The 72,089-nt window shown below is 38.2% G+C and overlaps 1 protein-coding gene across 1 annotated transcript; it reads left to right on the top strand.

Annotated features, from left to right (window-relative positions):
* The first annotated feature begins 39,409 nt into the window (after positions 1-39,409).
* On the top strand, positions 39,410-55,129 carry LOC139728583 (uncharacterized). The gene is made up of 4 exons (XM_071639520.1): positions 39,410-39,601; positions 48,357-48,487; positions 53,942-54,242; positions 54,981-55,129. Exons 1-4 carry the CDS (start codon positions 39,410-39,412, stop codon positions 55,104-55,106), a joined length of 750 nt encoding a protein of 249 aa, XP_071495621.1. The 3' UTR covers positions 55,107-55,129.
* Positions 55,130-72,089: the final 16,960 nt, after the last annotated feature.

Genomic DNA, 72,089 nt, shown 5'->3' with positions numbered 1-72,089 from the left:
GAAATAGAGACCATTAAACATTTTTTATTCTACAAAATGTACATTCTGATTATGTCAACAATGGATAAAATTCCTTTTTTTTTTCATCTTTCTTGCCTTTTCACTTTCCCAGCCACCTTTTCCCTTATTTATTTCCAGTGTCAGTCATTAATGCTCACAGTGACTCATGTCATTGGCACGCTATCATCAGTAGATGGCGACATACCCCTTTTGGGACATCCACACCAATTAGTCATGCTCATCAGCACAGGCCCTTCTGTGACCTTTCAAAGTGCCTGAGTTTCAGCAATAAGAGCTGCAGGAATACTGTAAAAGACCATAACATCTCTCCCTAGTCATTTCTAAGTGATATGGGCGATTTGTACGTACCAGCACATGATGCTACGGAAAGGTTACCACAGTACTGGGCTAAAGACACCTTACTGATTGATATTTCATCATCAAATGCCTGCCAACTATGGGACCAAAATGTTCTTTCAAGAGGATGAATTCTGTTGTTGTTGTTGTTGTGTGTGTGTGTGTTTGTTGTTTTTTTTTTGTGTGTGTGTATGTGTATGTGTTCATTATATAATCCAAAGCTTCCTTTAGTAGCTTTTAACCCTTTATGTGTTTTGTTTGCCAAGTGTTACAGAAGTCTGGAATGTAATACCATTGTCATTGAATAGAGATTACCTAGTCCCTACAGTGTTATTGTGGCCTTCCTGTTGGACTGAGGAACACTCCCAAGTGGGCTGACTAACTTACAATTAGGTCAGGTTTGGAGGATTAAACTGAATGCTGTTATTTAAGGACACCAAGTTACAGCCAAGTGTCTTCAGGAGCACATAAAGGATTAAATCCTCTGGCCTGTTCTGCTGCATTCTGTCGATATTCAACCCTTTCATTACATACAAGGCTTAATTAACCCTGGGAATGTCACACAGATGACACTAAGATACATTCTTCAAAATACTGGTGCTTCAAAAGTGCAAAACTCAACATAAAACACAGTGTAAGTGAGCCAAGGAACCATTCCAATGCAGAATTTCCATCCTCATTTGAAAAAAAAAAGATAAATAAATAAAATTCTGCATTTTGGATGGAGGAGGCTGAAGCAGGCATCAGTGAAGAGACTGGGTTTGATGCAAACTGGTTCTCTATTGGAAAGGGAATGTCATTAAACCAAGCATTAACATCACACTGAAATACACACCTTTGGCAGGAAACAAGCTACATTCGTTTCCATACAGTATATGTGTATCTAGTCTACACTTGTACATGTTAACAAATTCTGGAACATTGAATACTTATACAGACTGTTACATAATTCCCAGGATGTTCTGATGGGAGACTAGTGAAATGCACCACTTGGTCATTAAATCAGCCAAGTCAAGCAAGTCAAATTTTCCAAATCTGAATTTTTAATGCCCGACCTATTACACATAAACACATGCTAAGGCATATCATTCCCCATATATCTTGTAGCAGAGCTAGTTCATGTGCTCCTTTAGTATTTCCTAAAAGTGAATTTTTGTGAAGTTCTTTTTTTTTCTACTCATTAAAATGTTACTATACTTCACAATTGTAGTATCGTTCCTATTCAGAGCAGGAGGCATACGGAATTCACAAAAAACAGTGAAAAGATTGTCTGATTTTCTGCTTACTTTCAATGAACATTTTGATATTTCTTCAGTCACTGAAACTGCTATGTTCAAAACAAGTTCATCTTTAAGAGACACACTCAATAATACAGTCTGTAGTTACTAATTCATGAATAAATATCTTTCTACGCTTCACCTGCACCGTAGAAGTGGTACAAACAAGCCACACATTTAGCGAGAGTCTCTTTCACACAAGATATTCTCCAATCTGGAGAATGAACAAGCACTCAAAGAAATCACTAGACATCCGTGACACAAATGGCAGGTGGATTTGATCAGGTATTATACACTACTTTCTTTCTTGTAATTATCAGCGAGTCTTACTCTAGATTATCTCTTCCATATTCATTCTCAATCTGCAAATAGACAACATTTGCAGCACCAGTTTCACTCTTTCACTTCTGCACAGTAAAATTAAAGTTTCAAGGAGGGAAAAGAAAGAGCAGGGGTGTCAATGTTGAGAGCACTAACCTTAACCAGTGTGCACCCAGAGACACACCTTGGATAATGACAGCAATTTCCAATATATTTTGACCAAGTCCATGCACGAACAGGAGACAGGAGGCAAAGAATCTCGGCTGCTAAGTTCTCAGCATCACACCAGGTGCATCACGTTCTGCAGAACATGGGGATGGGCCTCCTCTCCTGAACTCTGGTTCAGGTTACACCCAGTCCATATTATATATATGTATAACTGTCAGACCCTGGATGGATTTATCACCTTCTACCCATTACACTATTTCAAATATGTTGGACTAAAGCATGACTATCGTGTAAACACAGTGGAAAGACAGGTTACTTACATAAGACCTCTACACACAAGGTTTCCTTTGTTCTTGGGTGGACCCGGAGTCATCAGCACACCTGAGATTCCCAGGAACTAAACTCTTCTCAGCTTCCTCTCTTTTATCAGCTTCAAAGAGAGAGAGAGAGGAGCAAGTTGGAGCCAAAAATCGTCAATGACTCTCAGCTCTACCAGAAGTTTTTGCCCATCAGGATTTGTGTTGAGCTGTTTCTATGGCGATGCCCCAACCCTGTGATCAATCTCTCAGCCAGCCATAAAACAGGGGGCGGCAGTTTGCAGCCCGCCTGCCTCAGAGCTGTAAATCAGCGCACACCTGAGTGCTGGGGTAACTGGCTAGAAGTGATTCTAGCACTAAAATGCATTTATTGAGTAGGAGAGAAAAGGGATTGAGAAGAAATAAGGGGAAAATAGTTTCAAAGAATAGAATGTTGATATTACCTGGGCAAACAAAAAACCACTGACGCAAACCAGTCACATTTCAATAAAATCTCATCTATGTTGATGCCATTATGCACGTACTTCTTAAGTCCTCAGTCCATCTCGCTAACAAAAATCTGTTTCAACAGACAATAGCAAATTTTGATCCATCGTACAATGTATGTTTGAGTTTGCAAGGTTTCATGCAGTCTTGTTCATATGGACGACAAAAGTCTCCAAAGAATTACCAATTTTAGCTCAAAACCAATTACCCATGGGAATCACCATATGTGTAAAGAAGAATGTAGCTATTAAATAGGGCCCTACATGAGAATAATACATTGACTTTTATGAACCATGAATAGTAGGTCAAGAACATGTCAAATCTGAACTCCTGGCAGTTTCCAGTTTAATATCACAATCATGTGTTACATCAGTCTCATTAACATTAACTTGCAAGTTTTTGCTTAGTCCCGTATCGGTAGGGGAGGGGCTTAGCCCTCGCTATATTTCTTTGGCCCACTTTCTGTTCACACTTGTAGGTTAGCCCTACCAATAATCTGTACATGCAAGCTGGCCCTGCAGAAGGACAGGTTAGCACAACTGTGGTGCTAAACCCCACAATAATTGCAATGCCAAGCAAGCCATCGTAAACAAGACAAGCAAACAAAAACATAAAGGGGGGGGGGGGTAGACAACTGAAACAAAGCCCAAAACCCACTGACCAATCAGAAATGAGTAAATCATGAATATGCATTATTGCAAACAATTTGTGTCAGCAAAATGAAGGATCCTGATCAAGTGGTATGTACAATGCACAGCACAATCATGAATATTCACATCATTTGGAAAGTATGGGTTAAAGGAAATGCACATGTAAATATTTCAGGGTCAAGAAAGGCAACTGTAAAGACAGTAATACTCAACATAGTGATGGGAATTACTGCTCAGATGTAGCTACAGTAAAATGAGGAATTTTCGCATGCATTTTAATTTCGCAAATTTCGCGAGCGCCAAAATTCGCGAAATTAAAATGCACGCGAAAGCCTTTGTCTACACTACATGCATTGAATGCCAGTAGCAATTCGCGAAAATTTCATGCCACGAAAAAGGCTGTCGGCTCCAATTCGCGAAAATTTCATGCCGCGAATATATCATGTTTTACAGTATTCAACTCCACAGCAAGGTCTTACAAGGAGTAAAGGGAGGGAAAGTTGACAATTCCACATTCGCTAGAGGTTCGTTGGGGAAAAGAAAAAAAGAAAAATGTGAGGGCACCTCCCCTGTACTGAACCATGTGTAGGATGCCAGTACCTGTTTGTCATGCAATACATCATTTGAGTCAACAGTGGCATGTAAATTTGCATTTAATCATATCCTGGACCGCCTGTTTAAATCATGAGTTTTGGCCATTATGACTGGTATCAATGGAATGTCACATTGTTTTCTGATTTCTTTTTTCAGAAAAAAAAAACAGTTTATAGAAGATGAGCAGGATTTTCAAAACCCTGTTTAACTTTAACTATTGCTTAACCTTTACAAGAATGTGTTTTATTTTGTTTTGCTTTTTGTTGTTTGGTTGTTTAATTTCTGGTGGTAATTCTATAGGGCAGATGAATTATCTAATAAGTTCCCATTAATCAAGACCTCTTGCCATAAATCTATTTCCATTTCAAAGGAAACAACAGAAATGTAAAACATAAGGTATAGTCCCACAAGATCACTCATGTACAAGTTGCAGTTGATGAAGGAAACCAAAGCCCAAATATGAATGTGGATAGAGTGAAATCAATATTAGTCGAAAATACCAGTGAAAGCTTGAGGAAAATCAGACAATCGATTCAAAAGGTATGAATTTTTAAAGTTTCAGTACCACCGTCACTAGATAAGAAGACTACTACACTTCATGACATCATTTTGGACTACAATCATGACAATACAAAGAATATATATGGATAATTAAACAAAATTTCATTTTTCTTCAAAAGTAAGCAGTCCATCGACTTGCTACTGACATTGATCCCCTGCTTTCTGAAAGAGGTAAGTCAAGCGTTCTTTCATTTATGCTAGAAAAGTGAAATTACATGGAATTCTCTTTATATTTTTTGTATATTGTTGTTCAAAATGACATCATGAAGTCTAGTAGTCTCCTTATCCAGCAATGATGGCACCAAAACTTCAAAAAATTCATAACATTTTAATTGATCATCCAATTTTCCTCAAACTTTCACTGATGTGTTCTACTAATATTGCTGCTTTACTCAATCCACATTTACGCTTTGCTTTCCTTTAACAATCACTCTGTGAAATGCAGCAAAAAGTAATGGAAAATAGATAGCATCTGGGTACTTTTTTTCTAGGTTCAAGCGGCCTCTTTTCACTTTCATTTTAAACAAAAATATGAATGTAAAAATCATACTTTGTGCTTAAAAAAATGCACAACAAAAACAAACTCTAAATATGTCAAAATGTAGCATAATCAGAAGCATGCTTCCCTCTCCATCAAAATCATCAAAATTAGCTGGTTTGACACAACTATCAAAGGCATATACTTTGTGAAATAGCTATCAAAAAGTAGTAGGCGCACTCCACTATAACCACACTAGAGACTGGCATTGATGTATGTCTGACTACCTTCCTCATTGAATATTAAAGCCAGTTCGTAACTGTAATAGCTCATGTGTACATCTGGACAAATTACTTATTTTTTCACTTGCTTAGGGCAGTTTCACTCATTGTCAAAGTTACATAATGCATAACCTTGCTTGATGTCGGCCGAACATGAAACAATTTATCGAATTCAGGTTCCAACAAGGAATGAACTTGTGTAGACCAGGTGTAGAATGGACTCATTAATTTACACTTGGGTGAAGCATCCATTTCATTGTTTTGCATTGAATGCACTACACTTTTTTTTTATATTGCCAAACAGAAGACTTTAATGCACACTTTGTTGCTGTCGGTTGGATGTGCTGGCAAGAGTATACCATTTATACGGATTATGGCAAGAATATTGCAAAACTAGAAAACATTCACAGTATGAAACTTTCACAAACTGGTGACTGGCATTCACAGCATTGTGTTATAGACAAAATTTTTGTGTGCATTTTACTTTCGTAAATCTTGGCTCCACACGAAATTTGCGGAAGTTTCATGAACGAAAAAGTTTCTGGTTGTGTAGTGATCATTACATCACTGATGCTCGTCTCAGTTAATTTAAAAACCAACATGCCCATTATAAAAATTTACCCATTTCTGCTCATACACAGAGTGGAACTTACGAACTGGCATATTTTCTTGCCACAGGTGAGCAGGCAAGAGGGCTTGTTGAGCCCAACGTAATTTGTTGTCTGTTCACTGATCTGTCAAAAGCAGAGACGGAACATCTTGGGGAAGATGGACTTGAGGTATTACTGGTGGAGTGGGATAAACAGTGTTTACTTTATTACAGCAATAACATTTTTATGATGGCCATAAAAATAAATCACTTGAGAATGCAGGAGTGTCCCCTTAAATCCTTATGTTCATCAGGACTGCTTCTGTTCCCCCTATGACCATCTCGCTGTCAAATAGTTTGACGAATAGTACAGGAAATCCTGTGACCAAGTCACTCGCCCTGCATATCTCCTCCTCGTCACACACTCGCAGAGAGTGAACTGCCAGGAGATCATCAAAACCTTCTCCCAAACGAAGACATATGTCTTCACATTCATCATTTGAACTTTCGAAGTGTTGAATCCAATGGTGGGTAAACCTACATATATCTTGTCTTGTTGACTCGGCTCTACCAGCAGGCCTCTGCTTCTACTGGATGTTGGGCAAATTGTGTGTTGATTGTCATATTTCTACAGATCTGCGTAAATCAGTGCATAAAACCAAAGTGCACGGGGAAATGATTTACGCACAGTTCAAGCTTGTGTCGTAAAGTTTCTGAGGTTAAATTACACAGTGTCAAGAATTTGGGCAAGGCCATGGACACAAGGATATCTTTTTAAAAAAAATGATAACAAACCTTCATATATTAAATGGGGATGAATTAGCCGGGCATGGGTAAATGATCGTATATCCTGCCAATTTTCTTCTTTATATCTTCTCATTCTTCTGGAGACTCTGAACCGAAGATATATTGGCTTTGGAGCACATACTGTCAGCATTAATTTGAAGGGAAGCAAATATGAGCTGGAGAAAACAAGATATCTCAGCAATCTATGGGTGGTATGAATTACTTCTCTGTGTCTACATGCACAAATTTTCAAAAATGCATGTCAATCAATCCAAGAAGTAGGATCTGATTACCATGATGATTCAGATGTCATAAATTCGGTAAGTAAATACCTGTTTCACCTGAAAATGCAACTGCTGCAACCATTTGTTTTTTTGTGTTTTGTGAGTTGTTTCTTTTTTTTTCCTAGTTACCTTTGCTTTCTGGAATTTTTTTTTTTCAGTCTCTTTTTTCCAAACTAATTTTTTTTTTTTTTTACCTCCTCCCTTCTTTTTTTCATCATTCTTCTTCATTTTCTAGTGATAATAATCATGTGTATCAACAAAGTATAATAACAAAAAAAAAATGTCTGTGTGACATAATTTGAGGCATGGAATGATAAAGTTCTTTTACACAATGAAGGACAGTTATTTTGTAAGATTAATCGACCATGATACCAATGATCAATGCATCATGTACACATTATTATCGCTACTTTTGACACATGAAGGCCACAATGGCTCATCAAACTTTTTGAAAATAAACACCAGCGAAGAGCTGTCATGAAAGCTGTTTTCCATGACACTGGAAGAACATTAAGAATGAAAGAAATGATGTACAAGGACACCTTCATTTCACAACGTATTGGGATCTTGTGATTGTGAATGCAGTACAAAGGAATACATCACACACATATCACATCACACTACAGATTACCATCACCACCACCACAGCTACCACCGTCACTGATTGTGTACAGTGATCACTTGGTTGAGCCTGTTACAAATGTTCATTACATTATTTTTAGTTTAGGCCCCTCTGAAATACAACATTCAATCAAATCATCACGATACATCTGACGTACTAACTGACTTTTGATAGGAGCAAAAACAAACCCTGACCTTGCTTTAGATTGTGCACCCATTTAGGCTATCATCAATCAAAAATGATTCTATTTCTTGACGATTTACCCAACCACTGATAGCAGCAGTATACCCACAAGTAAAGATTCACCAACAAGCACTTGTTCGCAGATCTTTGCAAATTTTCCCTCCCCCCCCCCCCACCCCTTCAAGAAATGTGGAATGATAAACTATGATTCCAGTTTTTAAAGGGGACACTGTCTTGAGGATTGCCAGGCAATGTTCGGCTTGACATATTCCAATAGTGTAGAATGCATTATGACATAGTAAGCATTGCCTGTAATTGCTTTTCCTATCTTTCCTTCATTCTTTCCCTGTCAGGTACTGTCAAAGCGCGCTATCAGGTCACATGACTGGGAATGCCACCGTCAACGACAAGGCAGCTTCCCCTCTGCGACACTTCTCCCAACAATAACACGGGGATTCTACACACGGAATCGAATCATCCCTCACTTGTCAAGAGTTTTGATTAGGCTTATGATTGCCACGGATCACAGCGCTGTCATGGCACATCAGGAGGTCTTAAGGGTCAATCTTAGGGGAAAGTGAGAGCATTAGAGCCCCAAGACCTGGAAGAATAAGATTGTTCATGACTGGTACGATGATGTGACGATACTGGTAAATACAACTTAACACAACTCTGACTTGCGCTTCATCAATGAATTAACGAAAACTTCAGATTTCTTTGAATAATCCCAAACAACAGACGTAGATCAACTTACTAAAAGCTTTCATACTGTTCTCTCATTACTATGACAAGGACTTTATGATTTAATTTCTTCTGGAAATGGGTTGGCATAGAACATGAATCTTCTTGAAGATTAAATGGCAAGTGAAGAATCAGTATAAAAGTCAGCGGGTCAATATAAAAGTCAACAAAACTGCACTTACATAATGTACCATGATGTGGAGTACAACGTACTGTGGGTGGAAAGTGATCCTCATATACCCTTTGTTGTCATGAGCATGACGCATACTGAAATCTAATTCACAATACGGGAAGTGGTTAATCCTGAAAGCATGTTATGTCACATACAACGCCAATTTGCAAAATCTATCTCTCTGCAGTGGAAAACAGGAAAACTATATATCCAGGCATTATGGGGCATGGTGTTGAAAATTATCATCTATAGGCTTTAAATTTTTGCTGAGTTTGGAGACTGGCAAATGAGATTTTCCTCTTCAAAACATTCGTGCGAAGCAAGTAACAGATGCATACAATCTTGGTGTGCAGTAATGGGGGCTCAAATTTCTGCTCTCTTCCCCTCTGTGAGCTAAATGCTCATGTTTCTCAGGTGGTGTTCCCTTCCCTCTTTCATAGCACCTTGTGGAGTTTTTGTCAATTCTTTACCTCTCTCCCACAAATAACATAAATGTCACACTTCCTGAATGGCATCATTAATCACTCCCCTGCCCGTATCTCCATTTCATGAGTTCACAGCTTCACCCTAGCTGCTCGTATTCCCCCTCATCTTCACTACATCCTCATCATCCGCCCACCATTCTCCATGCCCTCTTCATCCCCCCTCCCCCCCCCCCCCCCCCCACCACCACCACCACTCCTGGCTCCCCTTCCGGTATCCTGTCTTTTCCTATCAATGCCTGACAAAAAGGAGAAGTCGGTGCAGAAATGTCATGTCAATCAGGGTAACACCAATCAATGAGTTGTGACTCTTGACTTGAAACCAACTGGTAAGGGGTAAATTTGTCAAAACTTCTTCCACATAATCATGACTGGCAGAACAGTAGTCTTTGAGACACGCTCCTACGAAGTTCCTCTTCGCCTTAGTCTTGGACTTCTACCCTATCCCACACATATGTACTGTTTCATAACTCAAACATACCAAAAAAACAAAAGCTTCCTGTGTTACCTAAACTGGCCTGCTCACAATGACTATAATGAAAAAAAAAAATGACTTGATTGTGAGTAGTGTGTCGATGACATGATGATGATGATGATGATGATGATGATGATGATGATGATGATGATCCACAGCATTTGTATAGCCCCATATATCTGTTTTAGAAACATTCAAAGGCAATGTACCAACATACAATGCACATCATCACTATTTCATTTGCTTTCCTTGTCTTCTTGCCAACAAATCAATAATTGTCTCTATCCTCTTTTCGATAGGTTGGTGCAAGTTTTGGTTCATGTGCTAACACTGAAAGCTAAAGTTTAGATTCCCTGTATGAGTGCAGGTATATTGTGAGGAATATTTATCATCAAAAGTTTGTGGAAATTCTTCCTTGCGTGACCAGCAGTTGCTTTTATCACTTGACAGCACCTCAACAAGAACAGAAAATGCAATGCACAGTTAAATTATAAATGAATAAAAGGAAAGCTCAAATAACAAATGTCTGCTGTTGAATATAATTGGCAGACAGTTGACCAGCCATTTGTCAAGATCAAACCTCAGAACTTCTCCTCTCTTTCACAGCAAAGATGGTGGTTGTGAACAGAAGAAATTTATTTTCCTAGGATGTGTAAATGGCTGTCGGTGAAGAATAGCGGCCACATCGAAAGTTGGCAGGACACCGCATCCCTGGGGGTTACATCAATTATCAAAACATGAAATATTATTTTGGCCAGGCAGGCCAAACATTTATGGAACCTGCCATCACAAAGAAGCTTGTTGTAGAAAGTCAGGGAGCTGGTAAAACTCTCCCCTTAGTCTCCCTGTCTCCCCTTCTTAAAAGCCTATTTCTGTTGCATTTCTGTCATTCTCTGCTCGCGTCCCACACTGTTGAGAAATGACAGAACCAGCGTGCATTTAATGATAGTTCATGACTTGATTGGCTAACTGCTAGGACCACACAGCCCGTTGGGTTCTGATGGAGTGAAGAGGATGGGGGGGGGGGGGAAGGAGGGAGGACTGATGCACGCAGGAAGTACTGAGCGCCCTTCTTGGCTGAAATAAGCAAAGGTAAGGGTCACAGGAGGAGTGTTGATGGGGGTGGAATGAAGATTGACACCTCACGTCAGATGATGGAGATCTCACGCAGACTTTCTTGGACGCCAATTCACCCCGGCACACCGTCGAGCAGTAATTAGATTCAAAACCGAGGGCGAAAAAGTTGGTTCACGGCTCATGCAAACACATTCCTTCTCAATTTAAGCCGTCCTGTAAATCATGCTTCACAGACGAGTCACTGATACTCACAACTCATTAATCTCTGGTAACAAACAAGTTCAAAGATTCTGCTCCATCAGACATATTATTATGCACCTGTATATATTATTATGATGTAATTTCGCATCTATAGGTATTTGTTCTTCCACTTGATAGACACAGTTTTAACCAGAGAGGTGGGATGGTTTAACCTGTATACTCTCCCATCTAATACCTTTCAGTCTTTACTTTCACTTTCCTAATTTCTTCCCCCTCCAGTCCTTATCAGGACTATCCATACAGTGAACTGCAAAATCTCTCACAGTTAAAGGGATAATGTAGTATTGGTGGAGATGAGGATTGGGCTTTTTACAAGATACCAAGCAACCACTATGAAATGATACAGAGCATATACCATTCTAAGGGGAATTCAAAGTTTATTAGATGAAAATCAGTTTTGGAAGGGCTGAGATATCCAAAAACAAAGTAAAACAAAGCGATCCCAATAAAAGGTTGGTCCCACCTTTTATTATGATTGCTCTATTTTGGATATCTCAGCCATTTCAAAACCAATTTCATCAAATAAAAATTGAATCCCTCTTAGAATTACCAGGTCTTTCATATTTCATAAGAGGTTTCTCATTATCTCCCACAAAAAAAAAAAAAAAAAAAAAATCTTAGAAACCTGAAGTTAGGTCTCAACCGAAACTAAGCGATCCCTGTACGAGTTATAACTCTGGAGATTCCACTCTGGCACAAACCAAGGTCCAATATAAAGTCCATTTGAATCTCCCTCCAGCCGAGATCAAAACCTTATCTCCACCTTATGTCCACCTTATGTTCACCTTAAGTTCTACTTTAAATAGCCCGCATCAAGATTCAAGATCCAAACCTCATGCCTACCTAAGTTCTCCTCTTGATAGTCAGTCATAAAACCCAAAATCAACCACTCTGCTATGGGCTCTACTCTAATCTCATGTTGGACTAGGATCTTCTCTATATTTTCACCAAATCTGAAAAAAAAGATGTTCCATTTGTTCTAGCCTTTAATTTGACATGAGAAAAGTCATAATTACCCCCTCTAGGTCCTTCTCCAGTCTGTTTTCAGCATGTCTTCTTTTTACTCTACAAGGTAGGTTCTTTTCTACTTTTCAGCTAAATCAGAACTGGTCTTATCTACTGTAGGACCACCATACTGCAATCTGCTCTGAACAAAGCAAACAAAGCAAAAAAACAATGATTTCATACATATGATCAAATAGCCAATTGCAATTTGGTCCAAATGCCTGCATTAAGGTCAGAAGATCTGGGAGCAGCCATCTCAACTGTATTACCAATGTACACAAATGAGATATTGATTAGCATACAGTGTACACTGTAATAACTTATCAACTGATCACACAATTGGCTCTATCATTCACATTATGTTCTTGTGCTGATTCTATTTTTTCATGAGTTTTTTATATGGAATTACATTTAGATACTAAATTCAGGTACAGATGTTTTGTCAGAGTGGCTGCATTGAATTAGAGTATTGATAGACCCCTGTAAAATCAATGTACCAGCTGTAACTCAACTGGTTGAATTTACATATTCTAATCAATGATCATAATCCATTTCAGTTTATGATAGAAAGAATACAAGGACTCCTCATTCAAACTCAAAGCAGGCCAACCTTGACCATTCTGACCGATAGAACAGTGCACGGAATGCACAGTTAGCAAAAAGATTTCAAAATGAGCAATATTTCATGCAGAAGAAGACTGACTCAAGCTTGTCGGTGAAGTTTATCAAAGTACCGTAAAGTTCCGTGTATAAGACGCACTATTTTTTCGTCGGAAAACATTGAAAATCGGGGGTGCGTCGTATACACGGGTACAGTCGAATCACGGAAAAAAATCTGTCATGTACACCCAATTTTGTAAGGCCAACTTGGGGGCCATGTATGCCCATCGACGTTTGGAAGGTAAGCAATCACTAAAACTTACGGATAAATGGGCGATCTTTCAATCTGGACGCACACAAAAGCTGCAAATACGAGATAAACTTACGATCGGCCTTGTGCAGTAACGATGTATCAATCTGGCCATAGACAACAGCTGTAACACTTAACAGCACTGCTGTATTCTACCGATGTCACTAGTCTACCAAGCTACCAACAGCCAACCTAGTAGCTGGAATACGCGATGTACAGGTATCATTACTAAATTACCGATACCGTAAAACTTATCAATGTACTAGTATCAATATGGCCATAGACAAAAGCTGTAAAATACTGAGTAGGATCGACACTATGTCACCGTAAATATGAACGATGTGTGAAGCATGCGTTTGCTCTTCATTTCACGATGCCAGCTAGGATACTGTACTGTAGCATAGCTACACTGTAGCTAGCTAGCTAGCTAGCAAACCTTTGGCAAAGGTAGCAGCTGCAGAGCAGAGAGGCTTTTGCAATGGACTCGCGTGCACACAGCGATCGGATCGTAGCGCGCTTGCCCGTTGCGCGCTGTGTGTGCAAGTCCATTGCTCTCTGTGTGCGTGTGCTGAAATTATAGCGAGCTGCCTTTTGCAAAAGGCTAGCACTGTGCATACAAGCATGGTACAAGAGACACACATGTTACTGGCAATCCCTCCGGGAGAAACAACAGTGAGTGTAATTACCGTACGCACCGTACGTCTCGCCGTATGATCCCTCTGCTACACTTGTTGATGTTTTTCTTATTTTTCGTAATGAACCTTCCAATTTGACATGCGTCAATATGCGAGACACGTACCCTCTGCTATGTATGACAGCAAAGATCGTACTGTACACTCATGAGTACGATATGCATGACACATGTACCATGATTGAAAGGCGAAACAATAGCAAGTGAGTACCGAGACAAGTCTCGCATTTTGCGTTTTCTATATTTTGCCGATGTCCGATGAATACCGTTAAAAGAAAGTATAAAAGGAAACAAAAAATAGAGCAATTACATGCTGCATTCTAGGGAAATTTTGTGCTGAAATAATATGTATGAGACACGCAATATTTGCGTGGAATTTTTTTTTTTTTTTTAAATTTTAGGTCCGAAAGTAGGGGTGCGTCTTATACACGGGTGCGTCTTATACACGGAACTTTACGGTAGCTGAACTTCCAAATTAACTATAATTTTCTTGTTTCTCAAATATTGCTAAATTTTCACTGGGCTAACCAGCTTGCAATTTCTATGCTAAGAAATCTATGAAAATTGAAAATGATGGATGTGATACTTCATCTAAATACTCATCACTTTCAGACTGCATAGAGTTTTCATCAGACTTATTTTTTTATGTCCTATGCTTTGCAAGATTAGTAAGCAGAGCAAGACCTTCGTTTCAGTTTCTTGGTTCGCTTTGTTTCGTGTTTATCCCCCCTGAAGGGTCAAAACAGGCAAGAGCCTTTTAATACAACTTTCAGTTTATCTTCACTCTAAGTCTCTTCCTAGTTACAAATATATATTTTAGTGCCAGTTGCATCGCATCATTCTGTTTATCTCTGAAGAGGAATTCTGGACCAACTGAAAATTAGTCTGAAAAGAAAGAGTACAAATTTCTTTGCATAACGATGACAATTTGATCAAAATTGGATAAAGATTAAGGAAGTCATAAGACTGTGAAGTTTTTGTAATTTCACAAAAACAATTCTTGTACAGACAATATGACTACTGTACAAGCTGTTATTTTAGTGAGGGTTTAATTTTTGCAAATTTGGCGAATCACAGTTGGATGACGAATTCAACATACAAAAAAGTCACCATGTGCTAGGGCAATAATGCATAAACACGTTAGCAAGGCATCATCTCGCAAAAATGTCTGTGAACTCCTCATTCGCGAAAATATCTGTACGCGAAAATAACAGCTTATACAGTATGCAAATGCTGAATCGATGATGTCATCCACTCACAGGGCAAGTCCAAGATAACGCGCACGTTACGTATGGGACATTCAGAGACTTTTATGACCTGAAAAATAGTGTTAATGGCCTTTGATCATATTGAACTTCATCATGGTGATTGATATCTAGAAGAAGTATAATCATGTAAAAAATTGAGAAAAATGACCTTGACAATTATATTCTAGAAGAGAAAATATGTGCCGTTACGTATGGGACCAGAAAATTTTTGTTTTTTTGAACATTTTTTTCAACCTCAAAACTCTCTGAAAGTATATCATTCTACAACTTGTAACTCACTGTGATGAAAGTCACAACACTCGAGATTATCTCAGGTAAGTTTCATGTCATTAGGCAAAAAGCTCTAATTACAGGTTCTAATTAAAGACAGACACGTATGGGACAGTTACGTATGGGACAGTTTGTCCCCCATTCATTTAGTGTGTGAAGAACCATGTTTATGGGTATTTTGCATAATTATTGAAGTAAAATCAGTTGAAACTACTCAAATACTGATCCAGATTGTCAAGGAAACAATATTCCCCAAATATTCACCATCATAATCATATTCAATCATATTTTTATATTTTTATGACCAACCTGGATATGAATGCCCTTTGTCCCCCATTTGTTTAGTGTGTGGAGAACCATGTTTATGGGTATTTTGCAAAATAATTTTGCAAAATACCCATTTAAATTTTTTTTTGCATAATTATTGAGGTGGAATCAGTTGAAATTACTCAAATACTGATCCAGATCGACAAGGGAACAATATTCCCCAGATATTTACCATCATAATCACATTCAATCATATTCTATATTTTTTATGACCAACCTGAGTATGTATGCCCTATTTTTATCAGGATAGTTACTACTGAAAAATTGAATAGTTTAAAGTGTTTACTTGCATTGATGAAGGGCAGTTTGCCATTTAGTTTCAATAAAAAACAACTTGACAAAAGAAATATTAAGTTTAATAAATAAGCAATACCTGCTGCATGGAACCCCATCGATCGAGTAGATATATGATGTCTGTCTAGCAGTCAGGTCATTGATTCGAGTCACAACTCAGTATGTATACCCATGAATTTTGTTGTGGCTACGTATTGAAAACTGAATAAGGACAATTTGTGTATCACTTGCAATTAAAAAAAAAATCATTTTACTTTTTATTTTTTTCTATGTATATCACAACCATATCAAATTGGATCTCCATCACCTAAACTTTGAATTCCTCTAGTCTTAGGATTTTATGCTCTTAAGTAATTCATACAATTGGTTTCCACTCATCGCTTTAAATGTTGAAAACTGAATCCCCATTTCTACAAAAAAACATGACCATCCCTTTAATGCTGATTTTTCATTGTGTATTTTGCCATTTTCCCCTCCCCCTTTCTGAAAATTGTTCAGTCAAGTTCATGTATTGTTTCAAGTGTCTATAACTCAAAAAGTAGCTACAATGTTGGGATGCTTTCTTCAGGATGATTGACCATTTGTGTACCTAGAGACCTTCCCAGCTAGCTACACGCATTCACATGCAATATGTATGAGGATGTCCCATACGTAACGCATTTGTCCCATACGTAACATTATTTCAATGCCTAATAAAAAATATTTCTTTTACTTTTTTTTTCTTTTTTCTCTGGTATTTAATTTCTCTAAACAATAAATTAGAACTTTCCAAAAGGGCATTAAAATAACCTTAGCAATTTCAGAAAAAACCTAAAAAAATGACCTCATTTTGTTACGTATGGGACATCTCATGATAGGACACGAGCTAATTTGCATAATCATTTGCATAATCCCTAAATTTTCATACCAAGTTAAGCTATGTGATGAACTTCTTATGTCCACATATCAATCAAATATTATTTGCTTTCCTTTGAATTAATATGAATTTTTATAAATGTCCCATACGTAACGCTGTGTTTCACATTTATGCAAATGAAGCCCTTGAAATTTGCATAGATTTACATAATATCATTTTTTCCTCCACGGAAATCAAAACTTCAACTCATAAGCTTCAAAATGATACCAAACATGTCAATATTGAGCAAAGATGAAATTTTGCCTTCTGAGGGGACCTTATCTTGGACTTGCCCCACAACTTGCAATACAGTTTGTACTTGAAATGTGGAACTTTCCAATTTTCATTCAAACGTAATTATGCCCCAGTCACAAATCCTGATATATCTGACTGATCATTATTTTGAAGTTATTCAATCAGGAATAACATTATATTTTACACTCTAATTGGTGATGACTTCATCAGCTCACCATTTACATATTCATAGCAACTGCTCGAGAACTGTTTTGCAAGACTTAGGGAATCTTTGAAATTTCATAATTCCTTACTTTTCATTTGATTTTGACTACATTTTCACTTTTGTGCTCCTCATATTTTACTATTTCTTTCTAGAATAACTTTTAGCTGGTCTAGATTTCACTTTAATTACCACCTCTCTTCTGCTAATCTTCATTACTTCCATCTTGTATTATATTCATGTTCCCTTGTATGCAGGCATGTTTGCGTTTGTTTGTGTGTCTGCTTGTTTGTGTATGTGTGTGTATTTGCATGGAAGCATGTATACCTAAATGTTTGATATCTCTTCCAACAATGAAGATAAACTGCATTATACAACATCAATAATATACATTCCATTATATCTCACAAATCTTAGAGGTTTTTAAACTAGGTAAGGGCAATGTATGTATCACAGGTCTCACAGACACAGACACACACACACACACACACACACACACACACACATACACACACATACACACACACACACACACACACACACACAAATCTCAGGCATAATTTAGTCTTTGAGAAATTAATGTGTACATAAGAAAGCATTTGTACACTGTTGAATCTATAGCAAAGAAATGAGCAGAGATTTATTTTTTGCTCTAACTTTTTGTTGGAGTGCCTCTTGTTCCAAACCATAAACTAATTCTGGCATTAAATGCTGACACCATACATAAACTTAAGACAGACAAAGAGATACTTTGAAAAAAAAAGATCTTGCAACTGATTGACAATTTGCCCTACATTTACATCAATGTAGGGCAATTTGTCAACCAGTTGCAATAAAAACAACTGGATGCAAGAATTCATCAATTTGAAGGGAAAAAAATAAGTTCAGTAAAAAGAAAAGAGAAGTGCATAAAAGTTACGAAATATTGGTCTAATTGTTCTTTCAGAAAACCCTATTAAAGGGTGTGTACAGTTCTGGTTGATTCAGCTTTTAACATTTTGCGAGATATTCAGAAAACACTCTATGAGATATCAAAGAGCATGCAATTCTAAGGGGTATCGAAAGTTTATTTGATGAAAATAGGTTTTGAAATGGCTGAGATATCCCAAAACAAGGTGAAACAAAGAGATCCTAATAAAAGGCGTGGCCTGTCGCCTTTTATTATTGTCACTTTTTTGGATATCTCAGTCATTTGAAAACCAATTTTCATCAAATAAATGTTGAATCCTTCTTAAAATTACATGCTCTTTCAAATTTCATAAGAGGTTTCTCATTATCTCACTTAGGAATGTTCAAAACATGAATCCCCACCTCAACCAGTGCTGTACAGTCCCTTTAATATCTTAGTTAGACATGATAGTTAAAAAGCCACAATTTTCAAACATTTTTTGCATATTCAAACATGATGTTTACTCTGTTCTGAATAGTCGTACACTATGTGCAGGTGACACTACATTTGCTCCTGTGATAATTGTTATGGTCTTATTTACTCTGACAAGGACTTCAGGTTAGGGTTAGGGCTGTGATAGGGTTTTAGGTTTAGTTTGATGCGAGGACTAGGATTAGGGTTAGGGTCATGATTGTGGGTAGAATTTATGTTTGGCTTAGCATGCAGATATTTCCTGGGAGCAAATGTCGCAGGAGCAAATGTCATGGAACCTGTATGCAAATGTGCACAACCTATTCTGACATGATATTCACACAGTTCTGAACAGTTGCACGCTACATGCAAATGTGTGTAGCCTACCTCGCTAATGAACTGCTTCTATCAGCTTCATTTCATTTAAAGTCACATTATCAATGCCAGGTCTTCCTACAAACACACCATCTTTCAGACACCCACCAATGCCATGTGGACTGTTTGGAAGAGGCCACTAGATGGCGCTAGAGCACCTGGGTTCTTCTTATTTTCCTTTCCTTTTTTTTTTATTCCTATGATCGAGATTAATCACAGATTGTGCCATTTTGTCATTTGTCCACGAAGTATTTATTCTAATGCAGAGCTTGCTCTAATTTACCGAGCTGTTTGTTCAGTCTTGCAATAAGTCTGAATAAGTCTTCCTCGTCAAGCTTAGCTTATGATGATGGTCCCCTGCATTTCATTTTTATCATTTCCTATTGCTTCCTTTCATATATGATATTCGTTCTTGAAAAAAAGAAAATGTATGTAAGATCCAAACGTTACGAATATTAGCTGTGTAAATGACTATGTAAGTATTTTGTTGATTTGTTGATTTGTACTGATTTTGAAATGCAGAAATAAAAACTGAACTGAACTGAACTGAACTGAACTGAACTGAATGCACAAAAAGGGACTTTAAAAAATACAGAAAATAACTGAAAGGTGAAATGAGTCTAGATCACTAGTCATCAGTGTCATAAACCTCTAGACATTTGAGCACACCATGGTAAACTCCTTAATTGCATTTGCCCATATAACTAGGTCTTGTTGTTTTATGATTAATGTTTTCATGAATATTTAACCTTATAACTCATGAAGCATCCTCCAAGGTGTTGAAATTATATCAGTCTAATCATTGAAGAGCTCTGGGTAAATGTCTGATCTGTTATGTTCATCAAGCTGTCTACATTTTATATTACATGAAATGCATGACCTGCTACGGTTATTTTATCCCTCTTTCTCTTTCTCTCATCTTTGTTCTTTTTTTCTTCTCTTCATTCATTGTAAGTTGTCAGTTAACTAGGTCTTCTCATGTAGCAAATTAGGTATTATTGTTATAATGTTCTCTTGGAGTATGTGTAGAGCATTAGTATTAGTATTAGAAATAGAGAGTACCAGTATTAGGAATAAACATTTATCAACTTTTACAGTCTATTCTTTACTTTCCTATTATCTCATGGAAGCAAGCATTATGGTAACAATTTAAAAAAAAAAATCCTTCCAGAACTGCATTTCACTGATAAAACACGGGATTATATGTCTTCGACATGATCACTAGAAAAGCCTAATTCTTGATACAACGCCCCATACATTCCTGTATCAGAAAGAGTACACAGTTGTTAAAATACCAAATACTAGTACTTGTTTACCCTATTTTAACTGTGCCAACAAACCCTTCAGGCTTCCTCTATGCAATTTTATCTATGCTACATAAAATCAATGATGTACATCAAATCATTGGTCATACTTTATTTGCTTGATTTTATCTTGAAATAGTTTGGAGACAAGAGGTTATACTAATGTGCATATTATCATCCAAAAGGGAAAGGGGAAAAAAAAAAGAAACTTGTTATTACCCACTTGGCATATATTATATCCATTTAATCAAATGTGCCATGGTCCAAGCTCCATCATCCTATAGGGTACCTGAGCTTGCCTATCTCAAAACCCTGTCACTCACTAAAAGCATATTTGAACAGAGATATCAATCTCTATTATGACACAAGTACACAGAATTGGGGCTGGCTGGTGTGTTGACATTCTGAAATACCGGATATTGACACTGGAAGAGCACATTCCACAGTCTGTTCTGACATGGTTAAAAAAGACAGCAACCAATCAAATCACAGGTAAATTAAATAAAAAGTCACCTAGGTACAAAAGATGGCTATTTACATAATTGATAGAGATGCCACAAGTATTTAAGGTCCAAAAATTATTACCCACATTAAGCTGTCTCGCACATAAAATTGTAAATTTTATTTGCATCATGGAAATTTCCACCTACCCACAGTATTTCCAAAAAAGTCTCCACCCTCACATACCAAATGAGGTTATTGCCCTACAGATTTAAAACTGGTTTATATTGAAGAACAGCAAGTAATACACTCAAAGAGTTTGTACAGAACATATACACTGTACACCAAACTAACCAGTTTCAACAGTTTGATGGATTCGCAATCCAGACCCATCAAAATTTATCAGTATCACAGCTCTCTTTGGGCATCACTTTATAGGGATCCTCTTTTCTGCCAGACAGCTTAACACACTCTGGAATGCAAATCGGTGACATTTTGGGAGCACGCTCGAAGCACTTTTCTTCACAGTGCCGACTATTTGCAACATCCAAATTTAGTCCAGTCACACCAAAGGGATGAAGGGGTACCACGTCAATCTGACAATAACAAAAGAACTGGAAGGGGGTGGGGAAGGTGGAGATGAAATTTTCATGCCTGCATGTCTTCAGAAAACTTGTCACAGAAGTCAGCATGGCACGCACCATGTGAGCTGTTTTTGAACAGGGCGAATAACAATTGCCAAAAACCCACACTCTTAGCATGGGACCAACATCGCCAGTGGGCAGGTCAACGTCCTAATGGTCATAAACCAACATCATCCACAGCTCACTGCCGAGGAATGGTAAGGTTCTCCAGCGTGGCTCTATACTCTCCTCTCTGCCATTCTATCTCTCTCTCTCTCTCTCTCTCTCTCTCTCTATTAATCCAAATGCGCAGTCAAGTGCTGTTCATTACATATCGTATGTTGCTCTATCATTAGAGCTCTTTGGCCGTCTTGTTTTATTTGAATTAAGGCACGCTATCAGATTCCCTGTTTTTCTGTCGAACATCACAATGATCTCACCACCAATGACTGTGTCCTTTAGCTGCTAAATCCAAGTCATTCCATTTCATGTTTTCATACTCTTCTCAAATAGAAATAATAAGTACAGCATTTGTAATGCGCCATCGATCTAGTGGCCTATTCTGAGGCGCAGAGGGGCATATAAAGAGAATAACATACATTATATAGTTGTACATAAGAATACTCCAAAATACAATGACAAATCAATATTCTCATTGAGCATATAACAAAACAGAAATATGATAGGGCCCACAGAAAAGAAAACCTGTTTGAATGCAGGACCCACTAGATCCTTGGTGTTTTAAAATTAAAGAGATCAGACAGACAGTCAGTGATCAGGAAGAGAAAGATAACCACAGGTGCATGATACACTAACAAGGAATTTGATAGGAATCTAACTAGGCCTCTGGATTAAGTATTGTTTGCAACAGCCCCTTTGCATTTTCCAACACTCTTGCAAGTACAGAATATTGATCACTTTTCTCAAAATTTGTTTTATTTAATAGTTTATTACAATGAGTATATATTGTTCCAGAGATATACTAGTAATATTTCATGTCCAAAATATAGACATAACATTGAAATATTGAAAACAGAACATAAAGCTGCTTAATCAATTACAGCTAGAAGCATGATCGGCATAATCGTGATATAGTCCCCACCATAGGCCCCACCGCAGTGCGCGTGCACCCACTAGGGTTAGGGTATAGGGTTAGGTAGGGTTGTATTTAATACGGACACGCAGCTGTGGGGACTATATCACGATTATGCCGCATGATCTGCAACCATAACAGCCCCCCCCCCCAAAAAAAAAAAAAAGAAAAGAAAAGAAGAGAAAATGGAAATTATGTAGCCAACACTCATAGTAGAGTCATACTATCATAGGTCGATATCATCCAGCCTTAACCAAGCAGACATCTTTTTTTTATAGTTTGAAATCCATCCAGATGTTAGAACCTTTGCAGTCATAAAAAAAGATGTAGGACTATTAATTGATATCATAATAGATCTCATATTACCTTGAATCTACTTATTAAGGAAAACTGCCAGGTCACTGGGCCTGCTTAGAATCATACAAAGTAGATAGCAGATTTGCTTTTTGTACAAGATACAATTAGATGTTGTCTAGTCTACTAAGCTACAGTATTAGAGAACTTCAAAGTCCTGTGTAGTACAACCGAGTAGGTCCTAGTTTTTCTACTAAATCTCTAGTGCCACAATCTGCTCAATCACTCACTCTTTACATTCTTGAAAGGCATACCGTATTAGGTCATTTCACAAGGAAGCCCAAAAGGATGTGAGATCATACCTGTATTGGAACTTGTCAACTTGTCATGGAGGTTGAAATGATCCAAGAACCTGAAGTCAAAATAAAATCACAGAACCACAAATGCACGCTAAACATAATGCCTCACTGACAATTATCTAGAAAAGTTTTGTGGCAAGACTATACAGGTAGACCCTACCCTACTACAGTCTACTAGACTGTCTAGAGTACTACTACTAGTACTAAAGGGTCCTGTTTCATAAATAAGAGATGTTAGGATAGCAAATCTTGCTGGAATGGTAACTTCCCATAGTTACAGCCAATCAGCAGGGTTCGAAATTGGCGATGGTCCGCTGGCCATTGGCCACCCAAAATCATGTCGGACTAGCTAAAAATCATAAAATTCTGAAGTAACTAGTCCTTCTGGCTAGCCAAAATATTGCTTCAGTGTCAAAATTGATTCTATGTAGTCCACCTGGCTAGTTAAAAAAAAAGTTAAGTGCGACCCCTGATCAGGAAGCTGGATTCTTGTCGTTACTATGACAATTGCCAGTCCAGCAAGAATTGCTATTGTAGCAACTTTTTATGATATTGGGTCCAGATCAAGACTGACTTTTCACATCATGCAGATTTTAATAAATGTACAGTAACTGTTACTGTTAGTGTTACCAGGCAAAGGTTAGTGTTATTAAACCCTTATATTTACGTCCTAGCTAACATAAAAGTTCAAGGTCATGTAATGTACTTGTATGTTGGATTGTCAATAACTAATCGTGCCAGAGCTACCTGGCGTAAATACCGGTACTCGGGGGCTACTAGTCAATATCAAAAATAAAATACACGTGGTTGGTGTCGAACGCATTTCAACAATTTGAATGAAGTGGAACACAAACAACGTTAATTCAATACAAACGTAAGTAGCGCGTGCAACAAGAAAGGATACTAAAGACTTACCCTGCTTTCCATACATCCCTAGCCAGGTCTAACTTAGGTGCTAGGGGTGGTATTCTGAAATCCTTCCTAGGAAGAAATTTCTTCCTAAGTCAGGATTTTTTCCTAAGTGGTATTCTGAAAATCTTCCTAAGTTTCTTCCTAAGTGGATTTAGGAAGAAACTTAGGAAGGGGGCGGGAATATGCAAATTCCTGACTTAGGAAGAAGTTGGTATTCTAGAATGCACTTAGGAAAGAATTTTAGGAAAATATTTAGGAAAGCTCCACCCCTGTCCTAAGTACGTTGTTAAGAATAGCAAACTGCAAGCATCGTGATAGGCGCGCTTGTCAGTCATTGCGCGCACATGTACTTTGATGCGCGAAATGAGCGTGAGAAAGGGGACATGCCGCGCACTCGTGTATTTGACCCTGCGTCATAGTAATATGCGATTGTCATTGGCAGACATCGGTTAGTTCCTTATGATACGGCATTTCGCATTGGCTTAGGAAAGGACGGGGGCGGGAATAAGGATGGCCTAATTTGCATTAAGAAGTGCCTAGGAAGAAATTTCAGAATACCAATTTTGTCTTTCCTAGGCACTTCCTAAGTTTCTGACTTAGGAAGAAACTTAGGAAGAAACTTAGGAAGATTTTCAGAATACCACCCTAGGTGTCCAGAATAAGATTAAGCAAAGTAAATTTCAAGGCTGAAACCAAAGAACTGTTATGTAAATGGGAAACGCCCGTTCCTTTCTATCGCCTTGACGATAAAACAGAAATTGCCATACCCGATTGTACACACCTGTACCGCGTCCCAAAGATTGCAGAAGCCAAGTCTAGGGCGGGCCGCGAAGGCAGGGCTAGCGCAGCTAGGAAGGGCCAAACAGGGCGCGACGATGTGTCGATACCGGAAATACCATTGCATTGGAATGTCCGTTAAAAAAACAAAACACAGTTTACATAGGATCACCGAACTAGACATGCGCGCAGCAGAATATAGAAACACATGTCAACTAGCGAACACATCACATCGGTACGTTCCACACGAGAGGGATGGGCGCGCGCGCGGAAGGCCGTACACACACTACAGTAATTGACAAGATTCCATACGCGAAATAACTTGAAACGCTTCAGGTACATTTTGTATTATAAGAGTAGTGCATCAGGAAGAGTTTACATAACATGGATATCACCCAAATTCTATGATATCATTGATGACCAAAAGTACTGAGTACTGTAAAAGTGGATCACAGTCTTGCTGCGGAACGTTTTTCAGGATGGAGGGGGCTACGGCGGACCCCCCCCCCCCCCCCCCACCGCTTAGACGGGAAGAATATACGCACGCACAGATATGGGTGTTGTGATTTTTTTTTTGATTTGTTTTTTTTTTTCAGGTAAGGGTTTTTATCTTTATTTTTTTGCTTCTTTTTATAACGAGCAAAATACTTCACATTGGCAGTCAAATTCTTTAATCAAATATGCCGAAAGAAATGAAGCAGGAAGCAACTTGGATCCAAACCAACTTACAGCAGGCCCTACCTTGTACAATACAATGGATAATCAGGGCCGGCGGAACGCGTCCACCGGTGCCTATAGCATCCCCCCCCCCCCCCCACACACACACACACATACACACACACACACACACACACACACACATAATCTATGTACGTTTTGGGGGGCTCGACAAAAAAAGAATATATATATATATATATATATATATATATATATATATATAATTATAATAATAATAATACATACATACATAATAATAATCACACACACAAAAAAAAAACCGGAAAAAACGCAACCCCATGAATTTCCAAAGTTTCGTCCTTAGATTCTTCCCGTCGGGGGGGGGGGGGGGGGGGGGATTCCATTGACTTTGACCACCCCCCCCCCCCTCCCCCTTCCCCCCCCCCCCCCACACACACACACAAGAAAGACATTTCGCCGCCCCTGATCATTACTCTATATTGTACAAAGTATGTTGTTTGGATCCATTGTTTCATGCTTTTTTTTTCTCTTGAGTCTTACTTCATTAAAGAATATTATTATTCGATTGTCAATCATTATACAATGTACATGTATATTCAGCTATAGGACCTATAATGTAATTGAAATAATACTATCCTTATACTGCTAAGGTGAATTTTTAACCTTTAAAACATACGCCTGAAAGAACTGGTTTTTGTTGTTAGTGTTGTTGGTTTGTAATGACTGGTTTAGATTTCATAGTAAGAATATTTTGAACATCTCTAACTTCGGAAACTAAGTTTGTCTTGTGTTATTGTAGAGCAGCCTTTTGTGGTAGTGAAGTAGCCGTGTTCGAGACTTATAAAGAGTTGCGCCAAGCCTAATTGCCTATAAGAGCAAGGCTCTGATGGGAAAACTGGGAAAGTATCATAATACGCGTTGACAATCGCCTCATCATGCAAGTAAGATCCTATGACTTATACGTCCATAAATGCCGTGAAGACAGGGCCTATATATTAATTATGTTTCCTGACATGCAGTCTTTGACCTCACTTATGATCATTGCAAACTAAATTGCAACGATGGCTTTTCTTTGATAGTGAATGATTAATGGTTATGAAGATATGAAAACTGCTATCTTATATGACAAAGAGGAAATACCAATGTCTATATAACGGGGATACTTCGGAGGAACCAGGAGACGGTGTGGAAAAACGGAAAGAAAGATAAGAAAAATTAGATAAATCGTTTAAAATGACCATGCAGAGCGACGGTAAGAGCAAAACAATACATGGAAAATCCATTCAATCAATATCGTGAGCGTCAGCGACCAAAGAATCAACAGTAAACATCGCCAAGTATATAATAAGTAACAATTAAACAAGAAAATAGAGATCAGCATTATCTATTGAAACCAGAGACTGTTACTTCGACTAAATTTTTAAGTTACGAACGGCTGAAAACCTCTACTGTGTGTTTTTGTTTCCATGTAGGCCTATTCCAGGTGATCCAATATTACAAATAGTGGATAGAATATGATCGCATTTTCTGTAGGCCTATATAGAGATCATGCCCTTATAACAAAAACAAGCTTTGTATTCAAGTTTTGCGTCACGGAATGTATGTGATCGAAAAAGGAGATTAATGGCAAAGTGATGATGCTATAGCAGCACCTCACAGGTGTCTTATTGACCCGTTAACATCAATCCAAACTACAATCCCTTTTTTGTTTATAGATCTTCATGTGAAATCAATAATAAGTTGTATCCTACTTAATTTGAATCAAGAAGCTGTAATGATTGTAGTATGAAGACTTTGAATGAAAAAGGGTTTGCAGTCGCTAAAATATCGATCAAAAATATGATTTTTATCATATCTTTTGTTCAAACACTAATAATGGGAGAGCTGTGAGGTGAACCGTTGAGTTTATGTGAGTGGCTGTATCCATGCAACTAGGCCCCCTATTCCGTGAAATCATTATTTACATTTTCATAACTTTCTGATTTTACACCCGATTTTGACGGGACGCCTATCATGTTATTCTTCCAACTTGTCTGACTTAATCAAGAATTAACTCGGACATGGTGAAGAATTGCATCAACTGCCATATATTATAATATTGCGTTAAAAAGATACTGTAGGCCTGAATACAACTTATTAGGCCTAAATCCAAAAGAAAGAACAAGACAAGGAACTATTCTGCATCAGCCAGAGGTTGATTGGGAGACTCTCACTTCCTTAAAGGGATCGTATAGTTTTGGTTGAGACCTAATTTCAGGTTTCTAACATTCTTTGGTGAGATAATGAGAAACCTCTTATATGAAAGAGCATGTGATTCCATGAGGAATTCAACGTTTATTTGATGAAAATTGGTTTTGAAATGGCTGAGATATTCAAAACAGAGCGATTCTAATAAAGTGTGGGACCCACACTTAATTACGATCGCTTTGTTTTACTTTGTTTTTGGATGTTTCAGTCATTTCAACCCGATTTTCATCAAATAAACTTTTAATTCCTCTTAAATGGTATGCTCTGTACTATTTCATTAGTGTTTTCCTGGTATCTTGCAAAAACTTAAAAGCCCAATTCTCATTTCTTCCAATACTGTACTATCCCTTTAACGTTGACCCAGTGTAAATGACCAATAGTTGGACACATCTAAGTAATAAGAGGGTCTTAGCAGGTATCTTCAGTCTCATACTGTAGTATTCTGTAGGTGATAAAATAACAACAGGTGTATATTGCTGGTAAGCTCGGCAGCGCCTAACGTGACTGAAACGTAGGTGGCAGCAACACGAAACGTCCACCCATGTACATTGACGAATTAATGTTGCTAGCCGTATAAAAAAGTCTTCATGAATGCAAAAAGCAAGGTATGTGTATAACTCATGTACCAGTATGTCTTTCAATTAGAAATCAGTGAAGGTTTCATCTGTGACAATGTTGAGCACTATTAAGTTACTGTGATGTTAATTCGATTTAAAACCAGAACATCCATTATAGTTCTCAGGAGGGCTCAAAATTCATCCTCCACCATTTGAAATTTGTTTATAAATAGATAATTATTACGCAATACATTGAATGAGTCTACCTAGAAACTTGTCTTGCTGATGCGATTAGCCGGACAAACCAAACTGCTTGAGGAAACATAACAAAAGAAGAAAGCATGCATAAATTCTACACAGGTGACCCTCTTAAGCAAGCAGTATTATATAGCGGAATTACATTGCTTCATTTTCAAATTCAAATTCAAATGATTTCATTGAGTGCATTTCTGAAATATATTATTTATGTGAGCCTCCTACTCATTACATGCCTCTTTATGGTGAGCCCCCACTCATGCATTCTTATGATGAAGCTGCTATGCCATCATCCATGTTCAGTGTAATTTGTTTTGGGTTTTTCAGAGTATATTGGTTTATCTACTCAAGGGCCACAATAATTTCCACAAATGTATACATGGCATTATTACTATACCATGATGTGTACAATATATTATGAAAATCGCCTGGACTTAGTTCAGTTCAGTTCAGTTTATTTTATTTAATTACGGCAATTTGCTTCGGCAAAGCTGCTGTTCGTCTGCAAATCCGTGAACAACATAAAAATAGCAGAAATACATACAAACTGCATATACAATAATAAAGAAAGAAACAAGTGTCAGGTAACAACAAAACAACGAAACATTTAAAAAAGTGATTGCTCGAGAATACCATTTCGCACTCTTGCACTCCACGACAGAGGAAATCATTTTCTCCGAAGGTATTACAGAAAATTGACGTCATATTGAAGCATTCGTCATGACGTCACAACGTCATCATTATGACGTAGATGTTCCTTGCCCTCCAGGCAGGCTAGTAGACGACTTTCATGATACCAATGTTCATAATTAGCCGTCGTTTATGTGATGTTGCTATTAGAATCTTTATCAACCGCTGCTATATTGAAACCTTACCATGTCTCATTTCACTTTGGATTTTTTTTTTTCATAAATCAATTCCTCTTCTTTGACACGTCATTCCCATGGCATTCTTTATTGTAACTCTAGGAAAATGGACCTCATTCTAACTTAGATCTGTGGAGCATCATTACATTTCGGACAGCATTATCACTTACTGATGGATGTACGTCATCAAAACAATCTTGGATGAAAAATAAACTATCGTAAAGACCAGTTTATATTTATTTCATTGTTCACATTCTACCGAAACTTTAATAAACAAAAGGAACAGTAAAATGCATTCTTTAGAAATTTCATCATTTCGGCAAGGAGAGGTAGGCACCTTTAAGGCTGGAACTCACGTTCATTAGGCCCTCTTTAATTGCCTCCTCCTCCTCCTTCTCCTCCTGCAACGTTCTGCAGGCGACACAGATAACACTCAATAATTCACAACCGATTTTTCTCGAGGCCCGCCTGGATGATACCTCAGGAGCGTGCGGCCAGGCGTCAGGTTTATGTTAATCCGCTCCCCCGGCGTCGGCCCCACTGCGATCCCATGAATATTGACCAGCCTGTCACTCGACGAATGCATCAGAGCGTAGCTTTCTTCTGGGCAAGGATGGGGGAAAGGGAAACGAAAACGAAAAAGTAACACAAGACAAAAGACAAGAACTAAAACAAAAAGACGAGATTTGCGATTGTTAATAAATAATAGTGCCCTTTTCCCATAGTCTTCTAGACTCAAATCGGACCATGAAATGGAGGATCGGAGAGCTGGATTACACGCCACATGAGTTTTAAAGTTCCTATGTGACGTCACTTGGTTCCGGATGACAGAACACGCCATTACCACAAATTGTCTTCAAGGTTCGTCTCTCTACATAGTATGTATATATACCTTCTTTTTTTAAGCTTCAGAATTCCGGTTTTTTTATCCGCTCACCGTTTGAGACATTTCTACCAAATTGAGAAAATGAAAAGTTATAAGAGGACTGGTGTTAATCACAACGAAAGTATATAGGGCCTACACGATTAGCATCACCTTTACGCCGCTGAGGAAATGAATTGAACTTAAATGGTTGCCAGAAACACACGAAGTTTTGTAAATTCAAGAGCCGGAAAATGAAATATGAGATGCATAATGGTAAATGCAGAAACTGTAATAACTATGTCAATAAAAAAGTAAAGAAAAAACAAAGACATCCATGATAGACATCACTTTCTCTTTCCCCCTCTCTCTCTCTCTCTCTCTCTCCATGATCTCCCTCTCTCTATCTCGTTTCTTTTCTGTGATTCTGTTGGACAAATAGAGAGAGGCGAATTATTCTATCAAATTGTTAAAGGCATTATGATGGAGAATGAGAAGTGGGGAAGAAGAAGTAGTCGAAGAAGGAGCAGAAGACGTCAAAAAAAAAAAGACGGGAAGAAGATTCACAAAAAGAGGAGAAGATGATGGCATCAAGGCGGAAAGATAAAAAGAGAGAAGGAAGAGGAAGTGGGTAGGAAAAAGAAGGAATAAAGAGAAACTTTTTTGAAGGATAGAGCACTGTCTCTGCGATTTCATTTCAGACATTTACAATAACAGTCATGTCACATCCATAAAGTTGGTATTAAAGACAAACGTCTGTAAGTCAGACTAGCTTTCTGAAACGTATGCATCAAACGGGGGCAGTGTGACGTCATATCACACCACATCTTCCCTAGGTCCCCATCAGCTTTGGCGGGACGCCGTGGCGTTCATTCCTTCACACTGTGCCAGCCCCAATTCGCTAGCAGACGATGCATTGTTCTTCCGCTTACTGTGTTTATGGAGACAAACTTGGCCTAAGTCTCGAGGGGAGAAATATGCACTGAACTTATCGCTTTTTCTTCCCGCGTCGAAGGAATTACGATCAGACGTTACACAATGGTGTCAGTCTGCTTAGAATGGGGGTCGGTCATTTCGTTGATGCTCCTGGGTGAGTACAGTATTCCAGATTCTGCTGGATTCTTGTAATCAATTATTAATTTTATTCTTTTTATGATTTGGCACAGAAAAAATGATATAAGTGACATCAAGACAGCTGATACAGCCACGTACATAGCTGACCTGTTAGCTGACCTACGTCAGAACTTCATAACGTCATAATTATTTCACCATACTAATAAAAAAGAATATGGATTGATATGAATTATTTGAGCTCTTTGCTATAGAAGTTTCACGCAATGTCGAAATTTACTCAGATATTTTCAGATATTTCCTCCACAGTTCTTTTATTGCTTTAAAAAGAAAATAGTACGATACAAACGGCTTTATTATTCTGTCATTTTTTTGTTGGACAGTTTTTGTTATTGTCACCTATAGGTCACGTGAATGTGGTTTTTAAACTGAAAAGAAAAAATATATTACAAAAGATTACTATAGACCGTCATGGTCTCGAAGTACATTGTGTATGTGTGTATAATCATCATGATACATAATGATACTAAATGCAAGACATGTTTTCATCTGGATTGCGAAGAAACAGTTCTTTCACAAACACGTGACGTCAATATCTAGAAATATATGATATTCAAATACTCCAAGTTCAAGTTGTTGTTTTCTGTGTATGTGTTTTGTTCCTTCAGATAAAGATAAGGGAAAACTATAAGATACTATGATACATATTACCTAGAGGTCGTTATCCCAGTCAAGCAGACTGCTTCGATAACGATCTCATCCACTTAAATACTTAAGTCCTGTTTACCTTTTGAAGCAGTGATTTAGAAATGTTCAAGATATCACTTTTTGTTGCATATGTGTATAGGTCAGTTGTGTCACAAAACATCCTATCATATAAAATTTTTGCAATAAAGCATGAAATATAAGGAGATATCACTATTTTTCTCATTAACCCATAACTGTAGACGCTTTAGTCTGGAAATTCTTTTATTCTAACTATTGTTCACATTTTGTATATTTAACAGTACTTAACATCGATTATACTGGTTCAAATTTTTACATTAGTTGTTTCTATCCCTAACTCACATTTTAGAACTATTTTGAAGCACAAATGCTGGGTTTTTGTTTCATCTGCAAATGGTAAATTATGCCTAAGATAAGGTGAAATGTATATAGGCCCTATATGTATAGTAATGATGTATATATATATATATATATATATATATATATATATATATATTATATGTATATATATATATATTATATATGTACATATATATATATATATATATATTCTTGTTTATAACACTTTGATGTGGATATTATTGATTTTGTCATAATGATATCATTATTTTGTGCAAGTGGAGAAATCATTTGAGACTGAAACAGTGCAATCATTAAAGGTCGAAAATGATTCCCAAAACACAGCGTCAAGCGAGCAAATCTGCACAGGCTGCCAGAATGCTTACTTTGTCAACTGCGGAGTGAATTTCCAGCGAAGAGGTTCTGCTTGGTATATAGAAAAGAAAAGAAAAATAAAAGAGGAAGGGAATAAAGTTACATAACATAAACACTTAAATTAAGCCTGCAAGAAACATGCGTAAGCCTGGACGACGCCCGTTGTATATAATACAGGCTACTGCATTTTGGAAGAGATGTGAATAGGATGATTTGTATTAGAAAGGAGTGTTAGAAAGAGGATGCGAATGATAACGAGCATTCATAAGTTGCTACTACCCCAATCACCAGGTGGTTAAGATTGGATAGAATATATGACAGTGTGTGTGTGTGTGTGTGTGTGTGTGTATGCATGTATATGCATATATGTATGTATATGCATTATATATGTATGTATATATAGACATATATTTATATAATATATAATATGAACCGAGTGATTAGTGGGAATGTCAGCAAAGGGACGCATATTGAAGGGATAAAAAACAAAAATGTGAAGAGAATGATGTGGCCCGCAATGCATTCGTGCCATCACAGACACCCAAATAAGAGGATTGATTCGAAATTAAACTGTAAGTTCCACAGTGATATGTATGGCAACTAAAATAAAATAACAGCGTCAAAGGGTGGAGAATTTTGTACGTGGTAAGCATGATAGCAGCATTGACCGAGAGTCCTTTTGTATTTATTTTGATATTTTCATTCGCCTTCGGATAACAAAGATTTCTTTAAAAAGACACAAAACTAAAAAGCATGTTGATACGGTAAATAGGCTGGAATATTAGACAATCGATATATCGAGTCATGGCAGTCATGCAATGACTCCAATATTATACCTCGTCGAGATACCCACAGGCATTTTGCTGAAAGGATCCATCTCCCAATGACATCTTTCCCGTGATTAACCTGTTACCTCCTATACAATCATGATGGTATTTCACCTATCATTATCATGCGTTGTTGTATTCAGCTCTCAGTGTCTCAATGCAGGTACCAGGTTGGAATTATCAATATTGCAGTACCATTAGATTGTTAATTGGCAATCAGTTCAATCAAAAGGGTTTTAATTATTACGTTTCGGACTCTGTGCGACACGAATCATTAGGAACTGTTAAATCCTGGCAGTCCAAAGTGATAACTTTTGACAGTGCATGCATTGTGACTAAACGAAATATCAAAAAACTGTGATAAAATTATCCCAAACTCTTTTTTACATTGTTTTGATTATCTTCGTTTCATTATGATATTTTGATTACCAGTAAAAAAAAGGGGGGAGGGGGTTCATTACACACCGTACAAAAAAAAAAAAAAAAAAAAAAAAAAGGTAAGACACACGGCAAAATCTGCACAATTGCGTATATAATCAGCATTCGAATAGAGTTAAAGATGACGCTGGAAACAGAAGGTCTTGTAGAAAGAATTAAAAAAAAAAGAAAAAACCGTATCAAGCATAAAAGAAAACACACACACGCACATCAAGATTGTAGCACTAGTTGGATTTCAAAGGGTTTTACGAAGCTCCTCCGCGACAATAGCGATCATTTTTGATAGGACAATCGGGACGATTGGTGAGGAGAACGCTCAGAGCTATTGCCCCTTTCCTTACAACTCTACAAAGCATTCAGACGGTCCGAGTGTTAGGCGAAAATGCACCTTTAAAGTCGTATGAAATGTCGTCGAGGTGACTATTGTAGGAGATAAGGGCTGTATGAATAAATAACTCGATATACGTGCATGCATGCTTGATAAACTTCGGTCTCTCTCGCGCGCGATTTCACCAGAACTGATAGATCTTGCCCCAAACGACAAGAAGCGCAGAGCGGCTATCGCGCTGTATCAACATTTCGAATTCACCGGCGTGCCACAGAATGCTAGGCCTATCATTTACAGCGTGTGAATATTCTGCGCGGGAATCGCTGTCTCAATTTCCATATAAAGCAAGAAGAGATGGGCAACGCATCGTGCATCCTTGACCTCACCTATCAACTACACCGTTTCAGGTCCACTACTCGCGAAAAAGCTATCGACAACTATTACAACATAGCTGCTCTTAACATAGTGAGAGATCGAGTGAAGTTGTTGACTGGTCCAGAGAATATGTGTCGATCCCGGAACATGATATAATTATTTTCATGATGGGAAGGGCTTCATGTATTGTGGCAGCAGCACAAGAGAGAGAGAGAGATGGGGGGGGGGGGGGGGAGAGAGAGGAGGAGGAGGAGAGAAAGAGGGAGAGAGAGAGGGATACGTGGAACCATGAAAGGAATAGAAAATTTACACGATGTTTGAAAATTTAACGAACAATTATTACAAGGACACAAAACAAAATTTGGAAAAGAAACTCTTTTCATAATTATTTAGAAAATAAGACAATCAATAGCATGCTTCCTCTTATATTAGCAACAGAAGATTTAGTGATGATGGGTTAACGTAAAGCTACATGCAGGTGAAATGGTCCAGGGTAAGTTCAAGTCATAATAGCCTTTACCGTGTTCTGTGTCAAGCACATCAGCATTTACTGGACACAAGACTTATCTTTTGGGTGTGCTTGCTGGTCATGGTGTATGAATGGACGCCTTAATTTTCCTCTCTCGGGACCACTGACTCGAATCCTTATGCTATTGTGCACGATAATCTAGTCCTTGGTTATGAAAGGATTAATTGAATAATTCACCTCAGAGCTACCCCTGAAAGCAAGCCAAGAATACCTCTATAACAGAGGGTGGAAATGGTCCACCTCCTGAGCATGAGGTCATTAGTGTATATAAAGGCGCAAAGAAATGACAGGGGTAACGAAGATTAAAACACCGCCTTCCTCGTCGACCGTATAACAGTTACAGTTCCTTATTCCGAATTTTCGTTATTCCGAAGTGTTTCTTTTTCAGAAAATGAAATAAAGTTCGTTACCCCGAGGATCCGTTAACCCGAAAACAAAAATAAGGTTCGGATTAACCAATCCTCGGAATATCGATTTTTTTTTTTTTTTTTCATTTCGGATGAACGAACCGTCAATGGGATGATGTTCGTTATTGCGACGCGTCGGAATTACGAACATCATCCCATTGACCAATATAATACGACTATGCTGCTCAGAGAGTTTCCACACTTAGGATGCAAAACTGTAATTGTAATCTGTGAATTTAGTCTTATTATGCACATGTCCTGTAAACTTTTAAAGAAGGCAACAATAAAATTTAACTGATGCTTTACTGATCAGTAATCCAGGTGATCTAACTTTGCGTAGACCTTTAGCGAAAGCAGACAGACGTCTCCCTTCCTTTCTCCTTTCTTCTATCCTATCTCTATGCAAGTCATTTCTCCCTCCTATTTTTCTTATATAATGTACGAGGGCTGCATGCAAATCAAGCAGCGCTTAAGCTGTAGCCCTTCTGTATTATTCATTGTATCGCTGATATGTTTTGTTGTACACTGTAAAGGCAGTGAAGAACTGTATTGCTGTATATTGTATAGAAGGCAATGAAGAAACTTACTTTGTTAACAAGTAATGTTTATGTATATTGGTATTGAACCAACAATGTATATACACATGACACTGTGTATGTATCTGCATGTGTAATTATAATGCAGGAACCAACGAATCAAATCAAATTAAATCAAATCAAAATTTAACTCTCCCTGTATTCATATCTTACATATACTTTATGGTTATTATATAATTATCTGATTCGTACTGGCCCTTCGTCTTATTTCCTGTTTATTCATTTATTGATATATGAAATAATGATAATTTGTGATGTATCTCCTCACTCGTCGGCTCATGTAGCAAATTATAATCATGTACAATCATAACAAATAAAACCTCTCTTTCTCTCTTTCTTTTACGTCATTTCTATACTTGCAGGTTTGCTCGATTTTTCTTCAGCCTTTCGGTGCCTCAAATGCAAGTCGATGCTGACTCCAAATTCGACCTGTGACCAGTCGCCAACGGAACTGGAATATGCGGAGTGTGACACATATTGTTACGTACGTTTGTTCCTTGCAGGCTAAAACAAGAAATATGCTATATACTTCTCCTTCTCCTATTATTCATCCGCCATCTATTCTTCCTTCTCATGTCCCTCCTCACCTAAATTCCTCCTTCCTTACTCCTCCTCTCACTTCCGCTACTTCTTTTCTTTCTCCTTCCCCCTCCTCCTCCCCTCGATCTCCTCCTTACCAACTCCTCTCTTCCTCTCTCTTGCTCCTCCTCCTTCTCCTCCTCCTCCATCTCCTTCTTTTCTATTCCTCCAATCCTCCTCCTTCCTTCCTCTCTCTTGCTCCTCTTCCTCCTCCTTTTCCTCTTCCTCCTCCTCCATCCCCTACTCCTTCAGTCCTCCTCCTCCTCCCCTCGATCTCCTCCTTACCAACTCCTCCCTTCCTCTCTCTTGCGTCTCCTCCTCCTCCTCCTCCTCCATCTCCTTCTTTTCTACTCCTCCAATCCTCCTCCTTCCTTCCTCTCTCTTGCTCCTCCTCCTTTTCCTCTTCCTCCTCCTCCTCCATCCCCTACTCCGTCAGTCCTCCTCCTCCTCCCCTCGATCTCCTCCTTACCAACTCCTCTCTTCCTCTCTCTTACTCCTCCTCCTTCTCCTCCTCCTCAATCTCCTTCTTTTCTATTCCTCCAATCCTCCTCCTTCCTTCCTCTCTCTTGCTCCTCCTCCTCCTTTTCCTCTTCCTCCTCCTCCTCCATCCCCTACTCCTTCAGTCCTCCTCCTCCTCCCCTCGATCTCCTCCTTACCAACTCCTCTCTTCCTCTCTCTTGCTCCTCCTCCTCCTCCTCCTCCATCTCCTTCTTTTCTACTCCTCCAATCCTCCTCCTTCCTTCCTCTCTTTTGCTCCTCCTCCTTTTCCTCTTCCTCCTCCTCCTCCATCCCCTACTCCGTCAGTCCTCCTCCTCCTCCCCTCGATCTCCTCCTTACCAACTCCTCTCTTCCTCTCTCTTACTCCTCCTCCTTCTCCTCCTCCTCAATCTCCTTCTTTTCTATTCCTCCAATCCTCCTCCTTCCTTCCTCTCTCTTGCTCCTCCTCCTCCTTTTCCTCTTCCTCCTCCTCCTCCATCCCCTTCTCCTTCAGTCCTCCTCCTCCTCCCCTCGATCTCCTCCTTACCAACTCCTCTCTTCCTCTCTCTTACTCCTCCTCCTTCTCCTCCTCCTCAATCTCCTTCTTTTCTATTCCTCCAATCCTCCTCCTTCCTTCCTCTCTCTTGCTCCTCCTCCTCCTTTTCCTCTTCCTCCTCCTCCTCCATCCCCTACTCCTTCAGTCCTCCTCCTCCTCCCCTCGATCTCCTCCTTACCAACTCCTCTCTTCCTCTCTCTTGCTCCTCCTTCTCCTCCTCAATCTCCTTCTTTTCTATTCCTCCAATCCTCCTCCTTCCTTCCTCTCTCTTGCTCCTCCTCCTCCTTTTCCTCTTCTTCCTCCTCCTCCATCCCCTACTTCTTCAGTCCTCCTCCTCCTCCCCTCGATCTCCTCCTTACCAACTCCTCCCTTCCTCTCTCTTGCGTCTCCTCCTCCTCCTCCTCCTCCTCCATCCCCTACTCCGTCAGTCCTCCTCCTCCTCTCCTCGATCTCCTCCTTATACCAACTCCTCCCTTCCTCTCTCTTGCTTCTCCTCCTTCTCCTCCTCATCCATCTCCTTCTTTTCTATTCCTCCAATCCCCAATCCTCCTCCTTCCTTCCTCTCTCTTGCTCATCTTCCTCCTCCTTTTCCTCTTCCTCCTCCTCCATCCCCTACTCCTTCAGTCCTCCTCCTCCTCCCCTCGATCTCCTCCTTACCAACTCCTCTCTTCTTCTCTCGTGCTCCGTCCTCCTTCTCCTCCTCCTCCATCTCCTTCTTTTCTACTCCTCCAATCCTCCTCCTTCCTTCCTCTCTCTTGCTCCTCCTCCTCCTTTTCCTCTTCCTCCTCCTCCTCCATCCCCTACTCCTTCAGTCCTCCTCCTTCCCTCCTCATTTTCCTCCTGCTCTTTGAACCATGAATTAAAAAATTAAAAAAAAAATAAGGTCATGAAAGCATTGGCACCTTATGCATAAAATTTTATCTGTTTGGTGCACATAATATAGACAAAAATATATTTTTCTATAATTTGTAACAGAAGGTCACATTGTTCTACATGCAAATTAAGCAATCTGATATACATATATTTATATTATAATCAATATTTTTCTTAGAGTTACGAAGAAAAGTATTTCCTTTTGAGAAGTAGCATTTCATGTTCAAACATCAGTATCTTACGTGATCAAAATTAGCGCCGATGTAGCGAAGTGCATACGGTCATAAATTCTTTAACATTAATTTGCCAAATATCATTTCGGTTATATTTCATTGCATCATCTCCAAACATGCACAATCTTGTGAAGACGGAAATCCGTGAAGTAGCTCTGAAACTTTTGTCATTCATTATTCAATCAGTTGTGTTCTTGTGTTCATTCTTATCTTCACAATATCGACAAAACCATTGTCTGCCATTAGTCGATTTTTGGTTGTTTCTTTAATTTTTCATCCATGATTGTCATTCGTGATGTAATACCAAGGCTGAACTCCTGACAGCAGCGTTTCTGCACATCTCAATCGAGCGAGGCTGTTCCAGACAGTTCGAATGCATGGAGGAGACAACGTGTCGCGAGCTGTCGCAAACGGGCAACTGCCGGGTGTGCTGTCGCGAAGATTCCTGCAACAGCTATTCGGGCAGGGAGATCGTGAATAACGTCATGAAGGAGTCCAGAGATGGCGTTTTGGAGAATTCCGGAGGCGGAGGCGCTTCCCGTTACCGTGGCAACAAGGGTGGAACATGGGTAATAGCGATACTGACAATAGCATTGATAGCCAAGCCAGCTTTTGTGATTCTTTGAGGAGGTGGGAAATAGAAAATACTCAAGCATAAAGATTATGAAACCATCAGTACATAAGAGCCTGGAATATAATTGTTGCTATGACTATTTGCGTGAACAAGTCCTGTACACCAAGTCAAGATCTTAACGATTTGTAGATATATTTCGCTTACGAGCAATAAACTGCAGATAATTACTATACGTGCAGTCATCCGCCATCAAGTTCTGTTTCGGCAGTTTCCGTTGTGTCTCCTTCTTTTCTACTCCTCCAATCCTCCTCCTTCCTTCCTCTCTCTTGCTCCTCCTCCTCCTCCTCCTCCTCCTCCATCCCCTACTCATTCAGTCCTCCTCCTCCTCCCTCGATCTCCTCCTTACCAACTCCTCCCTTCCTCTCTCTTGCTCCTCCTCCTCCTTTTCCTCTTCCTCCTCCTCCATCCCCTACTCATTCAGTCCTCCTCCTCCTCCCCTCGATCTCCTCCTTACCAACTCCTCCCTTCCTCTCTCTTGCTCCTCCTCCTCCTTTTCCTCTTCCTCCTCCTCCTCCATCCCCTACTCATTCAATCCTCCTCCTCCTCCCCTCGACCTCCTCCTTACCAACTCCTCTCTTCCTCTCTCTTGCTCCTCCTCCTTCTCCTCCTCCTGAAGTTTCCCTGTTTTGATTTCCATTGCCAAGTTGATAATGATATCTATATATCGCATCCTTTTGAAACATTTATCACTTTATGAGCAATGTAGATGCGATTTTAATGACTGGCCTTCATGCGTAATATGAAATGATAATTTTAGCCTCCTTTGTAGTGGCGGATCCAGACGGGGGCGCACCGGGCGCCCCTCTTATAGTTAAAACAAAATAAATAAAAAGAAAAAATGGGGCGCCCTTCCTTTAATTTTGTAAATGCACCCCATTTCACGGAATTCCTGGATCCGCCTCTGCTTTGTGCCTGTTGTTTCGTCATCACTGCCGCTGGTACGTCATAACAAAGTCATCCTACTTTTCATTACATCTCCTTCTCAGATTTCAAATGTATGTATAACAACGCATATTTCAATCCCCCACCTCTCACTGTCTCGTGTATGGTTTTACCAGTACCCTTTATTACCGTATAATATCATTTTGACTCTTCCTGTGATGGTATTCAAGAGAAGTATTACATTTTGATCACTCTTTCTTTGAACTCGATATTAAGCATATTCAACGTGTATCTATGCAATACATATTTATATAAGATACGATATTCATACACGCTCCAACGTCGTGGCAATATTCAAACGACATGGTTAAAATATTTCTGCACTTTATACAATTCTACTTTAGCATTAGAATGACATGTCTTTAGCAGTATTGCACAATATCGGATTTCATTTAGTGATTACATTATTACTATCATTATATAACATTATCATGCACTTCTTATTACACGATGAAATATATTATATTGTGTCATTATAACCACTGCACGAGTTATGTGTTGTATCAACATAATCATATTCTGATAGCCTTAAACATCATCATGCAATTTCGTACGAAAGAAAGCAAATACCAAAAACAAAACACGACATGACTAAAAGATCAATTAGTCTTTATTAATTTGGCAATTAGGAGTAGAGCTATAGGTTTCATTTCGAATGCTTTCCAAATGCCACATGCACATGCAGTACGTGTCCCTATGCAAAGCTACAACTAAAGATGGATTGTGCTGTTGACTGACGTCATTACATAAAGGTGCAATGACTTTATTTGGGTGCGCGTCACGAATCCGACACCCACGAGCCATACAGCCTACGAGTCATTATACGGTCCACGAATCGTACAGCCCATGAGTCATACAGCCCACGAGCTCGACACTAGGCAAATAAGGCCTAGATGAGTCCGACACTATAGGCAAACAAGACCCACGAGTCCGACACAAGGCAAAAAGGGCCTACAAGACCGACATTGCATCACGGGGTTTAAAGGGGATGGCTAGTAACCGATCAGTGGGAATCAGTGGGAATGCTGGAGGATGATTGTTCCAATCCTTGTGGGATTCATTTAAGAGTACATTATATCTATAGTTGTGTGAAAATCATTTGCTTCAGAATGGTCTCATATTCAAGTAATGTGCAGTTTAATGTTTCCAAGTTAGCGTGCCTGGTCAGTGACGGGGCATGAATCTGCACATTATTTGAATATGAGACCGTTCTGAAGCAAATAGTTTTCACACAACAGTAGATATATAATGTACTTTTAAATGAATCCCACAAGGATTGAAACAACCATCCACTGATTCCCACTGATCGGTTACTAGCCATCCCCTTTAATTTACGCAGTTTTTTGCCTAGTGTCGGATTCGTGGACCTTGCTTGCCTAGTGTCGAGCTCCTGGGCTGAATGACTCATAGACCTTTTTTTTTTTTAATTGTCGAATTCGTGGGCCGTATGACTAGTGGGTGTCGGGCTCGTGGGTTGACCCTCTTCATTTTTGTTTAGATCATCATGGTTTTGCGCATGAAAGCTACTCTTTTAAACATACATTATTGTTCAAAAAGTTGTATAGGAAATAGAAACTAATAATGTAGCCTCCCATAATACATCTTGTTCACCTTCAGAAAATGAACGTGGCATCTAACGATGTCACGATGGTATTGAACCAGTATGCTGCCTCACTCTTTATTCATGATATGTTAATATATTTATGAAATTTACAAGATTATCTGGACAAGCAAACTAATAAATCATGGTGGACTTGACGCAGTTCGTAAAATTCGCTCCGTGGCAATAGAAATGCCTCTATACCTTCTTGAAAGTTATCAACGGTCGGATTTTCCACCCCTGTGACACTTCCAGGTGCATATACATTCTAGATACAAAATGAATGCGCCATCAGGGTGCGGTGTTAGTAAGCATCGCGCCATGTGAATAATCGCGATGGGATCAGCATAGGCAGCAATAACGCAATACTGACACGTCATTCCCAAATGGATGACGCTGAATTCGAAGATTCATGTCACTATACTCCTCTTAATTTAGTTAACTTTACACTTCCACAAAACTGTAATGCAAGTGTATTGAATATGTAAGCTGTTCCACGAATAAATCTAGAATTGCCATACATGATCAGTGCATGCGTGCATTCATTTTCTTTTGGAGTTAGTACTTCATCATGTAATATTTTAAAAAAGCTGTAAACCTTAAAAAAATAATTACAAAAATAAACAATTTGAATCTAGATTGGCTTGAACTGTTCATTTGTTATTAAATTGTGTCTTTACACTTATTGCTTTCAGTTGGAAGATTTGGGTTTTTTTTCGGTGCGCTTGTGTCATACAGGGGCATTTCCCGTGCCCCCCCCCCCCCCCCCGACACAATATTGTTGCACTAACGTATATGAGTGTATAATATAATGTGTATTTATAATTTGTTTTGCACTCATTTTTTCTATGGCAATGACTTTGAATTGCCTGTTCTATGGTCCAAATTTGATAATAAAGGCTGGGACAACTTTTACACGAAAAGAAAATATCATTTTTTCTAGGCTAGTTTACCATGCCCTCCCCCCCCCCAACCAACTGCGCAAACACACACACACACACACACACACACACACACACACACACGCACGCACACACGCACACACACACACACACACACACACACACACACACACACACACACACATATATATATATACATGCACAAAGCAAAACACACACACATTATTTTGGGAAAATTCAGTTTGGACACAAGCAATCGATGCTGTGAATTAAAAAACAAACAAACACACACACACACACACACACACACACACACACACACACACACACAAAACCTTAGTTGTATGAGTCCCATATCACCCACCCCCCCCCCCCCCCCCCCACAAAAAAAGAAGAACAACAAACACACAAGTTCGCTCGTTATAACGGGAGTGCACTGTATTAATGTGAAGTGTTTCTTCAACGAGCGTGGATGTGCTGTCCATCCATACGCAGCCACGCAGTGAAATCGTTGCGTCAACAACCATAATCGAGGTAACTATTTCTGACTGATGAAAACGAGACAAAATTGATACAGAATAATAATTATTGCACGCAGAGTGATGTGCATACAAAACAGCTGCTTCACACTTCATATTACAGTGAAAACAAGGTCCTCCTTGGGGAAACAGAGCGGGGGTTCCAACAGAAATTGCTTTTATCTCATCTTGAAGTGACCGCTCATTGAATAAACATGTCACAGACCTCGGTTAACGTTTATTCTGTCATTGTTTCAATTTCCAAGAACACCCTGCATCTAAAAGGGTAAAGCGCGTGAGATTCATTCTTGATAGCACGAACAACGTAATCAACGTTTATTAAACAAGAAGAATATATATATATATATATATATATATATATATATATATATATATATATATATATATAATATACAGTATATATATATATATATATATATATATATATATATTATATACAATATATATATATATCATATACAGTATTATATACCTCAGAAGACATATACTTGTGTCATTAGGAAATAAATGGTTCTAAATTCAGATGTGATAATCGATTATAGTTTTTGCTCTTTTTTTGTTAAGAGGGTGTTCTATTTTCTTTTTTTTTTTTCTTTTTTGGTTTAGGGAGGGGGAATCGTGATATTTGTACGGGATTGTATGTCATAATTTTTCGATCGTAGTAGCGAACATAATAGTCAGGAGGTATTATAAGTGATTTTGATTGCCCTTTTTTACATTATTTTCGTCATTGGATTATGCACGGGGATTAGGCTTACCGACTACAAGGATGGATGGTTGATCGAGAGAAATTGATAGACTGACTGACCGAGTAATTAATAATAATGGCTTATTGAATGAATGAAGGAATGAATGAAGAATGAATGAATTATGAATGAACAGATAAGAATGTATGAATGAATGAATGAATAAGTGAGTGCATAGATGTATGAAAATGATTAAAAAAATTGAAGGATATTTAATGAAGCATTTGCCCCTATGAGTTTACGTTAAAAATGCAGATTTGGCAGTAGGGTCTATATTTCCATTTTTTTTTTCAGTAGTATCAGATCATCTTGAAACTATTTTTTTTTCAGATAATTATTTTCTTCGCAGGACACTTCATCTCAAGCTTATAGAAATGCGAATGTGTGTAGGCCGCAAAGAATGCAAAAAAAAATGCACCAGGGAAAAGAAAAAAAACCCAACAATTTTATGGCTCAAATATTCACCTTCCATCAAAATCATGACGATGTGGTCTTGATGAGTACAGCCGCCTAGAAATGATGATGGTGATGATGAGTAAAGTTATCTAAGTTACCAATAGATGGAGGGACTATTAGCCTCGCGCGTCCGCAGAGGATTCTCAATCCTATACATGCTACCCAGCTGCCGCCATGAATAAGGAAGCAGTCTCGGTGTTGAGAGGAGGCGTGAAGACTGGCCCGGTAATGCTATACGTTATCTGGGCCCATGAAATCAGCATGGCCTTTGGAGGATTTTCGAGGTCCGCGATGCGGATTGATTGCATCGTCTTCATGGACAAGGAAAAGGTCGGGAGAAATCGAGATCGAAGGAGAGAAAAATAGGTGGAGTGAGGGAAAGGGAAAGACAGAAAGTCAGAGAGGGGGAGGGGAGGAAGAGAAGGGAGAGGAAGCCTATTATAGACAAATTGAGGGAGGGAGAGAAGGAGGTCCATGATAGACAGATCTAGGGAGGGAGGCCTACATGATAGACAGAATGGGGGAGGGGGAGAGGGAGGGAGGCCTATGATAGACAGAATGAGGGAGGGGAGAGAGGAGGCATATGATAGACAGAATGAGGGAGGGGGAGAGGAAGGGAGGCCTATGATAGACAGAATGAGGGAGGGGAGAGAGGAGGTCTATGATAGACAGAATGAGGGAGGGGAGATAGGGAGGTCTATGATAGACAGAATGAGGGAGGGGGATAGGGAGGTCTAGACAGAATGAGGGAGGGGAGATAGGGAGGTCTATGATAGACAGAATGAGGGAGGGGAGATAGGGAGGTCTATGATAGACAGAATGAAGGAGGGGAGATAGGGAGGTCTATGATAGACAGAATGAGGGAGGGGGATAGGGAGGTCTATGATAGACAGAATGAGGGAGGGGAGATAGGGAGGTCTATGATAGACAGAATGAGGGAGGGGGATAGGGAGGTCTATGATAGACAGAATGAGAGAGGGGAGATAGGGAGGTCTATGATAGACAGAATGAGGGAGGGGAGAGAGGAGGCATATGATAGACAGAATGAGGGAGGGGGAGAGGAAGGGAGGCCTATGATAGACAGAATGAGGGAGGGGAGAGAGGAGGTCTATGATAGACAGAATGAGGGAGAAAAAGAAAGGATGCCTATGATAGACTGAATGAAGGAGGAAGAGAGGGAGGCATCTATGATAGACAGATGTAGGGAGGGAGGGGGAGGCCTATGATAGACAGATTGAAGGAGGGGTGAGGTATACATAGGCCAATATGATAGACAGATTGGGGGAGGGGGAGAGGGAGGTCTATGAAAGACAAAATGAAGGAGGAAGAGAGGGAGGCCTATAATAGACAGAATGAGGGGCAGAGGGAGGGAAGGGAAATATGTGCTATTTAAAGTTAAACAATAATATGTCAAGATTATCAACAAAGATACAATACTATAGTACATGATAGAATTTAGAATATACATCAATGAAGTCAAAGGGGAAACAGTATGCTACAAAATATGGTAAAAGTTTTATTCAAATCGAATTTTAAATCTCACAATACCACCAAATGGACTGGTGGCAGAACCTCACATAAATTATGCTAATCAGAGGAGATTATCCCCTCACCACTCCCCCATTTGTTTGTTTTCCTAAATAGCTATGAACCGTCTGAAATGAAAGAGCAAAATTGTAAAAGAACCCTGAAATTAGGAAGCTATGAAATTGTATACAGTTTTGCCAAGCAATTCTGAAAGAGCTGATAGCAAAATGCAAATGAGCGAGCTGATGATGTCATTGTCTCATAATTTTTCATTGATCATGTTAGGAAAAAAAAAGAGAATGACGAAAATTCAATGTTTTTTCTCCTATAAAAGAGTGAAACGTATCAAAAGTTGATCCTGGTTGAATAACTTCAGAATTAATGATCAGTCATGAATATCAGGATTTGAAACTAGGAATCATTTCGTTTGAACCAAAAAAAAAAAAGAAAAAAGAAAAAGCAAAAAAGGGAATCACGTTTGTGTTTGTTTGTTTGTGTGTGTGTGTGTGTGTGTGTGTGTGTGTGTGTGTGTGTGTGTGTGTGTGTACAAACTATAATATGTATATGGCGAGTTGCTTGGCACCATCAAATCACTCATTTTCATATTCATATCGAAGTGAAATGTGGAAAATACGGTGAAACTCTACAATGCCATAACTTCTCTAATTTCTTCATATTTTTCATAAAATTATCACTGTTTTTCTCATCAAAGATTGTACACTGACTCGGGTTTTTCCAGATTAACTTTTAAATGGTCTAGAATTGCCCTTCAAAGTCATTGTTGCTGTTTCACTAAAAGTATACCACATGATTTTGATGCGAATAATACGACTCGTCATATTTCATTGCAATGAGTCGAGATGAGTTCATTTTGTCTGGTCTTACAAATTGACTCTTAAAAGCATGTCAAATTACACTTACAAACAAACAAACAAACAAACAAACAAACAAACAAACAAACAAACAGGACACAAAGGAATAACACTTGAGTTGTGGCTTGTGAAGACTAAGAACTTAAAGCTGAATGAAAAACATGAACAATGCTAATGGGACAAAACCATGCATGACACGAGGTAGGCCTACATTGTATCGAAAATGTGAATACACAGAATAACAGTCATATTTGTCGGTAAATCATAACTCTTCTTTTTTTCCTTTTTCTGAAACTTTGTTAAAGGGACTGTACAGTACTGGTTGAGGTAGGGATTCATGTTTTGAACATTCCTAAGTGAGATAATGAAAAGCCTCTTATGAAATATGAAAGAGCATGTAATTTTAAGAAGGAATCAACGTTTATTTGATGAAAATTGGTTTTCAAATGGCTGAGATATCCAAAAAAGTGCTAATAATAAAAGGCGACATGCCCCAACTTTATTAGTATCTCTTTGTTTCACCTTGTTTTTGGATATCTCAGCCATTTCAAAATCGATTTTCATCGAATAAACTTTTGATACCCCTTAGAACCGCACACTCTTTGACATCTCATAGAGTTGTTTCTGAATATCTAACAAAACGTTAACAGCTAAATCTTCACCTCGACCAGAACTGTACACACCCTTTAATTTCGTGGCCCTGATGGAGAGAATTCAGGGTTTACGTGTCCAATAAAAAAAAAAAAAAAAGGAAGGAAGGAAATTAAGAATGTGCCGGCGTTCGGAGACGTATGATTTGAGTGCATTCCTTTTATATTACATCATATTCTAATGCGGTTCTTTTCTAACTTTTGTAACACCTGCCAGCCGGATTGTGTTACTAGACAAGTAAGCCTACTAGTATCTTGCGTCGACCAATTCCCGATCCAGGTTGGGTCCCTGACTCGAGAGTCAGGCACCCAAACTCGTTTTAAAGTCACAGCGACATCATGTGGCGAGCTTCGGGTAGTGCAGCTGATTTTGCGTGTGCGTGCGCGCATTCCCACAAGTGTATGGCATTGGTAAAGTGCGCATTTATTGTATCATGTGTTTTTGACTGGTTGCAGTACGAATTATTTGTGATCAAAATGTCAAACTATCACATGAATCCGTATTCTGGAGATATTCCGTCACGAAACCCTGGCTTTTCGCCGTATGGCCATGGCAGAAGTCCGATGGGTCCCCCTGATGGTCCAAGGTAAGTGCAAAGCAAAAGATAAATTTCATGGCCAGTCGCTAGTCGAAACTCCGGTCCAGCGATTCTCCACCGGCACGATCGGGCAGAACGCCACAGATCTGGCGTGCGTGGCCGGCTGGTGTGCAATTCAATGGTGTGTAATGACGCTGCATGGCAGCAGGCCGCTGCTGTGAAATTATGCTGCATCTGATCTGAGACTCAGCCGTATTTACAAGAATTCTAACAGGTTACGTACGTATGATGATGTTGGCTTAGTTAACTATACTGATAGATCCATGCCTAGTTAACTAGATAATTCAGGACATGAAATTCTTCCTATGAATCCTTGTATGAAATTTGCAACACCTACAGTAAGTAAATTTTAACTGTTACAGCGTTTGTAGTGTCTAGTAGGGTGGAACATCCTATTACCGGACGCTTTTCTTTGTGGCTTTGAATTCCGTACTCATAGAATGAAATTTCGGCTAAAAACAACACCACTTATTCACAGACTCATGGAAATTACGAATTCAGCCAACTTACGTCATTTCTTCAATCCAGTTTTTAGAAAATATGCTTCAAACATACCCCTCTAAAAATAGTGGTTTTTTGCGCGATGCAAAATCGCATTGTATTACCGGACTATTTTCGTAATCGAATAATCGAGGTCTTTCGCACCTAATCCTTGCACCAGAATCACAATTCATCCCACAAATCACCGTACACATTCTCACCGAGCGGATGACACACACAAAAAAAATCTGCAAATGAAGCTCAAATTTCGTATTTTACAGTAAAATGTCTGTCTTGACCATTTCGAACAGTTCACGCAATAAAACCTTGTGAGAAATCGACAACTGGTTAGAGTATACGTGCTTTGTCTATGGGAGCTGCACGCGCGGGTGATGAGTTGCATGCCCCTTAGCGCACAACTATTCCGCATCGTTCGCGTTTGAGGACGATAGCTACAATTTTTCCGATATTGATCAGTGAACTTTTGGTTCTAATAGAATCTTCAGCATTTTTCCTGTATGTGAGTGGGATTTCATAGAATTTCAGTCGCGAAATGTGATTCAAACATGCATAACTATAAACAAGGTGCGGGTCACTCAACTATAAATTTGAGGTAAAATGTGAATTTTTTCGTTTTTTTTTACATTTTTATGTGGCGTTTTTTGCGATTTCGGTCCACACAAAGTTCTGTGAGGCTAATCTACGAAGTCTCGCGCGTACAGAATGTCATTAGTACGCAAAAATGTGCGTGTCCGGTAATACCATGGTGTCCGGTGACACCATGCTTGCCCCTACAGTAGTGGTCTACTACAGTGTACGTAGTAGTCTAGTCTACCATTTCTACTCAGTCAACTTCAGGCCAGCGTCACAAAGCAAAGAGGTGAAACCAATTATAGGGCCTTTAATGTACTGGAGAAACTGATTATGAAATGATCACATGGTCCAGTTTTACACTAACTGTCACATTCAAAGGAAAAGAGAAACAGCACACATGATCCCATGACTTGAGAGGTTGAGAGCCAAAATTAAGTGAGGTTTATTCACCCAGCACTGGGCAAGCTTTGTGGTCAGTCGAAATTCCCAAGGCCAAGCAAGTCTTCACCTATAAGTCGTATCAGAGATCCCTTTCACTACTGGGGTGGTACAAAGGTTACCAAATATGTAACCGCACCAGCGACCGCGGCCCAACCTGGAGCAGCTGTACCGAGTCGGGGTCGCATTGCAGCCCTATGGCTATTGATGTACCACCTGATAGTGATATGGCTTAGTATTTTGGTGACCAGAGACCAAAATACAGGGTTTTACACTGAAATTTGTAGCCATACTGTTAGATAAGAATCAAAAGATACTTACAATCAAAGGCGCGGAAATCGATTTACAATACGGTCTGTTTTACGAGCCCAGTGAAAGATTTTATCCGAGGTTTTATTCCTTCCACACTTCATATCGTAGTACAACTTACACAGCGCATGCGCTAACAGACTTGCTGTCGATCGGGTATGGATAAAACGTAGCACATATTATGATACACAATGTATGCGTGTGAAAAAAAAAACAGGACGGCTAGCTGAGAACTGAAATGAATATATTCATTCGCGCACTAATTGCAAGCATCGCAGTGCACTTGATTACTTCACTAAATTGCATACAAGTCGTTGGGGCGCTGTTACTGGTTACAGCACCCCGCGCCGGGGTTACCAAATATGGTGCTGAGGAACAAAGAGTGGCATTGCATATGGATAGCTCAATGAATGATATTATTACAACAGATAACATAGATTTCCAGACATGAATATTAATGAGATAATTATGTAGATGAAATCCAAAGCCTTATGGCTTAGTCATGGATATCACAGGGCCTTGGTTTCTACATATAATGTTATCGAACAGAAGTGTGGTAGACCATGTTTTTCATGTAACGTTAGATTAGACAGTGTCAATGATGGATTGAGAAGTATAAATGAGAATGTCAGGTGTAGAGGTTTACACCCATGCTAGAAACCGCAACCAGCCTGGCCCAAACATGAAGCACTCCCACAGTAAAACTGTGTGAAGGAGAGCGTTAGTAGGAGTGCCCCGGGGTTACACCCATGCCTGCATGGTTTGCAGCGGAGGATGAAGGATGAGATACACTGTACCATTTATACTACTACTAGTGGCTTCACCAAGCGTCACTGACACTGTTTTGTGGTGGCTAGCTTCACATGTAATCGCAGTTACTGTATATGAATTACCTGGTAATGATTTTACTCGGTCAGCTTAAGTATCGACTTTACTGGTCACATGGCATTCCATACAACGATAGAAGCTCACCAGCTGCTCAGTGGCAGTGTATGGTGGTTCATGGGATACCAGTGTAGGCAGAGTGTAGCGCTCACCCCTGCCAAAAGTTGTTGCGTGTTGGTTTTGCCACCAGTTGTAGGGTATTGAAAATGATGTTGTGAAATTGGATGTTCTCAATCCTGAAACTTAAATGTAATAGGTCTAGAAGAAGTGGAGATAACTTGATTATGAGAGAACGATGTCATGAATAAGACGAACTGAAGTCAATCAAGTCTTGTAGTGCTCTGATTTATTCTGAAGGCAACTCGCCCTCAGCAAACTTCTGAAGGAACATAATTTACATAAACATTATTTACATACAATTCAAATTGTCTATGATTACCAATGGAAATAAATGGAATGGAGGGCTTCAGTAAAGTGAAGGAGTCTAATTCAATGAATCAACCAATAGATAAAGGGGCATGTGATGGAAGTACAGTAGGAGGGGATGATCACATAATGAGAGCTACAGGTATCTGGGCTCAACTAAAGAATCGGGTGTGGGATGGAATGAGTGAACACACCTGAATAGATAAAGAATGAAGGTGACAAAACCAAACAAGGGGAAAGGTACCTGAAGCAATGGTCATGGTAGTGACAACTAAATTTATATTATTAACTTGATTGAATTAATGCCAGACTGCAAGGGCAGTGCTGAAAAGCAAACTAATGCAAATTCATACAATATCTTGACAGACAACAAAGGGAGAGCAGACAAACAAGATATACAGCAAAGTGAACAACAACAAAATAATTTGCAATCACTTACGTTTGTCACTAAGCATTCTGCGCGCATGATACAAGTCAACTATCTGAGCCCATGATATGAATCTGCATTATTTTCTGAGATAGTGAAATGAAATGAAGGTGAAACTGGAGATACAAAGTATTTAATAAAAAAGAAAAAAAAGCGGTCGATGAGTAGTAGGTCCAACCATACATGTATTGTACATGTATGAAGGTCACGTAGGGTACTACTGGAGCAAAAACAATAAAGAGATTATCAGATTAAGCTGAAATTGAACATGCTTTATTAACACATTCTGTAGATGAGTAATGCAAACTTTCAAAGCAGTAGCACCATCCATTTCAAAGTTATTAGAGTTGAAAGTGAAGAGTATGGACAAGACACACCTAATCACACTATTCTATCAAAAAAAGTTTGAAAAAAGTGCTAAAAACACAATTTCCTGTTCATTTTATGATCCCAACCTTTAGTATAATGTAGAAGACTTACTCTTTCAAAAAATATTAAAAACTCAAGATTGGCTGGGTTGACCCATTTCACCCATTTTCAGTCCTCACACAATGTCAGTGCGTGTGACTTTTTGTTAGTTTTGTGATGCACGGTCACATATAGAACCAAGACCTCTAATGCCTTTATGTAAAGACAAAGAAAAGAGAAAATAAAGTTAAACTTACTGCAGCAAGTGACCAGCCAGAGAGAAAGCAGCTGATCAAATGACATCTCTCGGTCATGGTAGAATGTGTGTGAAATTGATTACCGGTATATGAAGGTACTGTCCTGTTGGAATTTAGATATACATGTTGTACATGTACACTGTAGCTACAATATGAAGAATTTTCTCATGGCTGACTCACAATGAAATACTACATGCATTGCCAAGTTTACAGTTACTTACATGATGTAGTTGTCATCATTTGTACTACCAATCGGGTTTTAGTGTAAAGACTACATGTACTGGTAGATGATGACATACAGTACTACATGTAGAACCAAGCAGAATAACACAAATATTATTCATTTGGCTTTTGCGTCTTCCAGTTCGGGTGCTTGTAATGCACATGTGCAGTACTACACGATATACTTGTAGATTGATCGATATTATATAATTCAGAAGCTACAGTTGTACATACAGAGGTGTACTCCAGGTGCTTCAGACTATTTAAACAAAAGCAAAGTTTATGAATGGGCCACCCATGTGATTAGCTAATCCCCCAGACAAGTTTTGGGCAAAGAGTTGGTTTTTGTTTGTGCTGTGCTGCTAATGAGTTAACTTTACAACTCAAGTAAAATGTTTGCAGCTTACAGTTGTGCATGTCACTTTTTGCACCAAAGGGCTTGAGCTTCTGAAGGGTAGGCTAAGAGGTTACTGACAGTGTGCCATGTTCATTGTTCTAATGTGTGGAGAGGCATTATGTAGATTGAAATGTATGCATTGTATTCATATACTGGTAGACACTTTTTAATGTACACCTTTACACAAATACTTCTGTATGCATTAGCATCTACTGGATATGTCACGACTTGTTATATGTTACTGTTAGGTGTACGTGCAGGCCATTCTCAGACTAATTGTCAAATTACCACTGGGTAACTAGTAATTTCCCTTTTCGTTTTGAAGTCTTAATACAGAGGAAACACAAAAACTACAAGTATCAAGCTACCGATACTTTATGTCTCTGACTGTCTTAATGGTTCAAAAGTGGTTTCATTACCATTAACATTATCTTTTATGTATATATCTTTCAGTCCTCCCATGATCAGTGATGGCATGATATGGATGAAATGTGCACCTAATTACCTGATATGATGAAATGTCCACGTAACATACACTTTTTATTGTACAGGTCTGAAGTGTCAATTTTGTCGTTTACTTGTCCACTTTTCTGTATTAGGCATGGCTACTTTCCCCAGCAGCATGAAACCAGCCCAATGGGTGGACCAGGAATGATGGGAGGGCAGCGCTTTCCAACACGGAACAGCTCACCATTCTCACCACCCTCCTACCAGTCCCCTTACCACCAGAGCCCTGGTTCCTCGCCCCATGACTCTGGAGGGAGAAGAGGAGGGAGTGGAGGAGGTGGCTACCAGAGGAGGGATTCCAGGGGGTGGGGCAGAGGAAGAGGTGGACGTGGCGGTGATTACAGTTACACACCATCTGGCCATCAGCAGTTCCACAACAGGAGGAGAATTCCAGTGAGTTTTTTTGAAGTTGAAAGCAGTTTTACACAAGAGTTTACACATTGTTTAATAGTATGTGTACACAAACATTGTAGAGGAGCTCTTGTGTGCACTGAACAAATAAATGTCAGCTTATTTCTACCCTGTCTTCCAACTAACATCATCACTGGACATTCCCAGTTGTAGTCATGACTGGAAATTATGTTTTGTTGTTGTTGTTGTTGTTGTTGTTAGCAAAAATACAGTGACATTCAACCGTCATACATGTACTCAACCTTTTTCACTGTCATTCTACAGAAATATCCACGCCTACATGTACACAAATTATTTGTAACTACTGGACATCGCCAGATGAAGTTTTTACCAATAAATGCCATTTTTAGCCAAGGATCAGTGACCATTGGCATTTTATCCAGGGATTTTACTTCGAATCTTATCAACTCATTTGTGTACGTCTCTAGTAGCATATCTGGGACAGGTACAAAGAGCAGAACATCTCGTATTAGAGTGGTTTTTCTTACAGGGATACATTTAGCAAGATGTGGGACAGATAGACAACCCCAAAACAAAATGCCCGAGTCCCCCTTTGCTGCTGAGGCAGAAATAGACAGGGTCATGAAAAGTCCTTGAAAATCTGTCTTGGCTCATCCGAAAGTACAAATCTTGCTGATAGTTCCGCAAAATTTTCATTTTTATTAAATCACCATTTTGATCTTTTCATGTTTTGTTTGGTCTGTCCTCCTTTCTCTGTAGGGAGGAAGTCCTTACCAAAGAGGGCAGTATGGCGACAACTCCACTGACATCCAGCGCTACTTCAAACAGTCCATGTTGGAAGACCCCTGGAAGGATTTGGAGCGGGCCGCAGCATCGGCATCATAACATTCCTTGCCCTGTCTCAACTCTGGGCGCGAGAGGACAAAGTAGACTGAACTATATGCACCTTCCACTGTGTCTACTGTGTAGATGTGGTACAAACCAGGGTGATGGATGTTTCCCCATGGTGGAGGCTGACTCATGATTGAGAAGACAACATCTGGCATACCTTGTTGTAGAAGCTGAAAGTGGATACCAGTCTCTGCTCAGTCATAGGGTAAAGTAGCCTCAGCTCCACAACATCCCTGGCACTTTATTTTTCCCTGTGGAATTGTGAAACAGCTTGGAGAGATGAAGCCTTACAAGTGAAGGGAAATAGCTATTTTATATTGAAAGGAACATCCAGTATCATTTTCAGTCATTGATGGTAATACTGGGTCTTGTTAAAAAGGTACGAGATCCCTGTGGGAGGACATAAGGCCAGAAGTCGTTACTTCAAACTCGTCTAGACTTGTCACCTCCATAACACTGAACACCGATGGAATCGAACCATCCATGGCAGAGCAGAGTGTGAGCACATATTTCGTGTACTCACAGACTTCAGTGCCATGTCACCTGAGGCATTCTGAATTGGAAAGGAATGACAGCCTGCAACAAGCAGAAGACCTTACAGACCATAGTTGGTCCAACCTCCAGATAGCATATATTTACTGACCTGTCTCTCTATGTGAAATGACTCATCTTGTAACTTTATTACTTAATTGATTAACTGAGAACACAGGACTCTCATGTTGGCTGTGATAGGTGAAGTAAATTCAAAGAATCTAGTCAGTGGACATTTCATTGAAGTCAAAGAAATGTTTGTAGAGTACTATCTGTTTTTCTTCAGTTAAAAATTGTTATTAGTAGGCCTTGATCACAATGTGAATTAAGGTATAAATGAATACGTAATTACTTTTTTAATCAGTGGTTCAGCAAATTAAACCCTTTACTTCCCTTTAGTCCCGAGGAAATTGTACTACTGTATAACACTTGATTTAATTCTTCCCAAAATTCAAGTTAAAAAAGATACTCAGAGAAGACTTGTGCACAAGGGTAACTTGTTTGAGTTTACTCCTATTATCACAGCTAAATTAAATATAAAGTGGATAATTCACTAAAGCTGAAGCAAGTAACTGACATGCTTCATGATACTGCTCAGATACACATTATGCCAAGATATGAATTATGACAAAAAAAAACAAAAACAAAAGGGGGGAGGGGAATTTTAACATTTTGTATGCCAGATTTTCTCATTGAAAATTTCTTAATTTGATGCACAACTACAGGTTGTATCTCTGGTACATGAAATGTTTCATCTATTTGCATATTGTGAATTATGGATACAGCTTTGATTAAACTTTGTTTTGTTATTGTAACAAGAGCTACCTGATGTGTTACTATCAGTTTGTTTGTTGTATGAATTAATTGGAAAATTGAAGCAAATATTACCTTGTTTTAAGAGAGGAATATGACAGTAATCATCATGATTTATGGATCTCTACTCATATATTTGACCATAATAATAAATTATGACAAATTTCATCACTACCCACAACAGTGGTTGACCTCACCTCCTTTAGACTCAAATATAGATGTACAGTACCGTATTGTCTTTCCCTTATTTATGGACTTTGCCAGTCTTAGCTAGTCATTTTAATCTCCTAGTTTCTTTGCAAAAAAAAAAAAAAACCTTTAAAAGCTTTATAGAAATCATGCTTTGCTCAGAAAAAACAATTCCACATATTCTGTCAGTCGAGAAAAGTCCAAGAAAGGTAGACATTTTGTTAAAACTTGTATCTACAAGAAAAGCATTCTGGAATTCACAATTCTTCTAATGTTACACACACCAGTGATGATAAAGTTAATCTGACTCATGTGCAAACTATACAAGGTAATAATGTCACAGCTTCCACATGTCTCCCACTGACCTTACTACACATATGTAATCTTTACTTTATTTTGCATTACACTGTGTGTGTGTGTGTATATGAACTCCTCAAAAAAAGTCCTGTATCATATTTCTCTTAAAACTACATCATTTCATTCAAATGTGACATCATAAGAAAGCCTGATTAATTTTCTTAATAACAACTCACTTGTTTACATTATGCACTCTTGGAATGCACAGTACAACCGAGTATGAGGAAAGGTCAAATGTGAAATGTTGCAAAATAGAACAAACAAGTTATGTTGAACAGTATAATTCCCATTTGCTTTGTCAGTTCAGGGAAGGAATGTGCTTGAAAAGAATGCATTATCATTTACTAGATTCCAGACTTCATCCATGAATTAAAAACTGCAGTAGTATCTGCATATTAAAATTAAACATAAAGGTTGACCAAACAGTCATCTAATGTTTAGGAAATGGGAGTTTTTGAAAGTGCTCTCATTTCAGCATTGCTTATTCCAGTGGCTTTTTTTCCATCAAAACTGTACATTATCAATAGCAGAATTGTTGCGACTTTTCACTTTTGATTTGTCCCCATACTCGGCTGTTTTGCACATTCCAAGAACACCCAATAATAACAAATGAGGTATCATTTTAAAGATAATTAATCAGGCTTTCTTATGATGTCATACTTGAGGAAGATGGTGCCAGGACAAGAAAAATGTCATATATCTAACTTTATTTGCAGAACTTATTTTGAGAGGTATATATATATATTTATTTATATATTATGTTGCCTTTGTTTTTGTCCGTTACATGAAGCAAAGAGGAAACTTGACAGTAGTGAAAAATCATTATTATGTTGCAAAGTCCTAGCAAATGACCTTTCTTATCGACCAAAAGGAGTTATACAGATTTTTTTTTTTTTGAAATTTAGATGCAACCAATGTCACTCAATGTTGACAATAACCTGGAAATCTCATTTCATATTTCATTGTGATGAAATTTCTACCATGCTCTTTGTCTGATTTTGCTCTATTTATTTCAGTTACTTTGAACAAAATGCAGAATTGCACTGGTTTCAGGTTCCTGTAGTTCTCTTTCTTCGACAAGTCCAAATACACGTTTGAAATGATATAGTCCAACTAATGAAGTGAACTCTGTCCTGAAACAATGATTATTTGCCCACTTGGCAACTCTTTGCATTCCACAAGGAAATAAATTGTCGAATCAAATTCAAATGTGGTGCCGAGCATTACAGTTTTGTTTGTTAGCAGAGCTAAATCAATTATATATTATTTTATTTACTAGATAATTGAAGTGCATGTGCCCATATATGCATCCCTGAAAAGAAGTGACAATTTGATGTGGAGGCAGTGAAGATCATGATAATGTCATAGCTACTTCCTGCTCAATCACTTGTTAATAATTATCCTGATTATGTACATTAAATCTAGGATTCAAACATAAATATTTACAGCTCATACTGCTGAAGTGCACAAAATACCATCAAATTCCCTCTTTATATCACAAACATAACTAAACCACCTGAAGTATATATCTTGTATCTACACTTGTACATAACACAGTTTGTCATGTAATTCAGTTTCACCCAAGGCCTAGTCCAGACCACAAGGATCAAGTTATTCACAATTGAAATTTGTCTCATAATACAGATTAGTTTTATTTGTGTTTGTAATGTGTGTGAATATATATATTTATATATATATGTGTGTGTGTATATATATATATATATATATATACACTGTATATATATATATATATATATATATATATATATACAATGTATATATAATCACATACACACACATATGCATATATATATACATATAGTTGGTACGTTGTATTATACGTGACCATGCATCATAAAACCAACAACAAAAAGTTGCACGTCCTGATTTCACGCACAGACTCAAAAAAGGTGAAATGATCAACCTGGTCAATCTTGAGTTTTGGGATTTCCTGAGAGAACAATTTTTCTTCATGTATATCATCCAAAGTTCAGTATTATAAACAAATGAGAAATTGTATCTAGTGTCTAGTTTTCTATAACATATTTTTGAAGAATAGTGAGCTTTGGTATGTCTTACAATGAGGCCCTCTTGCTTTTTCAAAAGCCCTTTCCACACTCTTCACTTTTGAAAAGATGCTATTGCTTTGAAAGTTAGTACCTTTAGTCATGGATAGAATGTGCTAATACATGTATATCATTTTGAAGCTTAAAGTCTGCTTTCTTCAGAATCTGTCATTAACTAAAAATCCATGTCTAGCAACTTTTTGGTGGTTTTGTGATGCAGGGTCACATAATAAATATCAAATACATGTATATACACACATGGAATACACAACAGGACAATGTATTCCATCACTGTTTCACTCCAGCCACACAGCATTCAAAGAATTAGTGCATCCACTTACTTTGAGCAGCTGTCGTCTCTCTGGTTCATCATCAAATCCTGGAGTATCACGATTGGCTTTTGAGTGCCATTGCACGTCTTACAACTCGCATCCCTTACAGGCAAGTACGTGGATCAGGATGTTGTGTAAGTCGTCATAATGAATCTGCAGCTGACGCTCAACTTCTTCCAGAAGCCAAACAAGTGCGCTTGTGATGATTTTGAGTAGTGTACACTGTATGGTAATTGAACGCCATGCCCAGTCACGGTCATGTGAAAATAGTTAACTGAAATCATTCTTCACACTCTTTTTACTTTTTTCATTTCTGTATACTGCTGTACAGTTGTTTCTCTCCCTACCACTATATTCCCACACAGTACATGACAAGCCATAAGTAATACCCGACAATGTGATGCATGTACATGTACATTCTCTTCTTACTTGACCATCCCCCCCCCCCCCCCCCCCAACACAGACACACACACTCGCACACACAGGCACACATACACAGGCATACAATACCAACAATCCACAAAACATCAAATTCCACTGCATGTCTCACACATGGACTTTAAAATATTTTCAAAATTCATGTATAGGAACTCCAGAGTAACTGGCAATGTCATTCACATTAATGCTCATGTCATTGCTGTTTATCACTAATGATTGCTCAAAACCCAGTGTTTACCTCAGTGTTAAGACAGTTAAATTGTATTACTCATTAGCATATTTTTCTTTTATGAATGCTGTTGGAAGATTACATTTTTCCAAGAATTTTTCAAACTAAAGGGACTGCAAATTGCACCCCATAAAATATTATTGAGTTCACTCAATTTAGTACGCAATTCCTTTTTTTTTCTTTTTTTTTTCTTTTTTACATTAGTACTTACAAATAGCAAGATATGTTTTATTCATGTACTGAACTCCTGGCAGAACCTTACACCTGACAGTATCTATATCTCACGTAAATGATTTGTCATTAAATAGAGGGGCAAATTTTCAAAAAGTGAAAATGTTGAATATGGGGGAAAATTACTGCAAGACATGACAAAGGCTTCCATGAATCAGGTTTTGTTAAACCAAGACATGTACATGTATTAAACATATAATCATCGCACACCTACAATATCACACATTCTCCACAACCTTTCCAACAAACATTGCTACCAAACTACATTTCATAAACCTGCCACATGGCTGCATTTAATGTGCTCATAGAGAGAGGGATAGTTGACCTACAATGTCACTGAAATAAAGGAGTGGAAACCCCTGATTTCCTTTTCCAAGACTGCTGTTCAGAATCCTTTAAAAATATATGACCTTCCGATGCAGCTAGGGCAAATACAAATTTAATTTGCAGACTGCAATTTTTAGCAACATACAGCCATTCTGTGTCCCAAAAGGAATAATTGCTTTACCAGGCTGAATTGGCGAGGTATATGGTATATTCCTTTTACTACACCACTATTTTATTAAATCAAGTCAGATCATTACCTTTTGAAGTTACCAAGGTAAGTATGATTTAAAAATGTGCATGTTACTGACACAAGAAGGGGAGGGGGGGGGGGGGGGAGCCCAGTGAGACAAAAACAAGAAAACACAACATGAACAAAAGCCCTGGCTCGACAAATCAGTTCACTCATATCGGACATCCAAAAGGACATCATGGTACTATACGTGTATGTAAGGTTTGGAGTTCAGATGTATTATATGCTGTCCAAATTCAACACCTTCCAGCACCTGCCATGCTTTGCAAGAGATACAGAGGTGTGTGTGTGTGTGTGTGTGTGTGTGTGCGTGTATATGCATTTTTTTTTCTTTTTTGTAACTGTGTAGGTCTATGTGCTTAATGTAAGCTGTATGTATTTCGGGTCACGAACTGATCAATTTTTTTTTTCTTTAAGTTGATCATAGACTGCAGATTGTATTTATTGTTATGAATGTCTTTGTCATATGAAATTGTAGAAATCAAATAAAGATTGTTTAAAAAAGTATGCATAAAATTTGGAAAATAGGTGATAAAGTTGTAAGACATTGGAAATAGAGGGAAATATGTATGATTTCTATTTTGTTGACAAAGAGGAATATAACTTTCCATGGAAAATTTGTAAAAATGTAATTTATTCAAAGATATCCCATCAAGAAGATGTATGAACTCTTCATTACAAATTTACAGCAATTAAACCCTTTATGAATTAAAGACGGTAAAATGATTTTATGTGTAGGGTGATATTCCTACTCCTCAGGAAATTTATAAAAAGACAATAAGAATTTGGAAAGAAAAAAAATCTTTAACAAGAAATAAGTTGGGATTACATTTGTCAAAATGGGAACATATTTTTGATGCAAGGGCCTAAGCATTTTTTTTTTTTTTTTTTTTGGGGGGGGGGGGGAGTTTATCGATATAATTACATGGTATTATCGTTATACGCATTATATCGTGCCCTTATATTTCATGTAATATTTGTATGTCAAACTAGTATTAAGAGGCTTTATCAGGAATGAAGGCTTTATCAGTGTGGGTGTGTGTGTGTGTGTGTGTGTGTGTGAATGTGGGAAGGTGTGTGTGAGTGTGGGTGTGTGTTTTGGGTTTTGGGGTGAATCAGAGTGGGTTGGTGGGACTGGGCTTTGATTTGAAGTGGGGGATATTTATAAGTTGTAGGAAATACTTTGTATTCGATTAATTATTCAGGATAATGATAGATGAGGATCTGTTTTGGTTGGGAGGGAGAGGGCTGATTGGGCTTCTATGAATGATTTCCTTTCGGAGTTGTTCATTTTTTATTTGTTTTTTTCTTTTTATAAGTGGAATATGATTTATATGATCCAAGATATTCATGGGGGAAAATTGACTGCATATGTCAAATATTTTCTAGTTAGTATCGAATACATCGTAGATGGAATGATTTTAACTTATTTACTGTCATTGTTGGTGTTGAAGTGAAATCATTGCAGTATCTATTGGAAATTAATGTTTTTGTTTAAAACTGTATTTGTATTGCCTCTTTTCATATTTTACCAATATAGGTTAATTCATGAATGATTTGAATACAATCAATAATAAAAGGGGGGGGGGTGATATGTGAGTGTTTTTTTTTTTTTTTTTGTACTTGTAAGAAAGAAAATAATTTGATGGCAGCTAGTGGTTGGATCTGCCCAAGATACTGCCTGAAGAAAATACAGGAATCACACACAAAATTTCAGTGATCTAATTATGAATTCCTTCATCATGAGCACTGGAAAAAAAAACAACCAACCAAAAACCCGAAACACATACCCGAGGATTATACAATACTTTAAGATACAGTTTACATTTTTTGTATTATTTTCATCATTATTACAACCATTATTATTTATTCATTTTGTATTATTATCAACTAATTAATTAATTAATTATTATTTCTTATTTATTCATTTGTTAATTTTTTTGCAATTCTTGAATGAGTCATGAAAGTTATGGGGAGCAGGGTGCTTTCCTTGCCCTACCAGAGATATATATGCATTACACACACAACCTCGATCTTGATTAAACTGAAACTGAAATTACCTTATGCTGGACCACACCATTAAATCTATCCCAACATATTCTTTGACTTAGCAATAGCATGTTCTGTAACCCAACACTAGCATATTCTGTAACCCAACAACTAGCATTACAACAGCTCAAACTCCATCATTAAAAACTTATGTACACAGAGCACATGCTCTTTTGGAGATTTCTAAACTTTATTCACAATCTTAATCACGTTTCTTCTACTCTCTCCCTTCTCACTGTATTTTCATTAAATTTAATCAACTAAAATAAAAAATATATAGGCTTCCTAAAATGACCATATACCATTTCCTTAATCTTGAAAATATCTGGACTAGGTAGACTGCTTAAATAAATATTGCCTACTCTGGGTATGAAATTACATTAGCCAAGTGATAAGGGGGGAAATGCCTTCTACTTGAGAATACTGGTTTACAAATACATGTGCTACGGGCAGATGACTAAAACAATACATAACCTTTTCCTGCTCTTCCTCTTAAAAAAGAAAAGAAAAGAAAAAGAAAGGGGTTACAAAAAGGACAAAGAGTTGTTTTACCCATACAGTGGACGTCTGGAATTGTTTTCAAGGTTATCTTAACTGTATCTAAATGCTCTCCAAGGCACAGGATATTAAAGGATGCTAGAAGTCAAGATAACGAATGCTACAAGTCAAGTGAGCAGCCTTTGCAACTAATGCTGTCAATTTCTGTCAAATAAAAAGAAGGAAATAAAACCCCTCTACAACCTCTCTTAAATATTCTTCATACATTATTCATGCTTATCAAAATATGGCTTGTGGATGTATTGCAGTCTCCCATATGTTACAAAAGTAACACAAGCAGCAACAGCAGTATTTCTGCATAATGAAACACTATTTTTGGAGCAATAATTCAAAGCTGCTCAGCATTTCTATCACGAATTTTATGTTTCTTTTTTTTTTTACTTACTGTATTTACAATGTATTCATCTTTTCAATAACAGGAAATCTTGTACACTAACTCACAAAAATTAATTCATTTACTGGATATGAATTAGTTACCAACACAGATATGGGTATGTGGGGTAAGGTGTCAGACACAACCTGAAAGAGTTCCATGAAGAGTCCCCCATGGCTAATCAAAGCAAATGTTGGTCAAGTACCTTTTCCACTACAATGATTTGACATGAGTAACTTGCACATAAAATGCTGTATCAAAACCTGAAACCTGGGTATCATTCATTACTTAGATGTGTTCAAATTACCTGCAAGAACCTATAACATCTAAATTCAGACTTACCAAAAAAAAAAAAAAAAAATGTTTACAAATCTCCAGTCACAATGTCCAATTCACCCTCTTCCATCCCACTTCCTCTCTCTCTCTCTCTCTCTCTCTGACTTCATTCTACATCATCGCTCACTTCAGCCTACCTGCTTTGCTTCACGACCAGCCAACGTTATTGGTCAAATCCTTTGCCAACTTGCTTTCAGTCACACACAAAAGAGTTTGAGTGGTGATCGGTGCTTCGAGTCAGAGTGGCAATCTTCATGGGGGACTCCATAGAAGCGGAGAGGCACCTCACAAAAGGCTTCTCTTTGATCAAAACATGAATCTGGGAGTGGTCACCCCAACGCACAGTCACATCGCAAGGTACTTCAGGCCGTTGCCATGACGAAAGAGATGTTGTACATCTGGGTGTGGCATCGTCATTTCTGCTTCTCAATAGTGTGAACAAGATGTGCCACTGAATGCACATATAGTTGTATCTGTAACCACCACGTCTTCCTCTAAGCTGAAATCACCCATGCTCAATTCATATCTAAATTCTATTATTTGTTCCAAACACACACACACACTGTCACACACACAAACACAGAAAGAGAGAAAAAAAAAACCCACTAGAAATGTCACTTTGGTGACTTGTATGCTTCCACTATATCACATTTTCTCCCAATCTGTCTACCATATATAATGCCAATGTGAGAACACAATACGACATGATTGGCAAATAATCATTATCTGGTAATTACATTGTATACACAAATGTTCATGACAATAAGTACAGTCACTTTAAAAAATATTGATAACAATTAAATTCTAGCATTTTCACTAGACCTTTGACCCCATGGTTCAAAACTTTCCCTACATAATCCCATGTATGTACACTACTAAGTTTCAGGAAGATGCTGTGAGCCATTTCCAAAGTATGGAGTAAAAAGGCGACATTTAGCTTTTTCACTTGACCTTTGACCTCTTGACCACTGACCCCCATGGTAAAAAAACATGTCATAGAGAATCTTTATTCGGTTATACAGGTACACATGTATGCACTAAGTGTCATGAAAATACATTTATGCAATGCTGAGATATGGTAGGAGGAAGTACATGTAGTGTAAATTGAACATTTGCCTAAGTTATGGTAAACAGTCATTCAGTCTTTTGAGATTCATTACTGTCATATGTTTTATAAGTTTGGTAGGAAGTCATACCTAACTGCTTTTTTAAAACCACTTCACCAATAAACACAAGTCTGCAATCTGCTCATCAAACATCTTTCAAACCAGCAATTTCATCCCTAGATAAATGCATCCATGTGTATAAAAATATGATGTATACCAGTATGTATGTTTCAATGACATCTTAATGTCAAAGAAAATTTAGTGAGTACTGTATTTTATCTCAAGAATGGTCAACTTCATGTATGACAAATATCAACAAAAACTGTGACATTTTTAACATCTTCACCTCACCTTTGACCCCATGGCCAATCTTTCTCGACAGAATCATTGTGCAGTAATGCATGTATACATCTAGTTTGAGGAAGTTTATGTATTGTGCAATCTCAAAAGTATGGGAATTTTAGCATTTTAACCTGATCTTTGACCCTTGACCTTTGATCCCATGGCCCAAACGTTTTGGAGAATGGTGAATGTTGTATGGAGAAAAATAATGACATGTGAACATTTTCATTTGACCCTTGCCCTTTGACCCTATGGCCCATAATTCTTCAAATAATCACTGACTGGTAACACCCATTTTCACGACAATCTGAGCTATTTTCAAAATATAGGAAAAACTTGTGACATTTGAACATTTTCCCCCTGTCCTTTAACTCCTCTGCCAAAATCTTTCCCTACAGAATCATTGTGCAGTAATGTATGTATAAATACCAGTTTTTAATTCCTCTATGCATAGAGTAATCTCCAAGGTATGGAAAAAAAAGTACAATATCAGCATTTAACAGTATAATTTTAGCATTTCAACCTTACCTTTGATCCTTCCCCTTTGACTCCAAAAGTCACACAAAAATCTGTTAGGCAGTACATGCATATGTACTCAGTTTCATGAAGATATCTTGAACAGTTTCCAAGATATGAATAAAAGTGAAATTTTAGCATTTTCACTTGACCTTTGACCCCATGGCCCAAAACTTTGCCCAGATAATCTTTTAATGGGTAATACATGTATACAGTAAGTTTCAAGAAAAGACTTTCAGGCATTGCATAGATATAGGGGAAATAGCAAAATTTTGAGGATTTGACCTTGACCTTGGGCATGCATACCCACGAGTTGATAGGCACGCCATCCAATCATAAACATGCATATAATGTCAAGTTTTATTAGGATACCTCAAACCCTTTCCAAGTTATGCTGTCCACATTAATTGATAACAGACTAACAGATGGACAATCGGAAAACATTATGCTTCCAGCGACACTGCGGCCAAGGCATAAAAAAGTGTAATTAATATGGCATTAAATAGAATTTTAGGATTTTCACCTGACCTTTCATCCTTTACTCCGTAACCTAAAATTCCAAAGAAAATCATTATCACATAGTACATGCATATGGACTAAGTTTCATGAGATATCTCAAGCCACTTCTGAAATATGCACAAAACCAAAATTCTAGGATTTTTACTTGACCTTTGACCCCATGTCACAAAACTTTTGCTAGAGTATCTTTATCTGGTTATACATATTGTATATACATTAAGTTTCAAGAAAATTTATTCATGCATTGCATGAATTTGGGGAAATAGTGAAATTCTAATTTGAAATTGACCTTTGACCTTGAGCATGCGCACCCCCGGTTATCTGATCACTACTTCATCCACTGAAACATACAAGTACACATGCCAAGTTTCATTAAGACATGTAGCTCAAACGGTTAAGTTACGCTCTCAACAAAACTGACAATGGACAGAAAGACTGACAGCCAGCCGGGAAAGAGACACACCTTGAAATCATAATGCCTCCAGCAACACTTCATGGTGGAGGCATAACAATAGTTCAAGGGTTCTTCAATACATTATTTGAATATAAATTGCAATCAAGTGAGTTGATATTGTCATCACTTCACAACTTTCTGTTTTGTACACAAAATCTTGAAACTCCAAGGGGGGTCTCTGTTTGTATTTTTGCCCTGTTGTTGTTGTTGTTCAAATATGATCATGCCTCATTCTCAAATCCTGAAACAAATATACACCTGAATGGTCATCAGAAGTGAAAGTTTTTTTTTGCAAAAATAAGCAACAACATCACAATTTTTAAAAACTTCCTTAATCTTTATCTGATTTTGACTGAAATTTCACTGTTGTGCTTTTAACTAACACTTTTACTCTTTCCTTTCAGACTAACTGGTCCATAATTCCCCTTGAACAATGGCATTCACAATGATATACAAATCCATGTCCCAATACCGACAAAAAGGATTCCATTAGTTTCATTTTGTTCATTAAATATAAAGTTTGACACTAGATGCACTTTGCATTGTTTATGCCTATTCTTATTTTGAGAGAGCTAGCCTTGTCTCTGAAAGGTATCAGAACAGTATCTGTATTATAAATCTGCTAAACACAGTTTGCGACTATCTTCGAATTTTGTATTATTCACCGATAATTGCAGCATTTTGATGCCTTTTAATGACAAGTCTAACATAGGCACAGATGATTTGGACATTCCCCCTTCCTTTGATTCACTCATATTGACTTGTGCTTATTTTCTCCATATCTGAGACTTTATTATCTACAGTGTAAAAGAAAAGGAAATGTGTGAAAGTGTTTTATTACATTTGACTCCCATCATCCGGACCACCAGTTTTCTTTTGTTACATCGAAATTTCGTTATAACCGAACAAATGAACAATAAAAAACAGAGAGAGGATAATGTTGTGGCCTTAATGTTTATTTCATTGTAAGTAGCATTTCATTATAACCATGTTTGTTATAATGGGTGTACACTGTATGTATAAATGCGACATCCACAAAAGCCTTTCAAAGGACACTACACATTTACATCAGCAAGTTATGACTACAGTGTATTTGTGACCATCCAGCTCAAAACCGACAAAAGGTAGGCCAAAATGAATTTCCACTCTTCTACATTTACTTTAAAAAGAACATGCTGTAAGCTTTTGAATGATAACTTGTTAGAACTGGACCATCCTAGCCCATTCAAAAGGTGCTTGAAATACGAGAGTTAGAAGGAGCAGTTTCATCTCTCATTTCATCACTGGCATGAATTCAGCTTAGAGCTGTTATGATTTTTTCTTGAGGCTGTAATTTGCTCTTGAATTTGAAGCGATACCAAATAGGATACCTCTTTTCACCCTATAGCAACTGACGATTCTGTACATAATGGCCTATGGTTCCCTGAAAGGTACAGCAATATTGTTCTCATTTTGATGACTTTCAAAATGATGTAAAATAGCTAACTGCATGTTTATTTTTTGTCTATAATCTATGTTTATCTGAAAGCCTATCACGACTTTACAAAGAAAATCGTGTCACAGAATTCTGACTTACTTTTGTTGACCTTTGATCTCTTTCAACTTACATACAAATTCTATATGAAAAAAATAATGGTAAAGCATAAAACTATTTTCTTTTTAAATGCATGAGCAGTATCAGGTTTTACAAAGTAATAAGATGGGTGGTTTCGGGTGTTCCAGCGACTAATGGGTTAATGCAACATTTACTGATCTTTTATTTGGGGAATTTGGGTCTGTAAATGCTTCCTCCACTTAACATGCTACACATAACACCTGTATCTCGTGTAAGGACAGTCCCTTTAGAAGTTTGCGTGTTCATTTTACAGATATTGGACCTACTGCAAACAGACACAAATGGACAACCTCCCAAGCATCATGATCAAGATCAAGAATTTGGGAAACACGCACACACGCACACAAAGCAATGATCTCCAAAACTGATTTTTTTTTTTAAAGGTATTTAACATTAGCTTGGTTTTATAATTTATGCAAGTTACTAGCAAGAAACATTTACCTTTAATACTTTTTTACAATGCATTACCTCAGGCTATTCCTCATGAGCTGAATTTATTGATTCTCCGACACCACTGAAAAAACAAGGAAAAGTAGAAATTACGCGGTGCGTGATATATGTCCCCGCCGGAAGTAGTATTTAGTAGCAAAATGTACAATATAGGTAAAAACTCAAGGTCAAAGGCCAAAGAAGTCAAAGGTCAAAATTCTGTGTACAAGTTTTGAAGCCCTCACCTAGTGCCATCACATAAAGCAAACGGAATCGAAATTGGGTTAGAAATGGCAAAGAAGTAGCATTTTGTAGCCAATGTACAATATAGGTCAAAAATCGAGGTCAAAGGTCAAAGAAGTCAAAGGTCAAAATTCTGTGTAGAAGTTTTGAAGCCCTCACGCAGTGCCATCACATAAAGCAAACGGAATCGAAATCGGGTTAGAAATGGCGAAGGAGTAGCATTTTGTAGCAAAATGTACAATACAGGTAAAAATTCATAGTCAAAGGTCAAAGAAGTCAAAGGTCAAAATTCTGTGTAGATGTTTTGAAGCCCTCACCTAGTGCCATCACATAAAGCAAACGGAATCGAAATCGGGGTTAGAAATGGCGAAGGAGTAGCATTTTGAAGCAAAATGTACAATATACTGTAAAACATGATATATTCGCAGCATGAATTTTTCGCAAATTGGAGCCAACGGCCTTTTTTGCAAACTGCCACTGGCATTCAATGCATATAGTGTAGACAAGAACTTTAGCGTGCATTTTAATTTCGCGAATCTTGGCGCTCGCGAAATTCGCGAAATTGAAATGCACGCGAAAATTCGTTTTACAGTAAGTCAAAGGTCAAGGTCAAAGGTCACAACTGAAATTCTGTGTAGAAGTTTCAAAGCTCCCATGTAGTGCTATCATATAAAGCAAACAGAATCAAAATTGGCTCATAAATGACAGAGAAGTAGCAAATTGAACATTTTGATCACACACGGACGCACACAGACGGACTGACGGACGGACACACGGACACCACACGTACAGAGCCCGTTTCATAGTCCCCTGCTCGAACTCGTTCGGCGGGGACAAAAAAACCCAAAACACCGTCAAACCTCAAACAAACCACATTTGCGATGTACCCCTCCCCCACTGAACAAATTACAGCTCCTTATTGCAAAAGTCTCTTGAATTACATCTATTACTATGATCAATCCCTACATCCCTCCATAGCTTTGATATTCTACAAATAGTTGGCAGTTATCAAGGACATTTATTTGCAGCCTAAATGACAGAACAAATAGTTGACTCAAAGTCCAGGAAATGTCTGATTACGTGTCTCCATCTCAAACAAAAGTGCACTACCATAAGCTCCTTCATTTTCTATCCAGCCTTCCCTTGTAAGAATACAAAACAACCAAACATGGCTCTACAGGTATAAGGGCAACACATCAACTCATTGCTTGGCATCAGCTTTTCTATCATTAACTCAAAATCAATATTTTCTTGCATAAGTCAAGTTAAGCAAATACCCGTTGTTGCTTTTTTTTTTAAACAGGACTAACATGTATGCAAACCCTTTTTTTTTTTCCATTTATGAAATTGCCAACCTACATTGTTTGCACATTTCAGCCTCTTTGTCACAACACATTGGCTAAATTATTGATATTTTCAACAAGTCAATAACATATCATGCACTTATTGTGGCCAACTAGAGGAGATTTAAGATACCTTGGAGGTCATGTTGAGGCAACCTCAAGGAAAAGACAATGTGCAAAATCTAACACCTTTGGACTATGAAATGTACATTGTACTTTAAAAAAGGGTATCTGTGGGCCACTACAGTGTACAATTACCTTTCCTTTTTATAACAGGGTAAAGCTGATGAACTTTGTGTCAAATTCCACCGATATGAAATCCTTGCAGAACCCTCTTTAGCATATCAAAGTTTCTACAAAAGTTTGGCTACACATTGCAACATACTTGTACAATAAAATTTAGTACCACCAGGAAGTCTCATATCTCTTTTAGCAGAGATGCCAAGTTCAAAAAACTTTTATGAGTGAGATTTTTATGACTTGGCGTCTCGGCGCTCACGCGCATGTGCACGCAAACGAGGAGGGTGTCCCCCTCCAATGGTAGGGAGCTTTTTTAAATTATTAGCTCTTAATGATGCAATCTGGTGCATACTAAATTGACTATTTTTTACTAATTTTGAAAGGCAAAAGGGAAATATACCTTCAATTGCAACTATCACTTTAATCCTTTGAGCTATGCTAATTATTTTTGGCCCAAATTGCAGACTTCACCAGATGCGTGAGAAAAATGGGTGCCATGCGTGAGATCGTGAGACAGACCATAAATGCTTGAGTCTCACGCAGAATGAGTGAGACTTGGTAGCTCTGTTTTAGATAAACTGACTCCAAACTGTGTGACTAATACAAACATCTGGGCCCCGTTGCTAGAAACTCAAATTGTGTTTAAACGCAACTTCACATCCAACGCAAGTATCGCCCGCAAATTGCGTTTGATTCCTGCGTTCCGTTGCTAGAAGAGATTTGCATTTGATTGCAATTTGCATTTGATTCCCGTTAATTATTCAGATGTAAATCATTGTGGACGAGGATAGTCTGAAATTAGCCGAAATAAATCCCTGCAAACAGCAAGTGCATTGTGTGTGCATCACAATAAGGGACAGGGGAGTAAGTATGCTAAAATATGCAAATGTGTGTCAAATACATTAAATAATGAAGTTTTAAAGAATGCTACTTTAGGATCAGAATGGCTAGGATACCTAAATATCAACAAAATTTTTTTGTACATGGAATGAACTAACATTCATGCCGATTTCAATCCTAGAAAAGCACATTCTGTGATATGACGTTGAAATAAATAAGTGGGACTATGGGATCATCTAAAGCTGTGGGGA

Source organism: Diadema antillarum, unplaced genomic scaffold (assembly GCF_040938485.1).
Source record: "Diadema antillarum isolate AM-2024a unplaced genomic scaffold, OU_Dant_1.0 seq00000183_RagTag, whole genome shotgun sequence".
NCBI lineage: Eukaryota > Metazoa > Echinodermata > Echinoidea > Diadematoida > Diadematidae > Diadema > Diadema antillarum.
Note: the sequence above shows the minus strand (reverse complement) of the source record. Positions and strands in the feature narration are given on the sequence as shown.

What these genes read in the sequence shown, in the direction of transcription:
- LOC139728583 (XM_071639520.1), top strand. Translation starts at nt 39,410, where the DNA reads ATGGAGGAGACAACGTGTCGCGAGCTGTCGCAAACGGGCAACTGCCGG. An exon ending in GGTCCCCCTGATGGTCCAAG is followed by an intron (nt 48,488 to 53,941) that starts GTAAGTGCAAAG and finishes TTTCTGTATTAG; the next exon opens with GCATGGCTACTTTCCCCAGC. An exon ending in ACAACAGGAGGAGAATTCCA is followed by an intron (nt 54,243 to 54,980) that starts GTGAGTTTTTTT and finishes CTTTCTCTGTAG; the next exon opens with GGAGGAAGTCCTTACCAAAG.